Source organism: Euphorbia lathyris, chromosome 7, assembly GCF_963576675.1.
Source record: "Euphorbia lathyris chromosome 7, ddEupLath1.1, whole genome shotgun sequence".
NCBI lineage: Eukaryota > Viridiplantae > Streptophyta > Magnoliopsida > Malpighiales > Euphorbiaceae > Euphorbia > Euphorbia lathyris.
The window spans coordinates 66,051,202-66,123,290 of record NC_088916.1 but is presented as its reverse complement, the minus strand read 5'-3'; the positions used below and the strand labels follow the sequence as shown (position 1 = coordinate 66,123,290).

The following is a 72,089-nucleotide window of genomic DNA, read 5'->3' as shown; positions in this document are numbered from 1 at the left end:
TATCTCTTCTTCCTCTGCATTCAGGGGTTGGTTGGCCAGAAATTCTGCCACGGCCCTCCCTTTGATAACCTTCTTCGTCACATATTCAATGTCAAACTCGGACAAAAGCAACAACCATCTGGCTAACTTCCCCGTCACGGATGGAGTTCAGTATAGATACTTCACGGGGTCCATCCGAGAAATAATGATCACTTTATACGATTGGAAATAGTGCCGCAGTTTCTTTGTCAACCATACCACTGCCACACATGTCTTTTCGATCATGTTGTACTTGAGCTCGTACTCTAGGAATTTCTTACTCAAATAATACACCGCGTGCTCCACACCGGTGTCTCCCTCTTGAGCCAACATTGCCCCAATAGATCGCTCCTCAATTGCTACATAGAGGAGAAGCGGCTTTCCCAGTTTAGGCGGTCTCAGCACTGGTGGATTAGACAAATAGTTCCGGACGCTCTCCAGAGCTTGCTGACACTTATCATTCCAAGTAGCGGGTTGGTCTTTCCTTAGCAACTTAAAGATTGGCTCGCAGATTGCGGTGAGTCTCGCTATGAACCGACTGATATACTGAACCTGCCCCAGAAACCCTCTCACTTCCTTCTCATTTCTCGGCACTGGCATCTCCTGTATAGCCTTCACTTTATCAGGATCCACCTCGATTCCCTTATTTCCGATTACATAGCCTAAGATTTTCCCCGACGAGACGCCGAAAAAGCACTTCTTCGGGTTTAACCTTAGCTTGAATTCCGCAATTCGGGCCAAAAACTTCTCGAGCGCGGCAAAATGCCCTTCTCTTATCTCTGATTTGACCATCATATCGTCCACGTAGACTTCTACCTCTTTGTGTATCATATCATGGAACAGTGTTGTGGCCATTCGCTGGTAAGTTGCCCCGGCATTTTTCAAACCAAACGGCATTACTCTGTAACAGTATGTCCCCCACTCGGTTGTGAACGAGGTTTTTGCTTTGTGCTTTTCGGCCATCTGAACTTGCATGTAGCCCATGAAACCATCCACATTCGTGTGTAAGACGCTTGACGCTGCACTGTTGATCAATACGTCGATATGAGGCAATGCGAACTCATCCTTGGGGCATGCCTTGTTAAGATCTCTGTAATCAACACACATCCTTACTTTGCCGTCCTTTTTTGCGATTGGCACCACATTTGCGACCCAATGGGGATAGTCGATCACTTCGATGAATCCTGCTTCTAACTGCTTCTTTATCTCCTCTCTGACCTTATTTGCCCATTCTGGTCTCATACATCGGAGCTTCTTCTTTACGGGCTTTGCTTCGGGGTAAGTTGGAATGCGGTGAGTTACGATAGATTGATCAATTCCAGGCATGTCTTCGTATGTCCATGCGAATACAATTTCGTATTTTTTAATTATTCTCTCGAATTCTTTTCTCTCTTCAATAGTTAATTCTTGAGCAATTTGTATAAGTTTAGGATTTTCATCCGTACCAAGATTGAAAGTTGAGATTTCTATTGCATTGATTTCAAATGTAGGCATGTTATATGAATGAGAATGCATGGAATGATCATGATCAACATCAAGCAAGTAAGCAAAATCAGAATTCACTTCATTGATAGCATGGGTGATTACATCATCTGATTCAAACAAAGCAGTAATACAATTTTCATCATCAGGGTCTTCGGACTTCTCATGAATTTTGGAGGTACTAGGCTCATCTCCCGCTCCTGCAGTTGCTTCAACGGTGTTGACTTGCTCCTCGGCATTCAAATCTAGCATCATAATCTCCTCGACAAAGCAGCTCGCCTTTCCTTTGCCCCAGTCGGCAACATCATTGAAGATTTCGAACCCCGGAAGAATCTTCCCTTCTGTGCTAATCCATGCCTCGGGGGTCCCTGAATACGCCTTTCCATGCCCCTCGTTCACGAAGTACTTCCTTAGGCCCACTTTTCCTTCACCACTCACGTTGGATGGACCTCCCTGCTCATATCCCAAACCCCTCCGGGTTTTCTGACTCTTAAAGTCCAGAAATTCTGGCAACCCCTAATGGTGTGCTCCTAAACCCATTCCTGGGATGAAACCTCCCTTCATCATCTTCACCACATCGGTGGTCATGCTTGATTCGTAAATCCCGGAGACTTGGAATCCGGAGAAAAGTTGAGGCTCAATTCCCAATGCTGCCACCGAGCTCAATTTCTCAGCTCTAATTGTCACTATCTCCTCCCCGAAGGGGAATTTAATCATTTGGTGGAGCGTGGAGGGCACACCTCCCAACTTATGGAACCAAAGGCATCCCAACAGTATGGCAAAGGTTACCGGGACATCCAGCACCGTGAACTCAGTTTCTTCCTCATGCGGCCCCACTTTCAACTTGGCTTTGAAGACTCCTTCAATGTGCCTACGGCTATCGTCATATGCTCTAATCACAGTTGTAGACGCTGTCAAATCTCCTCTCTCCACTCCCAACTTCGATAAGAGTTTCAACGGGCAAACATTAATGGCCAATCCGTCATCGACCATCACACAGCTAGTCTTCTTTCCGTTGATTTCCGCTCGGATGTACAAAGGCTTATTGTGAGCCTTCCCCTCTTATGGGAGATCCTCGTCAGTAAATGTGATTTCAGCCTTCTTTCGGGCCATAATTGCTCCCACTAGCGCTGCCGGCTCAGTATCGGTGGAAATAACCAGATTCTGCAACTCTTTCATCAGGTTCTCACGATGGTACTTAGAATGGCATAAGACTTCCCAGACTGTGGACTTAGCTTGCGTCTTCTTCAACTGCTCAAGAACTTGGTCATCGGGCTTAGGAGCCGACCCTTCTCCAATCTCGGTTTCTATCATAGGTGCCTTCCCCTCGGCCACACGGCCTGATCTCGTCATTACCGCAATTTCCGGCTCATCATCCGATTCGTCCCAAATGTTAATAGGAACCCTCCGATTGGCATCTTCCTCGTCCGAAGAACTCTCCCAAATGTCCACAACCATTAAATCCATGACGTGAGGAACATTCAGATTCAAGTAAAAGGGATCCGCCGATCCATACAAGGCCCAACCTATCAACTCATCATAATCCCGGAGGGACACTCTGCTCATCCTTCTGGCGGCCAACGGAATAGCACCTCGTTGTATGCACATAAGCTGCACCTTATCGCTCATTGTTTCATGACACTGCTCATAACGGTGCCTCCACCTTCTAGCATAATCCACAAACGGTTCCTCGGGGAATTGCCTAATCCTATCCAGATCGTCCAGGGATCCCGTCCATGGAACATACATCTCATATCTCGCCACAAAAGCACTTCTAAGCGGTACCCAATGACCCATTTCTTCCTCTGATAGACCTTGATGCCATAATAAGGCTTCACCCATCAAGGTTTTCGGAAAATGTTCATGCAACTCACATTGCAGAAATCCGGCGTCATACATATGATTGCGGAATAACCTCGCGTGCTCAACAGGATCCTGGTATCCACCATACCTAGGCATCGCTAATACCGCATCAGGCGTTTGGTAAGACGGGGAATCAGGGGTTTGCTCCGTCAGCATCCATACTGTATACTCCTTGATAAATCTTTTCGTCATTGCCGCCCAATCGGTCTTAACATACATCGGCAACGACATGTACCACATTAACGGTTCACCCATCAATGAATTGCAAAACAAGCTAGTGATCTCTTCCTCTTTAAAACCCAAGGGTGCCATAGCCGACAAGTAGAAGTGAAGGTGCTCCATAGGGTCCTTATTGCCGTTATACTTACTAACCCTCGGTAGCGGACGTTTGATGGGTCCGATCTGCATCGCAAAGCGCTCCGCAGTTCTATCTTCAGCTCTTTGGTACTTTTCTAGAAACAAATCCGACAACCGATCCCAATCATGCTTGCAAGAGTCGGGTAATGAATGGAACCATTCCAAAGGCTCGCCTACCAGCGAATGGTGGAACCACTGGGCAATTTCATCTACTCCGAAGGATTCAATAAACATGTCGTGCATATATTCACGCAAGTGCGCCTCGGGATCCCTTCCTCCACTAAACAAACCCAAATCTGGCACAATAGTCCGAGACGACCCTTCTCCGGTCTCTTCAGAACTATCCTCATCATACGGTGCTCCACCATCTGACCCTTCCCCCATCGGTTCATCCTCTTGTTCTTCACCCAGGAAGGACACATACAGCCCCTTTCCCATATTGCTCTTTTCATCGGAGTCCAACAACTCCTCTACGTTCTCCTCGAAGGATTCCATCACTACAGTTTCTGTCAAACCAACTCTGATCGTACTCACTCTATGATTAGGCAATGGATTGCGCCTAACGGAAGGGTTCGCTGACGAAGGATCAGCTATCTTCTTCTCCTCAATTAAATCTTGGATTTCATGTTTCAGCCTTTCACAATTCTCAATTGTATGCCCATAACTGCTATGGAATTCACAATACCCTCTAGCCTGTATCTGCGGAGTAGGTTGAGCTTTGTTATACGGGGTAAGGGCTTTCAATAATCCCTTTTTCTGCAGATGCTCGAAAACTTTTGCGTAGGTCTGATCGAACTTGGCGAACCGCCTCTTTTCAATAGCATTAAGATCAACCACTTTCACTGCTGCGGATTCCGTACTCGCGCTAGGCCCTCCGGCACTATATCCAGACTTCGTCCACTTGGTATAAGCTTTCTTCGGCTCTCTATCCCCTTCAACAGTCAAGGCATAACTATACATCTGATTGAAATCCGTAAATGGCATATACCGCAGCTCATTTTTGATATACGGCAACGTGTTGCCAACCACCATTCGGATCTGATCCTGCTCGAGCGGCTTTTGTTTCATCACTGCGGCCTTAGCCCTCCATCTTTTCACAAAATCGGAAAAGGATTCCCCAGCCTGCTGCTTAGTGCTCTCTAACTCTTTCAAAGTGACCTCCAGCATGGTGTTAAAGCTATACTGAGCGATGAATGACTTCGCTAATTCCTTCTAATCCTTCTTTGTCACCATTGGTAACGCATGAAACCATGTGAGGGCAGCCCCTTCTAAGTAGGTGTTAAACAGCCCTAGGACCTGATCCTCCGTCAGGATCGTGTGCTTCATCACCGCAACATACTGATTCATGTGAGCGGTGGGATCTCCCGTTCCATTGAACTTTTTCATGTCAGGGAGTCGAAATTTCAAAGGCAAAGCTGTTGCTGACAAACAATTCTTCAAGTTATAGAAATCCTGACTTCCGGAGCTTCCTCCGCGCAAGTCCTGCACTTCCTGTGTGATGTGTTGCTTCCACTCCTCTTCCTTAGCTTTCTCTTTCTCTAACTGTTTTCGGATATAATCCTGATAATCCTCCTCATTCCCAAAGTGAGGGCCACCTTTCACCTCATTCTCAGCACGCTTACTACCACTCTTGTTGTCCTTCAGTGCTAACTCAGCTAGCTGGGCCAAGATTGCGGCCAGCTGATCATTGATATTGTTCACAGAATTTTCCAATTCAGCCACTTTCTCGTCGGTCGTAGACATATTGACGGAAGACTGAGTATACCCGGATGAAGATGATTCAGAAGCCACAACTACTGATTCGGAACTGTCTACTCGTAGCTGATCAAACTGTCTGACAAGCCGATTACTCTTGCGAAACCACAACCGCTTAATGATGACGTCTGCGCGAACGGTATCCATTAGTATGTATGCATGATTTTATATGCATGATTCGTGGTGTGTGCGTTTATTTATTTACGATTATAAGATAAGAAGAACAAACGTTAGTTCTATTTACACGTATCACAACATCTTTCTTCCACCCTTATTCCTCCACACACTCGTCGGTCCAGGTCTCTTTCCTAGGATCTTGGTTTTTGGCTCACATTGCGGTCCAGGGGACGCGTGATGCCATCGATTATTGCGGAAAAGTAAATCACCCATCAGACAATACAGTTCGTTTTTTGACGTATCCACGTTCAGTGACTAAGAAATCGACCAAGTCGGATTGTCCTTTCAGAATAACTCGTCTTTTGTCCTTTCGCGAGACGCATTAATTCGGGTTTTGACTCCCTTTGAGCGCATCTTGGTTTTTAAACGTGGTACGAGTTATTCTTCTATTCCAATCGTTTGTTATTGCAAATGACTCGTTCCCTTTTTATTCACGTGGATTCGTGTCTCGATGTTTGGATTACAACGGGATCTTTTTGGATCTATCGAGAGACGTAACCATGCGTTTATTTAGTGATGGAATCACTTTTGGATTTTATTTTAGGGAACGGACTCATCGCGTAACGTGTTTGTTCTTAGCGTCGAGGATTCGTTTGCTCATTTTGCTACACGAAAAGACGGCGAGTCTTATTTGAGCGCACGGTAACCTTTCGGCTAGCAACAGTTTGTTGTTCTTCCCAATTCACGGGATATATCATCTTAGTGTGGTTACAGAAAATCAACGTTTCGTTGAATTGCATGCTTATTCGAAGCGAGGATATCACCGTTCTCTTTCCTTTAGGCATGAATTAACCAAACACGTACATCGGGCCATATTTCTTGCAGTTTTGGTAACGGTCGAAATGATCGAGTCGTTAGTCAAAACCTGCAGTCTCGTCCATATGGCGTAATTATATGGTTTGGCTTAATTCGGCTTCAGGATTTTAAACGGGGTATACACTCGTTCGAGGCATGCATTCAACGACATTGGTTTATTTTCTTTAACTACTCTCGGGATTAACATATATCGTAGATTTGGAATGATTTTGGTCGTTTAGTTCATTTTTTGCTTTTCTTCTCTTAGTCACTTCTGCGGACACGTCCATTTCTCTTAAGAACGACACGAGGCATAACGTAAAAGCTCGTCTTTTATTCGGAAGGGACGGGCCACGTTTGCGAAAATTTTCACGTTACCACACGGTCGTTCGAGACAGAAATGTTCTTCGTCTTCGTTTCGTCATGATCTCGTTTCATCCCAACTTATTTAAAGAATGTGAATAACGGCTACTGTTAATATAGTCTTTTGTATCGAGATGTAACTATCCTTAACACCGAACCGATTCATACTAATACGTGCTTACGTCATAACACATTTCCTGAACATGTGCCTTCGTCGGGACACCGAAAGGGACAAGGCGGGTCGCACATGTTCATTCATATGAGATGACTAAGTCGTCTTTAGTTCAAATTGTTTCGATGTTTAGGGTAATTAGTATGTCGATTCACGAGTAAATATTAACACATCGTCTCATTTTCTTTACCTATTTTAGGATTAGACACGTATCGTGGCGGTTTGAAAACACGAATTGATTCATTTATCACATCAAAAATAGTAACAGGTGATCCTATGGAAACTTCTAAGGCTACTATATGCTGACACGGCTGACCGCGGGACCTCACAGGACCGCACAAATTCGCCCCTAACGAATGGATGGGGACCCTTTGGCGCCTTACTGTAAGGGGGAACTTACACTAGCCTCTTTCGAGCGACGAATGGACTCTCGCTAGAGGTTTCGCGGAAAATACCCAAAGGGTTTGCAATAATGCACATGAATGCATACGAAAAGAAGTAAAACGATCCGTCCCCGTTAAGGGCTTAATACACGCCTTCCGGAATCAAATTTCTCGCTTCCCTAGTAGAGTCGCCACTTGTTAGACGAGGTGCCGCGGCCTAATCTCCCAGGCGGACCGGGGGGTGGACAACCTCATGGCGACGTAAGCGGTGATTGGCGCCGAAAGCAACCAATCGTGGAATCAAGCTGCTCGGCAGGACCGGAGCTCGGAGATATGGAAGAGTCGCCACCCACGAATGGGAAAATGAACACCGATCCCTGGTGGGAGACCGGTGTGGATTCGGGAAACTTAGGTACGAGCCAAGAAGGCTAGCTCCTTTCCGGAGAAAGGCTACTAGGCACCCCGACATCGCCCGGTTATGAACCACCGGCCTCCTACTCAGCATGTTAGGCGATAACGGACTAATCGAATACTTCTTTAAGTTTAAAATTCATTTGAAACCTTTTCTTTCTTTTTTCAGAAACCGTTTTGAGCATATATTATTGGAAAGCCATATTAGTAAAGAATCACCCATTTATATTATACATACACAGAGAAGGGGGAAGAAAGAAGTGATTTATTTATAACCTTATTTAAATGTCATGCCGTGTGTTTATTCTACACTAACTTATTTCCCCAAAACGAGTTTATTTACATGGTTCGCACCTTAATCACCGTTGGAACGATTTAGGTGCGTTTTAAAACCCCGATTAGTGAAGTGTACTCGAGTCACCGTTGGAACGACTCAAGTGCTTTGGAAACGTTTGAGACAAAAACCTTTAGTTAAGAAAACGTGGTTAAACATACAAGTCAATTTTATTTTTACAAATCCTTTAAGAAAATGATTCAAAAACTCTATTATTCACAAAGAAAGCGATTTTAATTACCATGTTCACTTAATCCGCCTTTGGAACGGATTAAGGTTTTAAAACGTGGTGTTTTGGAAACGATTTGAAATATTAACAAAAAACAACTCCATTTATTTACATTAGGAACCTCTAAAAATTCATTAGTTTAAATAATCAAATTGAAAACTCTCTTTCTTTTGATTTATTTTCCCCTCTTATTTAATGGACTCTCTCTACCTATTATAATTACAATAATAAACTCATTTAAAGCAAGATTCATAGTCAAATAAAGCCCATTTGAAACATGGACCCATGAATGATCCAAAAGAATAAAGAAAGTAATTCTAGCATATATATATACATTTAAATCAAAAAGAGAATATGAAAATAAAAGTTAATAAGAGGAAACTATATAATACATATATGAAAATATTAGATAAAATACATTTATACTTTAAAGATGTGAAAATAGTAAATAAATCTCATAAATAAGAACATAACATTTACCCAAAATAATTTCATTCAATAACCAATAAAATAACCCAAATACCCCACAACTACATATATACATAACTATTATAGTTTTAAATATAAAAAAAATAGCATATACTAATATCTATTGATTATTTTCCAAAATGCCCAAGTAAATAATCTTCAAAATAGGATCTAATATAACTCAAATGAATAAAAGAACAAATATATACATATACTTATGTTTTAAAAATTAAATAAAGAATGATATACAAACATCCTAAATAATTATATACACTAAACATCTAAAATAGTTTGAAACACATATATTACATAACTATACATATATATATTAAGGATTTAAAAGCTTAGAAGTTGAGAAAAAGGGACTGAAATGGCATTTTTTGCGTTTTGACAGATTTATCGACGGAAAATCCGTAGGTAAACAGAACTTAGTGACAGAAATGGCAAATTACAGCAGCACTCTAATTGTTTCCCGATTTATTCAAAAGCTTTAAATTAAATCTAATTCAATCGTTTTGGATTTCCGAACTACCAAAAATGGATCATAGTCAATAACGGAAGTTCCTAAAACGATGTTTTTATTTTAAAACATTATTTGGAAATTTTTTTTTTAAATTAGAAACTTATAATTTCAACGTTTTTCGATACCCGAACTACCTTTTTATCGGATCACGGTTCGTATTGGGATATCAAAACGAGGTTTTCTATCTTAAAACAAAACCGAATTTTATTCAACACGAAACGAAAATTAAATAAATACGCTAATTAAATAAAACGTGATAAAATAAATAACTAATCAAATAAAGAAACTATAACATAAAAAATAAATAGAAGAAGAGAATAAATAAAATAAAATAAAAGAGTCTAGTCCTCGGATAATACCTTAAATTCGGTATCTGACAGTCGAAGCCGATTGATTCCACGAGTCGCGATCTTCCTTTTTTTTATATTTTTTTATTAAAAATTTAACTTTAGGAAACTCGGAATTTTTGAGAAAAAAAAATATTTTTCTCAAAAAAATTTCACTTTCTCTCTCTAAAAATGTTTAGAGTGAGAAAGGCTCCAAGAAATCCCCTCCTCTTTTTTTTTGCATTGGGATCCGTGCCCCTTATATAGGGAAACGGGTCCCGAAAACTTTAGGCGACGCCCGAGCAAAATTGGGCGTCGCCCAAAGCCGTTGGGCGGCCGCCCAAGGCTAGTTGGGCGGCCGCCCAACAATTGTTGGGCGATCGCCCACCAATTGTTGGGAGGTCGCCCAACAGCGTTGGGCGAGCGCCCAACGCGCGGTTGGGCGCTCGCGCCCCCCTACCTTTGGGCTTCCGCCCAACGCGATTGGGCACTCGCTCAACGACCGCCGGGGCGCGCCTCGCGCCGTCGGGCGTGCACGCCCCGCAGCCGTCGAACTTGCGTTCCGCGTCGTCGGGCGTTCACGCGTCGTGACCGCCGAACACGTGTTCCGCGCTGCCGGTTGCGCACGTCCCGTGGCCGATGAGTGCGCGTCCCGTGCCGCCAAGCTCGTACCTTGCTCGGACACCGAGCGCGTACTATTCATGGTTGGGTGCGTGCGTACGACAGACGTCGAGCGCGTGCTTCGCGTCGTCGAGCGTGCGTCCGACTGTCGTCGAATGCGCGCCGGCCGTCGCTAAGTACTCGCACCGTGCCGTTAAGCATTCGCGAGCTATCCGATCAACAACAGCGACCGACTGTAACTTATTTATTTTATTATTTTTGAAACTTTCGGAATCAATCGCTTCAACCGTCTTGTTTTGAAGTTTTTATCACATGTCCTCCGACTCGGTGTCTACAGCTGTTCAGAGGAAGGAGATCAATCTTTTAGGCTGGTGTAGGCCGAGTGAAGGTGTGGTTAAGCTCAAAACTGATGGTTCTTGTGTAAGAGACGGGAGAATTGCCGCAGGAGGGGCCCTTAGAGACGATGGTGGCAGGTGGGTTTCTGGCTTCTCTCAGAATTTGGGTATTGGATCTTCCTTTTCTGCAGAGTTTTGGGGGATTTTCTCTGGCCTGAAGCTTGCTAAGGATCTAGGGGTGAAGAAGCTTCTTGTTGAGTCAGATAACCAATAAGCGGTTAAAATGATTTCTGAGGGCAATGCTTTTTGCCGAAGTAGCCTGAACATTATTAAAGGCATTAGAAGGATTGGATCCTCCTTTGAGTCTATTAGTTTTGCTCATATTTATAGGGAGCAGAATCGCGTAGCGGACCGTCTTGCGATGGAAGGGCATTCTAGATTGTTGGGTCTTTCTACCTTTCCTTCTCCTCCGGTCTTCATCTCTTCTTTGATCTTGGAGGATGTGGTGGGGGTCAGTTTTCCTAGGCTGATCCCGGGTTAAGCGGTTTTTTGTTTGTTTGTTTTTCTTTTCCTTTCCTACCTAAAAAAAAAGATGAGTTCGTTCATAAACATAATAAATGAGTAATAGACGAACTATTTGTAAGCATCTTATTTATTTATTTATTCACGGACTTTGCTTGTAAGCTTCTTTATATACACAATTAAAGAGCTATTTGCGAGCAAACCTCATAAATATAATTAAAGATTAACTCGCAAACAATTTGTGGTTAAATAATTTTCTTAATGAACCAAGTTCAAAGAGGATTTTGGGCTCGAACTCGTTTATTTTCTAATGAGCTGAGCCGAGCCGAGCTTGAGCAAGCCAAAGCTCTGCTCGAGCTCGAGCTCGTTAATTTTAAAGCGAGCAGAGTTTGAGTAGGCGAAAGTAGGGGTGAGCATGGTCCGGTTCGGTCCAAAAACCAAACCAAATCGAATTGGATCGAACCAAATTACCTCTATTTTTTAGGACCAAACCAAATTATAATTCGGTTTGGTCTGGACCGAACCGAATTATTTCGGTCCGGTTTGGTTCATGTTTGGACCAAACAAAGGGTAAATTACATACGTGGTGTACAACCTTTACCCATTTTCACATTTTGGTGTACAACATTCAATTTTGCACACTAAAGTGTACAACCTTTTGGTGACCTCCCACTAAAGTGTACAGCCGGTAATTGTGACCGGTCAACCCGTAGTCAACGCGCCACATCACCATTTTAACTCATCTAAAAGTCAAAAAATGACCCACTTAATATGAAATTATTTTTATACCTTTTATAACATCATCTTCTTCAACCTCCATCCTTATTTTCTTTCTACTCCATGTTCAAAAATTATTTCTCTCTCTAACTCCCATCTCTCTCATTCTCTCTCTAATTTTTCCTAACATGTCTTGTTATTACTCCGGGTTCTCTCTCTTCATTTTCTTCCCTCTTTAAATTTATTTCTTTCTCTCTCTTAAATTTCTCTCTCTAACCTCAAGTTAATGCAATGATCAGCGCAATGAATCCAATGCAAATGCTCTCTCTTTCCCATTTACAGATTTTTCCTATTAAAGTTCCATTAGGGAAAATCACCAATACATTATCAAAGTCCTACTCATACTAGTCCACCCATCTGACATTATAGAGTATCCAAACTTTGCCCATTCATCTTCATAGGACTTTATGCAATATTAACATCATACATCCATTGAGAAATTCCAAGCAACTTTTTCTTGCCATCCTTCCTTCATGTAAGTGATGGAGAAAATGAGCATAAAGCACAATTTTGATTATAACGTGGAGGAATAGAAGAGAAAATAGAAACTCTGTTTGTAGAATAGGAGAGAGAAAGAGAGAGAGAATATTGGAATACCTCATATACGATAGGCAAATCCTTCTCAAGTTCCATATTCGTATTTGATAGAGAATAGATAAATCCTTTTTTCTTCCATGGTATTGTTTTTTCATTTTTTTCGTTGCTTTTGGTCGGCCTTCTTTCTTTTCCCAAACGACAGATTTTAAAACTAATGAGCAGTAGAGTTTTAAACTGAGAAAACATCTGAATGAATTTTATGAACCCTCAAAAAAACAAGAAAAAAATTAAGTCAAGAATCCTCAAATCTCATCTTTAATCCTTAATCCTTATCTTCTCATGTCCATCTGCAACTTCAGAAAATGAGATCCCTAGCCCAAATCTCTTCAATTTTGCTTCGATTTCACTTATATTGTGAAACCCAAAATCGTCGATTTCACTTCGAGGCCGGATTTCCAAAGTTCGAAATCGATTTTGGCGGCACACTCACCAGAGAAAGTCGACTATGATAGCAAAGGTGCAAGACGGAAAGAATGGCTTTGAAAGTTCTTGCTGTTCTCTGATTCTAGTGCTACTTCTGATTTTCACCGCCCATCGTCCATCCCCCGATCTCCATTACGTGAAGAGAGGGTTAATGAATGAGTTTTGGAATTCAATTTCAAAGTCCCTTTAGAGAGAGATAGGACTTAGAGAGAGAAAGGGTAAAAAGAGTGGAAGCTTTAGAGAGAGAAATTGCAAAAAGAAAATGGAGGAAGAAGAAAGAGTTTTTTTAGTAATTATATAAAGAATAAAGGGTATAAAAATAATTTCATATTAAGTGGGTCATTTTTTGACTTTCAGAGGAGTCAAAATGGTGATGTGGCACGTTGACTTCGAGTTGACCGGTCATAATTACCGGTTGTACACTGTAGTGGGGGGTCACTAAAAGGTTGTACACTTTAGTGTGCAAAATTGAAGGTTATACACCAAAGTGTGAAAATGGGTAAAGGTTGTACACCAGGTATGTAATTTACCCACCAAACAAAGCACTAGAGACCTACAACTACTTGTGCCTTGACTAACTAAATAATTATATAAAGATAATAATGATATAGTTAGTTTTTCTTTTGTATACATAATTAGTTGGGAGGAAAAAAACATATTTAATTATTTTATTTTTTATATATATAATTAGTTAATTAATTTAAAACCTTAAAACTAAAAGTAGTATATATTGTATTTCGGTTTGGTTTTGTTCGTTTTTGGACTGGACCAAACCGAACCGAACCAAAAACCAAACTAGCTTTAAAATTAGGATCGAACCAAACCAAAATATAATTCGGTCCGGTTTTTTCGGTCTTTGGGTTTTCGGTTCGGTTCTGCTCACCCCTAGGCGAAAGCTCGGCTCGGCTCGATTATAGCCCTAACAGCAAGGTTCACATGCAATGTACATGCACTAAATTAATAAATTGGCTTAATGTATATTTACATTAATTTACACCCTTGTGGTGGGACCCCTCCCCGGACCCTCGCTCAGCGGGGACGCGTAATGCGACCGGACCGCCCTTTCAGCGGGGACGCGTAATGCGACCGGGCCGCCCTTTTTTTTTTATTTGCATTCCGAACTTTTTAAATAACGTATTATTAGTTGGGTTTAAAGCTCATTTAGATTTCTCTTTAACAGATCAGGTGGCATATGTTCATACTATAGAAAAAAAAAAGTGTGTGAGTTCATTCTATATTCCATCTGATTTGTAAAAAATGACAGATCTAACGATTTTGTGTATAGAAAGTCCGGATGAGCTAACTACATGTCATAGGTTTTATAAGTCAACTATATATGTGATACATTTTTAAAGTCAACTATAAATATATGCTAGGTTATTTTAAAAGTTCCGAGTGATAATAAGAAAAATGTACCAAATTTAAAGATGTCATTATTAGAAAAGATTAGGTTACAGAAAAAACAATTGGAAATAGAAATAGGATTGAACTGTGCCGCGGCGGAAGCCACTGCCTTGAAAGCGATTTCGGCAGACCGGGGTGCAATCTGAAATCCGATCGCTCCCCAAGGTTAACACAGAAACCTTTGAACTTGTGCACTCAAAGTCGAAAGTATTGGAACAACAAAAGTATGTAATTGCCTAGAGAGTTTGTGAAAGAAAAGAGATTAAAAAACTGTATCTTCCAAAGCTGAAACTCAATGTATTTATAAGGTTGAAAAATAAGAATGTTAGAACGTGTGCAGATTGTGAGATAGAACAGGAGAAAAACCAGGATCAGTTTTTTTACTAAATAATTTGTTGAAGAAAACTTCAAATGAGTAAAACGGATATTGTGAAAAGAACGAGCGAGCGTGCGTGTGTGGTATATTTTCGAAAACCCACTAAACACAATTTAAATGCTTATAAAGCCCAACTCTATATATACCATTGGAAACTTTGATAAGTTTCCCATGTGGGGTAGAAAAAGAGCTCCTAAGAGCAAACTCACAATTTATAAATATACCCACACATATCAAATCCATTTTCTCACAATCTCTTACAATACATCAAAGCCATTTCCCATAATCCCCCACAAATGGCTTTATAAAAAACATTTATAATCCCTCACAATCTCTTACAATACATCAAAGCCATTTCATGAGTGCTCTAGAAAGATTGCCCAAGTCTTCCATAGAAGGCGGCCCACCTTCACACTTAAGTAGGTGATCTCAAAATGAGATCATTAAGAGTTTCTCATAACTCAACCTTCAAAGAACATCCATCAAGTCCATGATCATGAACCACCACTATACGGGCTATGGATTATAGGATTACACACGCACTATTATTCTCCATATGAGTGTGAGAAGTATAGTGCTTACTAAGGATAATATGGTTTCGTTTGACCACGAGTGGTCTCCACCATATTTCCTTTAGTCAATGGGCTTTAGCTCCATTCCCCTCGACGACTCTAAAGCAACTCTTCTAGGTAACCCTTTGGTAAAAGGATCTGATAGATTCTTTTCCGATCTCACATAGTCTAAGGCAATTACCCCATTCTTCAAGAGTTGTTTCAATATACCGTGTCTAATACGAATAGGTATTCTCTTTCCATTATAGACACTGTTTTTAGTAGTACCAATAGCTGCCTGTGAATCACAATGCATTAAGATAGGCGCAAAAGAATTCCCCCCCACAACGGAACATCTGCTACTAGAGCCCTCAACCATTCTGCTTTTTAACGAGCCAATTCAAGAGCTATAAATTCAGATTCCATGGTTGATCGAGCAATACAGGTTTGCTTGGATGATTTCCAAGACACTACACCACCACCTAGAACAAAAACATAGCCATGGGTGGAACTCACCTTATCACTGTTAGACACCCAATTTGCATCAGTATATCCTTCTAAAACAGCAGGAAATTTATTAAAATGCAAACAATAATTCATTGTGCCTTTAAAGTATTTGAGTAAGCGATAAAGTGCACTCCAGTGTTCATTATTGGGACAGTGAGTGTATCTACTCAATCTACTAACTGCATAGACTATGTCAGGTTTAGTATCCTACCTATGATCTTAGCATATTCTTCTTGGGAGACGCTATTTCCTCCCTTATTACTTGTTAGATTTACACATCAAAACTGTTGAATTTTTTCAACAGTTTTTCAACATAATGTGATTGTTCTAATGAAAACCCATTTTCCGTTTTAGCAATTTTGATGCCAAGAATTACATCCGCTTCTCCCATGTTTTTCATGTCAAATTGAGAGGATAGAAAAGACTTCGTGTCATTCACCATATCTAAGCTTGTCCTTAAGATAAGCATGTCATCTACATACATGCATATTATCACATAATCCGAATCACAAGACTTAGAGTAGACACATGTATCTGATCCATTAACAACATACCCATTGGAAAGTAAAACACTATTAAATTTTTCATACCATTGCTTGGGTGCTTGTTTCAACCCATATAGTGATTTTCTCAATTTGCACACTTTGTCCTCCTATCCAGGTATGACATGTCCCTCTGGTTGTTGTACATATATCTCCTCTTCTAAATCGCCATTTAGAAATGCCAACTTTACATCCATTTGATGTATCACAAGGTTATGAATTGCTGCAATTGCAATCAGAACTCTAATAATAGAGATTTTAGTAACAGGAGAATAAGTATCAAAATAGCAATTCCTTTCTTTTGACTATATCCCACTACAACTAGTCTAGCCTTAATTTTTTCAATGGATTCTCCAGGCCTCAATTTTCATTTAAATATCCATTTACACCTTATAGGTCTAGAACCTTTTGGCAGATCAACTAGTTCCCATGTATGGTTGATTATAATGGAATCTAGTTCACTCTTAATAGCTTCTTTCTAAAAATCAGCATCTATAGAGGTAATAGCTTCTTTATACGTTTTTGGATCTTCCTCTATTAGATAAGCAGACATAATCTTATCATTTATGGTATCTGGATTTTCTAATAGAAAGGCTGAGATAAAGTATGCTCCAAAGCTATTTTCTATTCTTCTTCTTTTGCTTCTCCTAGGTTCAAAAACATTATCATCTTCATTTTCAACCTGAGGTGGAGATGAACCAGACACAAGTGGAGTAGGAATAGATAATGAATTAGAAGCACTAGTTGCATCACACAATTTGTCTTTCTTTAGGGGAAAGACATTTTCAAAGAATACTAAATCTCTAGATTCATATATAGTGTAGTCGCTTAGAGTCATAAACCTATAGGCGGCACTGATTGAGGCATATCCAATGAAAACACAATCAAAGGTCTTGGGTCCTATGTTTGGCTTTCTAAAAGATGGAAAGGCAACTTTAGCAAGACAACCTGTTAAGCCCAAAATATACCTAAAATATCATATATAAATACGTTAAATTTACATTAAAATCATGCTAATTATATTCATTTGGAATACTTTTACGTCTTTATTTACTTCTTTGATGCAAGGTACCTAAATATTTGGTAAAATCCAAATAGGAGCAAAAACAGAGCTAAAACGGAGCTAAAACCTTAAAAACGTACCGAGAATGCATATCAGCCAGAAGAACGCTCGAGGAGGACGAAAAACAGTCGAACGCCAGGGAGGAAAACTCTCTGTCGCGACTGAGATTCTCAAAATCTCAGTCGCGACTTACGGAGGCCAGACCGGGGGAAAACAACATATTCAAGCTCACCCCTATACCCCCTATCGCGACTGAGATTTTCAGAATCTCAGTCGCGACAGCAAGTCTTCCTGCACACAAAACACATGTTTAATTCGTAAAAACACGTCTGTTCGTTCGGATAAAAGCAACCCTTCACCAGCAGACACGACCCATCATTTACAACCCTTCACCAACTATAAATAAGTGATCCATTTCAGAAATCAAGGTTGGTTAGGTTGGAAAAGTTAGAGAAATTAGAGAAGAAAGTTATTATGTTGAGTTTCTGATTCAGAAAAGAATCAGAAAGTTAGATTTCATTTCTATGTAAACAATCGTGTTGTACACGAATTGTATTTAGATTAGTTATAAAAACAGTATTAGTTTAGTTTTCATTCTGATAGTGGACGAGACCAGTCTCTATTCCGAAGATCCAGCGAGAAGAATTGACGACTGAAGCGCATGAGGTTTGACGAACCTACGGAGTTTGAGAGAAAGATTGACGACCCGGATCTCAAAGTTTTCGTTACAATGCTATCCAAGTTTCTACTTCTCTGTTAACTTGTGAAAATTCACATTTCAATTAATGATATACTTATTTATTCAATACATTCTTACTGTTGTTATTTTGATATTGTTCTGATAAAATGATTTTCAAAATGATAAATTGGTGTTTTTATTAAAACGTTCTATTCCATCTTATTCATATAAGAACTTTGTTGAACACTTAACAAATTTAGTTTTTATGGATGACATGATCGCTGATCCCGGCTTATCAGAAATAAAACACTAGTTTGATTAAGGTAGGAATCATCTCAACGCCAGGGGGATTTCTATGGTTCGAAGCCATTTAATTGAGTAAATTATTATATTGTTACATGTCCATAATCTCACAAAGTTAAAGTTGTTTACTTTGCTTTATGAAAATAAGATCTATTTCATTCCGATTACGGAAGTATCTGTTTTGTAATCAAAATTCCAAACGGAATTGTTCTCTAAACTCGATATAATCTTTCTATCTAATCCTAATTTACCAAAACCTATTCCATCAACTAAACGTATTTCTTTTATTAAACCTAAACACGTGATTAAACCGAATTAAATAAAGTTTTAGTTAAAAAGCGTTCCCTGTGGGTTCGATATCTTTTATTACTACAAGCGTATACCGTGCACTTGCGGAAATCGCTCAACAAGTTTTTGGCGCCGTTGCCGGGGACGCCAAAATTTTTGACAAAATTTTAAATTTTTCGTGTTTTATTTCGAATCTAGGTTTAAACATATTTATTCTAACTTTTATAATTTAAAAGTTTTCCTATACTAATTTATTTATTTTTCAAAATTCTGTTTTGTAGGTAGTTTCGGTTCGTGCAAGATTTCAGGTTCATGCGCAGTTCTCGAAATTCAGGCATTGCACCAGACCCTATAGACCTAGAAATTGAGAAAACCATTAGGAAGAACAAGAAAAATAAGAAAAACAAAAATAAGACCCCAGTAAAAACACATACCGAGCCAGAAAAAATGGCGGACCCACCAACACTTATGGAATACGCTAGGCCAGGTGTGACCGGTGTAACCAATAGTATCGTTAGACCCAGAATCACCGTAAATCAATTTGAAATTAAGACAGGTTTGCTTAATATGTTGCAAAAGAATGTAACATTTTACGGGTTACCTAACGAAAATCCTAACACCCATTTAACAAATTTCCTAGAAATTTGTGACACATTTAAAATTCCAGATGTGACTGCAGAAGCAATCAAACTTCGCCTCTTTCCTTTCACTTTGAAGGATAGAGCCAAAGAATGGTTAACTTCTATGCCAGCCGCAACTTTTGCCACTTGGGAACAATTAGCCCAAGCGTTTTTATCTAAATATTTTCCTTTAGCAAAAACCGCAAGAATCATAAAGGAGTTAACATCTTTTTCTCAAAATGATAATGAGACCCTTTATGAAACTTGGGAACGTTTTAAAGAACTTCAACGTTTATGCTCACACCACCAATTACCCGCTGAACTTTTAATGCAAACATTTTACAATGGACTAAATCCTACAACTAGGGGTTCATTAGATGCTATGTCAGGAGGGCTATTTATGAAGAAAACATCAGCCCAAGCGAGAGAACTTTTGGAGGAAATGGCAATCAACAGCAGTATGTGGCCCGCAGAACGTGGACATATGCCGGCAGCAAAACCATCATCCTCAACCACACCATCAGTTAAAGGTATAGTTGAACTTGATCCAGTCGCGATGCTACAAGCCCAATTTTCTGCTTTATCGCACAAAATTGACAAGTTTATGGCACCACGCGATACCAATAGTAATCCAATCCAAACGGATGTAGACTACGAAAATATGAGTGAGATCGAACAGGTAAATTTTGTCCAAGGGCAAAACCAAACTAATAATCCTTATTCTAATACTTATAATTCTGGATGGAGGAATCATCCTAACTTTAACTGGAAAGATAACAGTAACAATAATGCAAGTGCTAATCAAAATCGTACCACTAATTATCAAAATTAGTCAAGAGATACGATTAGCACTTTATCTTCTAAAATCGACAAGTTTATAGATGCTATCAGTGGAAAAATAAGTAATCACGATGATGGTTTTAAACGGATCGAAAATAAATTCGATCAGCTTATTAAAAACCACTCATCTAGCATCCATAATTTGGAGATTCAAATTGGTCAACTTGCTAAATCAATTCCATCCCGAAAAGAGGGAAGTCTTCCCAGCCATACGGAAGAAAATCTGAAAGAGCAGGTGAAGGCTATTACTCTTCGTTCAGGGAAAAATTATCAAGGGCCTGAAATGCCCAAAGATGCAACATTATCAGGAAATGATTTACCAAAGTCCAAAGAGGATATCTTAAACACAAAAATTTCACCATCTGACGCAGGTACCAAAACTTTTGTACCCAAACCACCTTTTCCGCACAAAGTCCGAAATAAGGACTATGATAAACAACTTCTAACGTTTTTGGATAAACTTAAAAATTTGCATATCAATTTGACGTTTATGGATGCAATCACACAAATTCCTAACTATGGTAAGTTTTTAAAGGATTTGATTTCAAAGAAAATCAGTTGGGAAGGAATTTCATCCATTTCATTAACTGAAGACTGTAGTTCAATAGTATCAAGTAATTTGCCCACTAAACTCAAGGATCCCGGATGTTTTACTATTCCGTGTAAGTTGGGAGATATTGAATTCCCAAGTTGTCTTTGTGATTTAGGAGCAAGTATAAACATAATGCCATTGTCTATTTTTAACAAGTTAGGTTTAGAAGAAGATATCAAACGTACCAATATGGTTTTGCAATTAGCGGATCAAACCACTAAAAGGCCGTATGGTATAATTGAAGATGTTTTAGTCAAAGTCGATAAATTTATTTTTCCTACCGATTTTGTTATCTTAGACTTTGCATATGATGTAAATTGCCCTTTAATTTTTGGCAGACCGTTTATGAACACGGGACGCGCTCTAGTACATGTGTCGGAAGGGAAGGTAGTTTTAAGGATAGGAGAAGATAAGGTCGATTTTAACATGAACAAAGCGATGAAATACCCTATGGAGGAATTCGCTTGTATGAAACTTGATTTAGTCGAGGAATGTGTCAATGATGTAATTCAAAGTGAAGAAATAATTGAACCTATAGTAGACGAGGAATTAGATGATAAGGACCTAGAGCCTTTGATTAGAGAAGATGGACCAGTTCCGCCTTCGATTGTAACACTCCCTAAATTAGAACTTAAAGAGTTACCCAGTCATTTGAGGTACGCTTTCTTAGGCGAAGGCGATTCTCTACCTATAATTATTTCTAACAAATTAACAAGCGATCAAGAAGAAAAATTGAAAGATGTTGTTAGAAATAGGATAGGAAGTATGGGATGGCAAATTTCAGACCTAAAAGGAATTAATCCTAGTATAGTAATGCATAGAATTCACTTAGAAGAGGATAAGCCACCTAAAGCGGATAGGCAAAGATGCTTAAATTCGAACATAAAGGAAGTAGTCAAAAATGAGATTACTAAACTTTTAGACAATGGAATCATTTATCCGATCTCGGATAGTGAATGGGTTAGTCCAATCCATTGTGTACCTAAAAAGGGAGGCATAACTGTTGTAAGAAATGATGAAGGTGAACTTATACCTACACGAACCACCACCGGTTGGAGGGTTTGTATAGACTATAGGAACCTAAACAAAGCAACCAGGAAAGATCATTTTCCTCTACCATTCATTGATCAAATGATCGAAAGGATAGCCGGTCATGCATTTTACTGTTTTCTAAACGGTTATTCCGGATTCTTTCAAATTTACATTTACCCAGATGACCAAGACAAAACAACCTTCACATGTCCTTACGGAACATTTGCATATAGGAGAATGCCTTTTGGTCTATGTAATGCACCAGCAACTTTTCAACGATGTATGACAGCAATATTTAATGACTTCATTGAAGACATAATGGAAGTTTTCATGGATGATTTTTCAGTTTATGGAGATTCTTTCAATGCATGTTTACAGAACTTAGATAAAGTATTGTCTAGATGTGAGGAAACGAATTTAGTTTTAAATTGGGAAAAATGTCATTTCATGGTAGATGAAGGAATTGTTTTAGGTCATAAAATTTCTGAAAAAGGTTTAGAAGTGGACAGAGCAAAGACTTCAGTTATAGAAAAATTACCCCCACCAACCACTGTTAAGGGAGTAAGATCATTTTTAGGTCATGCAGGTTTTTACAGACGATTTATAAAGAACTTTTCTGTAATTTCCAAACCACTTACTAATTTGCTTATGAAGGATTCAACTTTTGATTTTAATAAAGATTGTTTACAAGCTTTCAATACTTTGAAAACGGCTTTAGTCAGTACACCAATAATATCAAAACCCGATTGGAATCTACCTTTCAAAATTATGTGTGATGCGAGTGACTTAGCTGTAGGATGTGTATTAGGTCAAAGGAAGGATAAGAAACTTCATGTTATATATTATGCGAGTCACACATTGTCCGGTGCACAACTAAATTACACCACAACTGAAAAAGAAATGTTAGCAGTAGTTTTTGCATGCGATAAGTTCTGATCTTATTTGTTAGGATCTAAAGTTATTATTTATACTGATCATGCAGCTTTACGATATTTATTTGCTAAGAAAGATGCAAAACCACGTCTTATTAGATGGATTTTACTATTGCAAGAATTTGACATTGAGATTAAAGACAAAAAGGGAGTTGAAAACCTGGTCGCCGATCATCTGTCAAGACTTGAGGATGAAAACGGTCCCATCGGTGAAACATCAGGTATTCGAGATGATTTCCCCGATGAACATCTCATGCAATTACAAAGTGTCATAACTCCATGGTATGCGGATATAGCCAATTACTTAGCTGCACATGTTGTGCCAGATGGGTTGACTTACCAGCAAAAGAAGAAATTCTTTTCAGAAGTTAAGAAATATTTTTGGGAAGATCCATTCTTGTTCAAAACATGCGGCGATGGAATATTTAGGAGATGTGTTAGTGAGTTTGAACATGAATCTATAATGATAGAATGTCATGCTAGCGCTTACGGAGGTCATAATAGCGTAAGCAAAACAGCAGCTAGAATACTTGAATGCGGATTTTTGGCCTACTCTGTTTAAAGATGTCCATTCATTTATTCTCCGCTATGATAAATGTCAAAGAACGGGGAATATAAGAAGGAGAGATGAGATGCCTCTTAAGAACATAGTGGAAGTTGAAATCTTCGACGTATGGGGAATTGATTTCATGGGTCCTTTTCCTCTTTCTTTTGGCAAAAATTATATATTAGTAGCCGTAGATTATGTTTCAAAGTGGGTTGAAGCAATTGCAACCCCGACAAATGATTCTAAAGTAGTTGTTAAGTTTTTAAATTCAATATTCTGTCGATTTGGAGTTCCTAGAGTTATGGTAAGCGACGGTGGTACCCATTTCGTAAATAGAGCTTTTGAGTCACTTATGAAAAAATATAGAGTACACCATCGTATCTCTACACCGTACCATCCTCAAACGAATGGTCAAGCAGAAATTTCAAATAGAGAACTCAAATGGATACTTGAGAAAACAGTTTCGTCTTCTAGAAGAGACTGGGCACATAAACTTGACGATGCACTATGGACATACCGTACTGCATTTAAAACACCTATCGGGATAACACCTTATAGATTAGTCTATGGTAAAGCTTGTCATTTGCCGGTTGAATTAGAACATAAAGCATATTGGGCTATAAAAACCCTTAATTATGATTTGCAGAGCGCAGGAAAAAAGCGTTTGTTTGACTTAAACGAGTTGGATGAATTACGCTATTTGTCCTACGAAAATGCGAGCATTTATAAGGAGAAAATTAAAAAGTGGCATTATGCCAAAATCAAAATTAAAAACTTTAATGTTGGAGATAAGGTCTTACTTTTTAATTCTAGATTAAAATTATTTTCAGGTAAGCTAAAATCTAGATGGGCTGGACCATTTTTGGTTGTTCAAACATTTGATTACGGAACATTGGAGCTAGAAAAGTCTAATGGCGACCGATTTAAGGTCAATGGTAATCGTTGCAAAATTTATTTCGACGGAGCTCCTATTCAAGCAATTGAATCCGTGGATAAATTTTATAAAAATTAATTTCTTTGATTTTTATGTTTTTAATTTATAGCTTTTCTTATTTTCATTCTTTTTCTTTTTAATTTATTGTTTTCTTTTTAATTTATTTACTTTAATTTTTATTTTTATATATTTATCATTAAGTACAAATGAGTTTTGTTCACATTAAAATTTTAATTTAGTCATGTTATGAAATTTTCATTAAGTGTTAAGTGTTATTGAGAAATTATACATGCAGAAATCTCATTTGAGATTTTCTATGTTCCAGGATTTGGAAATCTCAGTTGAGATTCCGAAAATCTCAGTTGAGAAATTTTCTGTCTTTTTACATTTGAAATAACTGTAAGGGATTACAGTCCTTTTTCTTTACAATTTTCTGTCAGTTAAATCGAAGAGGTATCACTTTGACACCTATTTCTTTCTAACAGACACATCCTTTCACTTATAGGATTTATATATTCCCGTAGGATTAGACTTCTTCCATTTCACTTCATCTTTCTAAATTTCTTTCTCAAGTTCTCAAATCCTACAGACTTCATTTTTCTTTTCTATCACAGACATGACTAAGTCTTTGAAAAACGTTCAAAAACACACTTCTTCTAAAAAGGGGAAAGTTGATATCTCTGATAGATATGGTGCATGGTTTCCCATTTATAACCATGACGAGGGGAAACGTTTTATGCAATTCAAATATGCTCAGTTCTTTGGCATGATGTATCTGGACGAGTTTCTGAACGAGGAACTCGGGATAAGCGAAGACATTGATCACTATCTGACTAATTTGGGTTGGTCCAAATTTGTTTCTATGAAATTTCCTATTATTGGAAATTGGGTTCTGGAATTTTTCTCCACAGTTCGATTCGTCAACAAGAGACGTGTTCGTCTCAGTTTTCGTTGTGAGGGGGAGGTATTCACTTTTGGATATCCAGAACTTCACAATTGGTTTGGATTTCCACCCCGAGACACAACTCAACACCATCTTGGAAGGGATATGACTTTTAGAGACATATGGAGGATGCTAACAGGATTTTGGCGATTCAATCCACGTCTTGCCTTTAACAAATCCATTAATTCTAATTCTATGTTGTATCTGCATAAGTTCCTCTGTCACAGCCTTTTTGGTCGAGTCAGTAGCAATGTTGTGAAAGATACTGATCTTTATGTGTTGGGCGACATTTTCCAAGGCAACTCAGTGAACTCCTCGAAGATTCTAATGGAGGGGTTAGTTTCCGCTTCCTGTTCGAAGAAACGGAAGATTGGGTTCGCCAACATAATTTGTGGAATCATATTAGGAGCCAAGGGAACCATTTCTGTCCCTTGGACTGATACAGAACCATTCTCTATTCTAGACTACGAGTTCTTGGAGAACGAGGGACTTGTCAAACGAGTTTTCCGTTCTGGTCCCACATTCCTTTCTGCACCAGAGAGGCAAGTCTTCGTTCAAACGAAGATTAACAGGGCCAATGCACGTCGTCTGTCATCTAGTTAGGGATATATATTTTATGTGTTTCTGTTTATTGTTTTTAATATATATATGAGTGATTGTTTGTAAATTATGTTTTTATAATGTTTCTATATAAATGTATATTGTGGTATTGTTTATAATGATAAATAAAAGTGCATTGATTCCTTGGTTTATTTCTTTTATTTTAAGGAACAACCTTTGGTTTTCCTTTAATTTAATGTTTCAGTTTTGTTTATCTCAGTTTCACGGATTAATGTTCACATTTTTGGTACTTAATTTTAAGAGGAATTGGTTTAGAAGTGTTAAAATCATCAAAAACAGTCCCAATTTTACCCAGATTTTTCAGAATCTCAGTTGAGATTTCGAATTCTCAGTTGAGACAGCGGAGGAAATTTTTTTTAGGCAAAATTTCGCCCCTTCCCTACTTGCTGTCGCGACTGAGATTTTGAAAATCTCAGTCGCGACCTGCGACCGTCAAATGAATTTGCGGTTAGATGAAGTCGTTGCCAATAATGCCGAAATGAGTTCAAGGATCACTACGTTGAGTCGTGAGCACAAGTCTACTCGTCGCCGGATGCTCTCTTTCTTCCGACGCCAAGGAGTTGAGACTACGCCTTCTCCACCACCATCACCTTGATAGGTTTTATCATTTCTCTCTTTAACTCATTTTCGTTATTATTATTATGTTTTATTCGGTTTGGTACAATATTTTTACTTATGTTTTGTGCAATTCTCTTTATTATTCATGTTTGAATATTAACGTACTATCTTTTTCATTTCCAATTCGTTTGGTTTATTTCGTCCTATTTTTCGTGTTTTATCGCTTTTTGCACCAATGAGGACATGGTCCAAATTAAGTGTGGGAGGAGATATTTCATATTCGTTTTAATTTTAAGAACGAATGAATGCAACGAATGAGAATGAATGCTATTTATTTAAAGTATAAATGCATGTTGTTATTCAAAGTTTAAGTAAAGTATATAATGCAACATTTTCAAAACAAGAAATGCAACATTTTTATATAATGTGCAACATTTTTTAAACATAATAGCAATTTTTCATAAACGTAAAATTTTTGTTAACTAAATATTTCATATGTTTTAAACATTTTAACTTTCAAATAATGTTAAACATATTTTAAGGTTATCATTATTGGTAGAAATAATATTTCTATACGGGCTATATTTTTACAAATATTTTTTACAAATCTCCGATACGATTTTATCAAAAACGTCTCGAGTAAATGTATATAAGTAAAATTTCTTTAGTTTTAAATCTCAACTTTATATCATGAATTCATGATAAATATAAATCTTATTTTCAATTTTCAATTAGGTTTATAGGCATAAATCAAACTAACAACTTTAGCTTTTTAGCTCGATATTATTTTTCGTCTTACATTAAAAACCAATTGAAGTTTTTAAGGAAACTTTAGCCATAATACATGTTGAATTTCAAGTCAATATAGGATGAATGTGCTATTTTTCTTTCCCAATTTTATTTTCATATTAAATCAAGTAGTCGTATTCTTAACTTTTGGCCACGATTGAGACCAACCTTATCACAATCGAGGTATGAAAGGGAAGAAAATTAAGTATCGTTTACTTTTGGCCACGATTGCGACCACCCTTATCACGATCGAGGTATGAAAGGAACGTTAAAAAATTAAAGCAAAATTAAATATGTTTAAAGTTTTAAGTAACGATTGCGTCCACCCATGGCATGGTCGGTACCTCTTAAACAAACACGAAAGCAAATAAAATGCGTATAAAGTTACGATCGAGACCACCCTTATCTTGGGCGTAACTAAGCAAATATATTAAACCTAAGTCCTTAAATCCATATTTGTAATAGTTTAGGTTTGGGAAAGGAAATTTTGTGCTTAGAAATGCCTTGAGACGAAAGATTCAAAAACATGCGTGCTTACACCGTCCCGAATACTTCAATATAAAAATTGAAATACAAGACGGATGATATATCTCTTTTACACTAGCTAGTTTGATACCTTGCGTATAAATTTACCATGAAAAGTTTATCTTTCGTTTTAACTAATTCAAAGAGGAATATATGGGTATATATTCTATTTATAAAGAGATTGATTAAAGAATAAATTCAGTGAAATTTTGCTCGGGACTAGCAAAAGCTTAAGTGTGGGAGTTTGTTAAGCCCAAAATATACCTAAAATATCATATATAAATACGTTAAATTTACATTAAAATCATGCTAATTATATTCATTTGGAATACTTTTACGTCTTTATTTACTTCTTTGATGCAAGGTACCTAAATATTTGGTAAAATCCAAATAGGAGCAAAAACGGAGCTAAAATTGAGGAAAAACCTTAAAAACGTACCGAGAATGCATATCAGCCAGAAGAACGCTCGAGGAGGACGAAAAACAGTCGAACGCCAGGGAGGAAAACTCTCTGTCGCGACTGAGATTCTCAAAATCTCAGTCGCGACTTACGGAGGCCAGACCGGGGGAAAACAACGTATTCAAGCTCACCCCTATACCCCCTGTCGCGACTGAGATTTTTAGAATCTCAGTCGCGACAGCAAGTCTTCCTGCACACAAAACACATGTTTAATTCGTAAAAACACGTCTGTTCGTTCGGATAAAAGCAACCCTTCACCAGCAGACACGACCCGTCATTTACAACTCTTCACCAACTATAAATAAGTGATCCATTTCAAAAATCAAGGTTGGTTAGGTTGGAAAAGTTAGAGAAATTAGAGAAGAAAGTTATTATGTTGAGTTTCTGATTCAGAAAAGAATCAGAAAGTTATATTTCATTTCTATGTAAACAATCGTGTTGTACACGAATTGTATTTAGATTAGTTATAAAAACAGTATTAGTTTAGTTTTCATTCTGATAGTGGACGAGACCAGTCTCTATTCCGAAGATCCAGCGAGAAGAATTGACATCTGAAGCGCATGAGGTTTGACGAACCTACGGAGTTTGAGAGAAAGATTGACGACCCGGATCTCAAAATTTTCGTTACAATGCTATCCAAGTTTCTACTTCTCTATTAACTTGTGAAAATTCACATTTCAATTAATGATATACTTATTTATTCAATACATTCTTACTGTTGTTATTTTGATATTGTTCTGACAAAATGATTTTCAAAATGATAAATTGGTGTTTTTATTAAAACGTTCTATTCCATCTTATTCATATAAGAACTTTGTTGAACACTTAACAAATTTAGTTTTTATGGATGACATGATCGCTGATCGCGGCTTATCAGAAATAAAACACTAGTTTGATTAAGGTAGGAATCATCTCAACGCCAGGGGGATTTCTATGGTTCGAAGCCATTTAATTGAGTAAATTATTATATTGTTACATGTCCATAATCTCACAAAGTTAAAGTTGTTTACTTTGCTTTATGAAAATAAGATCTATTTCATTCCGATTATGGAAGTATCTGTTTTGTAATCAAAATTCCAAACGGAATTGTTCTCTAAACTCGATATAATCTTTCTATCTAATCCTAATTTACCAAAACCTATTCCATCAACTAAACGTATTTCTTTTATTAAACCTAAACACGTGATTAAACCGAATTAAATAAAGTTTTAGTTAAAAAGCGTTCCCTGTGGGTTCGATATCTTTTATTACTACAAGTGTATACCGTGCACTTGCGGAAATCGCTCAACACAACCCCAAACTTTCAAGAAATTCAAATTGGGTGTAAACCCCTTCCAAAGTTCATAAGGAGTCTTATCTAACTTTTTGTGAGGAACTCTGTTCAAAATATAGCATGCAGATAAGACATCTTCCCCCCACATATTATTAGATAGACCAGAACTAATTAGCATAGCATTCATCATCCCTTTGAGAGTCCTATTTTTTCTTTCAGCTATACAATTTTGTTGAGGTGTATACAGTGCACTAGTCTCATGTATAATGCCATTATTATCACAGAAGGACTTAAGGAAAATAGTTTCATACTCTCGTCCCCTATCAGACCTAAGCCTTTTTATTTTCCTATCTAATTGATTTTCTACCTCTGATTTAAACTTAATAAACATTTGTTCAGCTTCATCTTTTGATTTCAATAAATACACTTTGGTATATCTAGAAAAGTCATGAACAAATGTCATGTAATACCTTTTACCACCTTTGCTAATAGAATTTTTAAAATCAGCCAAATCTGAGTGAATTAAACCAAGCAGTTCTGTACTTCTACTCTCAACATGTAAAAAAGGTTTCTTTGCAATTTTGCTTCCACACATACAGAACATTTGGATTTGATTTCAGAATTAGCAACATTAATCATATGCATATTTTCCAACTTTTTAATGGAAGCAAAATTTACGTGTCCTAATCTACCATGCCATAAATCAACAGATTCACACAAGTAAACAAAAGCAGAGGTACTTGCATTAATTCCAACAAAGTTCACATAGACAGTGTTCAAAATAAAAAGACCATCAGTTAGATACCCTTTTCCTACAAAAGTCTCATTCCTAGTGAGAATAATCTTATCAGCCTCAAAAATCATTTTCAAACTAGCCTTATTTAGTAAACTACCAGAAATCAGATTTCTACGAAGAGCAGGCACATACAACACATTGTTTAAAGATAGGATTTTTCCAGAAGTTAATTTAATTAAAAACTGTTCCTTTACCGACAACGCCAACATTAGTGGTGTTTCCCATATAGACGCATTCTCCATCAACAGCGTCCTCAAAGTGATGAAACAGCTCCTTGTTTGAACATAAGTGCCTTGTAGCTCCAGTGTCCAGTACCCAGTCCATTTTATTTTCCACCAGATTCGATTCAACCACAATAGCACCAATAATTTCTTCATTCTCCACCAGATTGGGTTGTTGAGCAGCTTTGTTGTTTGGATTCTGATTGGTTTTCAGTGGGTTCTTCCTTTGGTAGCACTGAAATGCCTTGTGACTAGGTTTTCCACACACAAAGCATTCAACCTTTCTCTTCTGAATCCTTCCATTTTTCTTGAAAGACTTATTTTGGTTTGAGCCTTTCTGGAACTTGCTTGATTGTCCTTTGGACCTGTCTTTTGGCACCACAACAGATTCAACAATATTAGCATTAACTGAAACAGATTTTGAGGAAAGTTGCTTATCTTTCATTCTATTTGCTTCTTCAGTTCTCATGTGGCTGACAAGCTCCTGGAGACTGAAGTCTTTCTTCGTGTGTTTCAGGTGGTTTCTGAAGTCACTCCAGTAAGGAGGAAATTTCTCCAGGAGGACATTGGCTTGCAGCAGATCAGACATAGTCATGCCTTCACCCAGAACTTCAGCAACAAGATTCTCATATTCATGAATATGGTCAATGATGGGTTTTTCATCAACCATTTGATAATTCAACCATCTTCCAACCACATATTTTCGTTTAGCATCATCATTAGACCCATATTTTTCTTTCAGGGTATCCCAGATTTCCTTGGCAGATTTTTTATTGACAAAAATGTCGAACAGTGGATTGGACATATGATTCAGGAGATGACCTCGAACATTTTTGTTGTCTTTTTCGTATTTTGCAGATTGGGTGTCATATTGCTGAACAATCAGAGACATGGCAGGAGCATTTGGGTTAGAGGGTGGATCATGGACAACAATATAGTCCAGTTTGAGTTGCTCAAAGAAGATTAGAATTTTCTATGACCATCTTTTGTAATTAAGACCGTCCAGAGGCTAAAGTTTGGAGAGGTCAGGAAAGGAATTCGCAATTAGAGCAGGCATGATTGCGAAATAGAAACTCGCTTTCAAATTGTTAGAAAAGATTAGAGTTACAGAAAAACAATCGGAAATAGAAACAAGAATCGAACTGTGTCGCGGCGGAAGCCACCGTCTTGAAAGCGATTTCGGCAAACCGATGTGCAATCTGAAATCCGGTCGCTCCCCAAGGTTAAGACAGAAACCTTCGAACTTGTGCACTCAAAGTCAAAAATATTGGAACAACAAAAGTATGTAATTGCCCAGAGAGTTTGTGAAAGAGAAGAGATTAAAAAACTGTATCTTCCAAAACTGAAACTCAATGTATTTATGAGGTTGAAAAATAAGTGTTAGAACGTGTCGTATATGAATGTTAGAACATGCAGATTGTGAGATAGAACATGAGAAAAATATCAGTTTTTTGACTAAATAATTTGTTGAAAAAAACTTCAAAGGAGTAAAACAGATATTGTGAAAAGAACAAGAGAGAGCGCGTCTATGGTATATTTGCCAAAACCCACTAAATACAATTTAAAGACTTATAAAGCTCAACTCTATATATACCCTTGAAAACTTTGATAAATTTCCCACGTGGGATAGAAAAAGAGCTCCTAAGAGCAAAATTACAATTTACAAATATATCCACATATATCAAATCTATTTTCTCACAATCTCTTACCATAATTCAAAGCCACTTCCCACAGTCATGAATTAAGCGTAATAAATTCATCATTCCAAATTTCAATAAAAAAAAAATTGATATATTGAAATTAATTAACTATTTACTAGTTGATTATTTGAATAAATTTCTAAATTCTAAATATTTGATTTCAAATTGTAAGATAAAATGTACATAGTGTAACAAATTTGTAGAATGGAAACGTTATTGAGGACCCGATAGCTTTGAGTACACATGCAAATATTTATTTTTGTAATTTTTTTTTCTTCTTCCAGTTAAAGATGAGCATCAGTTTGGTTCGATTACTAACCAAATCGAAAGATGAGCATCAGTTTGGTTCAATTACTAACCAAATCGAATTATCGATTGACTGAATTGAAATAAGTACTATTCGAATCGAACCAAATACAATTATTGACCGAATATTATTATATCGGAAATTTTCGGTTCGATTCAGTTACTAACTGAATAACCGAAATTTATAATTTTTTATTGTAAAGTAAATTTTTATAACTGAAAAATTTGTTGGTTTTATAATTTGTTGGTTTTATCATATTTCATTCTTATAATTTTGAGTTTCATAGATTTTCAAACACAATCTAAAATTGAAATATACTATGAAATGAAATGATAAAAATTTAATAAAATTTAAGATCACAACTGAACTCATTAATGAAATGAAGTTTTTAAGAGTTAGTGTTAGGGAAACATACTAATAAAGTGATTGATAATAGTTTGTTTGTGTAAAATGATAAATAATATTTTATGGCTAAATTTTATTTGGGGTTAAATGATAAGAGTAAAAAATTTCCTAAGTTTAAAGTAGTAAATGAGGGGGAAATGGAATAGAAAACTTTAGGGGGGTTGGGTAATAAAATTAGAGAAGATAGGGGTAAATCCAAAACTAAAAAAAATAAAAAGAATTAATAGATTAATAAACCAAACACCAATAAAAAGAATGAAATCTCATATTTTCCGTATTTTTTCCTGAAACTTAAAACAAATGCCATGAATTTCTTTGTTAAAGTAAATTGGGTTATATGTTGGGAAGAATGAAATCTCAATTGAGTTAAAGAGTTTTCTTGATTTTATGAATTAATTCAAGTAACTCTTCCTACACATTTTGCACTAAAATGATTTTTTATATGAATTTATATTCATATTGTTTTTGTGTGTTGATGAAAGGTTTTTAAGGTGATTATACCTTTTTTTACACGATTATAATCTGATACCTACGTCAAGAGCGGCCCCTGAAATACATTCAGGCGATTAAGTTAGTATTCAGTGATAGTAAAATAATAGTATGGGGGGAGAGAGAGAGAGTATAGAGACAAAGTTTGGATCATTTACCATAGAGTGGGATCCCCTTATTTATAGGCATAGCCCGTGGGGCGGTGCAAAATTCGTAACACCCTTGGCTTGGAAGAGAATGTGGTTGTCTGTCGTGGGTTGATGCGATAGCGAGGGATGACTAGGCTTTGTTAATGGGGCTACTTCCCTTGTGGGTTTCATATGTGGGCCTTCAAGACCACATGTTTAATGATAAATCCCCCATGAATCAGTTGAGGCAAGTCATTAGGTGCAAGCGGGTTTAAGGGGCGATGTGCACTCACGTCGATGGGTTTTTTTTTGTGTTTCTTTGAGGCCAATGGCGGGAAAGTATCCTCACTTGACTTAGTCAAGCATTGTGCACGTCCGCATTTTGGCGACTGTTTAATTGTGCTTTTAATGACGTTATTTGGACGCCTGTCACATGCTTGTTTGTCATAATGATGATTCTTCTTCCCAGTATACATACAGTTAATTCCAGTAACGGTTGGACTTCCAAGGTTATCTATAAATAGGCTCTTCTTATGTCAAAATTTCCCTCGTGTGCTCCTCCATTCTTCTTTTTCATGTCTTCCTTCTTCCCCTTTCCTTAGATTTTTTCCTTCATATTTAGGGTTTTATTACTGTTTTTGTTTTTTTGGTTGGAATGGAGGTGGAATTGAGAGTGGAGTTTGGTTGGACTTTGAACTGTTTCTTTTATTTGCTTGATGAGTCCGACCTCAATTGAATTCAAAGTGAATTTAGAGCACTCTGATTAGATGTTGGACTGTTTTTGGATGTAGACTGGATTTTGAACTTTTTTTTTTTTTAATAAAATGAATTCGTCACTTAAATAAAAGCATTTCCGAATCCAATGTGGGCTCGAATCGGGTTTTTGGGAATATTAAAGTAGCCTTTCAGATTTAAAGCTAGGACCTCTAATGTTAACGAGCGGACCTTCGGGTTTGGCACATTTCATTTCCTTGCAAAAAAAAAGAAAAAAATAGTTAGAAAATTATAAAAATGTAAATCGCTTATCTATATTAATGAGATTTTATTATTCTTTTTTAATGTTGAATTTATTATTCATTCATTTATTTATTTGTTATGAATTGTTTGTTAAAGGTGTTATATCTCTAACGATCATTTTATAGAATTTCAACCAAATTTAATATTTAACGTTAACATTTAATATTATAATTCACGATTTAAAACACACACGTTTCTTTTTAACATAATTCAAAGTAAATAATAAAAAGGAGCTATTAATCTTACCGAAAATGAAAATAATTAATTAATTATAGTTCAGATTTAAACAAACTTGTTTTTTAATAAAAATATCTTTCTGAGTATATATTCATACTAAGGTAAAATTACGCTTTTAATTTAAACGATTTATATTTCGAAAATTATTTGATATTTTATATTAGAGTCCGATAAATCAGATTTAAAAGCACATTTTCCTCAATAGGTTATCCTGAGATCAGGGCCGACCCTGGGCCTAGGTAAGGAGTGGGCCGACATAGGGACCAAAAAATTAGTAGGTATATATATATATATATATATATATATATATATATATATATATATATGGAGCCAAAATTGATTTTATACATACATTAATACCATTTAGGCTTTAAATGACCCAAATAATTTATATTTTAGACTTAAAAAGAGATCCAATTGATTTTTTAAATATAAGTTAAGAGTCAATTAAAAAAAATTGTCAAACATTTTTTGATTTTAGATAAACAAACATATTTTGCGAACGCAATAATACATACCATACAATTATTAATAAAATCATTTTATGTTTATTATTTATTGGAATATATTTTAAATTTTTACGTATAATTTTTTATTATTAAAAAATGACCTTTTATCTCTTATTTCATCTAGGGCCCATAAATTGCCAGGATCGGTCCTGTCCGAAATAAAAGATGGGTTTACAAGTCGTCCAGATACCAAGTAATATTTTATAATAAAAGTGAAAAAACCTCCAGACAAAAATCAATATCTACATTTTACACCTCGTATTTAATACGCAATCACTTTTCGTCGAGTCTTTTTTGAGTTACATCGAGGGACGGGTCTCATCCTTTTTCGTACTGCATTCGGCCGACTCTCTTGAGAGCCGGTATATGGGTTTTAAGCCCAAACCCTAACTTTATCAAATTGTGTTCTTATCACACAGTATTAGAGATAGAATTAGGGTTATATGGAAAGCCTAATCTTTCCTTTGCAAGAATCCTATCAATCACTAATATTCAGAAACAAAATCTCAGTCCATTATTACAGATTGTATTTATGTCAATAAAATCCAACCAGATTCATTTTTAATATGGAAAGAACACAAATTAAAGAATAAAAGAAAGAAAAAGGAAAGGAGCGTTAGGTATCTTGAGATTTCAATGGATTCTCAATTACAGGAAACGATTCATGAATGTATATCTATATATAAATGTGAAGTTTTCCCCAATTCTATCCAATTCTATCCAATTCATCCCTGAATTTCTCAATGGATTCCTATGTCTCTGCACTTCCCTTGTCATCCCCAAAAAAACAGAAAGAAACTCCAGTTTATGAATGGTCTCTTCTGAGAGAACAAACCCATGTCCCGACTGAATTTGTTTGGCCTGATGACGAGTTAGTCAAAGCCAAAGAAAATCTGTCTGCACCAGTTGTGGATCTTGAGGGTTTCTTTGGAGGAGATGAGGAGAAAATTCTGAAAATTGCTGATTTGATTAGGGTTGCTTGCTTGGAACATGGTTTTTTTCAAGTGATCAATCATGGGGTTGATCTGAATTTGATCAATACGGCTCAATATCAGATGGATAGCTTCTTTAAACTTCCTGCTGCTGAAAAAAATAAGGCTCTCAAAATCCCCGGCAGCCTTTCCGGCTATTCTAGTGCCCATTCTCAACGTTTCTCCTCCAAATTGCCTTGGAAAGAGATGTTGTCTTTCCATTATTACCAGAATCCTGATCCTGTTGTCTTGAACTTCTTCACATCCAAAATGGGCAAAGATTTTGAACAAACCGGGTACGATTTATGCGCTTCTTTTTTCATTGGTCAGGTCCATACAATCGTAGTATTTCATATTTTGTTTTTCATTGGTTGAAACGTTAGATTTTTGTGTTTCTTTTTTTATTGGTCGGGTTCGTTTTAAACAGTTGTAGTATTTCATATTTTGTTCGGGTTTAATGAAGTTTGTGTGTTGTGTTTGTTTTTATATTGTGACAGGATGGTGTATCAGAAATATTCTGAAGCGATGCAAGAGTTGGGGCTTTCTATAATGGAGATATTGGGAATCAGCTTAGGAGTTGATAGGCTTGATTACAGGAAATTCTTTGAAGATGGTACGTCTCTGTTAAGGTGTAACTATTACCCTCCGTGTCAGGAGCCGGATCTGACTCTTGGAACCGGACCTCATACTGATCCGACTTCTCTAACCATACTTCACCAAGATGAAGTTGGTGGGCTTGAGGTTTTTTCAGACAATGTGTGGAAGGCTGTTGAGCCTGTTCCTGGAGCCCTGGTCATCAACATCGGTGACACTTTCCAGGTAACCTTAACTTAAACATAATTTAAATTTTCCCTATATTTATTTTATACCCTTATAATCGAACAAATAAAAATAGATATCATATTTCTCGACTTGCAAATTTCACGAAATTATATAAAATAATTTAATATACATTTTCTATTACGTTATTGAGTAATTAATTAATTTAATATACATTTTCTATTATGTTGAGTCATTAATTTATTAGTCTCGGGTTTTGTGTATATATAATTTCATAATTCCCCGATATGTATATATGCAGGCGCTGTCGAATGGGATATACAAGAGTTGCATGCACCGGGCAGTCGTTAACAAGTCAACCGAGAGGAAATCAATGGCGTTCTTTGTTTCGCCTAGAGAAGACAAGGTCGTGAGTGCACCGCACCAACTCGGGAAACGAGTTTACCCAGATTTTACTTGGTCTCAGTTTGTTCATTTCACTCAAAAGCACTACCGAGCTGATGGATCCACCCTTCACAACTTTGTCACTTGGCTCATTTCCAAGTCCGAGAATGCTTAGAGTCAAATTATCATTTCCCATTAAACTCAGTCTTTCTATTTTCAAAAGCTTTTTATTTTATGGTTCAATCTGAACTATCACCTTGTTTTATCTATGTTCATTTAGTGTTTTTATGGATTGGGAATAAAACTCAGATATATTTCAATATTTATGCTTATAACTATCAATTATCATCAGTAATTAATGTTGATGTATTAATATTATTATTATCCCTAAAACTATACCAAAATTTGTATCAGATATACCATAGGAAATTCAATATGACAAGTACAAAATATCATCTGTGCATAGGATGAAATTAAATTGGAAACTGGTGCAATTAAAAACTGAATATCATGCTGAGGAATTGTGAATTGTTTTGTAATTATTAACTGAATTGTGTATATGTAACATCAAGTTGACATTTTGATATGTGAATGAATTTATTATTTTCTAAAATAATAATCTTCCTCTACAATCAAAACATGAGAGGTTGGAATTCTTCTCCTCTTCATCTTGACAAATTTATGACTAATCTGTCCATAAGATTGTTTGATTGGAGGGCGATTTTATATGTGGTGTGTAAAAAAATATTTTTTGCTAAATCATTGTCTAGTAGAAAAAAATCGGATTTAGAAAGGGTTTAACAGGTCAAAAAAAAATTAGAAATTTAGGTTTAAAAATGCCCTAACATATACCAAAAAAAATTAGAAATTCCAAAAAAAATGAAATTTTGGATTTAGAGAGAACCTAACAGAATCTGGGCCAATTTTGGAATGTTAATTCAACACTCGATCTAAATTTCTTGGAAACAGAAAGGCCGGAACACCACCTTAAATTTCATAGAGACAGAGGGGGCTGAAACTACTTATGACCATGGTAGTTCCGGCGGCCGGAGGGGACCAGCCCCCTCCCTGTCTTCGCCCCTGCCCATAAGCTAACCTCTATTAATTTTGCTTTATGGAATTGACTTTGAAAGGATAAATCAGACCGACTAAGTTGGCACTAGTCATTGCACAGCGTCCTAAATTTATTAAGATGGATATGAATACATGGCTAACAACACCTTTGATCAAAAGTTCTCACATGGACCCTGAATGACCAAATTTGGTCATTCACCATTAGATCCAAACTTATTAGAATCATGGGATGGAGATGCAAATCATTCTAACAGCGAATGACCAAGAACTTGGTCATTCAGGGTCCAGATAAGCATTACTGCACCCTTAATAGATTCCTATTTAGTAACATTATACATGTGTCATCAACTGATTAGTAGTGAGTATTACTCCATAAGTACTCTAAAATTACTCGCAATAGGACCCTTAATTAATAAGATAATTTAAGAATTTACATTTTGCTACAGTAGTTATTTTGTCTTAAGATTGAGTTTGCAATTCTCTCAACTAACACAATTGAATAAAATGACATGGTCATTATTCACATTTAATTTTATTAATCAGTCAATTAAATACAATTAAGCCTACCCGTCGTTACCATCATTTCAATTGAATAGTATTAATCTGTCAATATAAATTACCCATTTCAAAAATTGAATGCAATTAATCTGCCAAATAAACACAATTAATTAAAACTCGATTATTAATTTATCATTCATAGTTTATCCGTTTTGAACCAATAAAAAAGGAATTCTCACACAATAACACATGACATGATACCAACTGCCAACATTTTCTCAACCAATTCCAGAATCAATTCCCTGTCTGCTTCCTTGAAGAAGTTGTTTCTTATTTCTTGTTCAACATCATTTATCATCCCAAAATCAATCAAGTATTTCAAGCATCCATTTTTCAGTTTGTGCAGCTGATATAGCCACGCCTCCTGCAGCCGCTCGAGCACGTTACCAGAATTTAAATCTTCCAACAAACTTTCTTCACAGGCATCTTTTAGGTCTTGTATATCATACTTGTTCGCTGCCCCGATCAACGCTATCCGGTGCGTCCAAAAAGTCCCCGGTTCAATGGTTCCATACAAGTAACTTAAAAGAGCCTTGCAACAATCTAATGTCATGTCTTGAATGTAGATTGTAGATGACTCTTTTTCCTTGAGTTCATGATGGAACATGCTCTGGAAGACAGGTGAACTTGCTGATAGAACTGCTTTATGAGCGCTCACAGTACCATCGGCAGTGTTGATGGTAACATCAGCATGGATTGCCTCGTCTAGCATGCGAGAGAAACATGGAATCCTGCTCGTGCTCGTGCTCGGGGTTGAAACAGGCTGCTGCAACATTCCATCACTAGACCATATAGAACGGTCTTTCCAACCCTGATAATCAATGCACAGCGAGTCAGTGACCAATACACGATTGGTCTGTTGGGAGCCGATTTTACGCTTGCATATGGAAAAAAAAAAATTTGTTAAATCAAACTTGTTCAATTATATATATATATATATAAACACACCTTATAATGTCAGGGGTCAAAAAACAATTTTTAAGTACAATACAAAATTTCTCAAAATTAAGTTAGAGATTTAAGAAAGCCTAACTTCACAAGAAAAAAAAATTAGAAATTTGGATCTAAGGGTCTGCTTGGATTGAGGTTAGTGGAGGTTAATTAAAGGGAGATTATTTGTGTAACCTTGCTTGGGAAGGAGTTTAAATGGAGGTTATTTTTCTAACCTTGCTTAACCTTGCTTGGGAAGGAGTTTAAGTTTAAAGGAGGGTTAAATGGAGGTTCAAAAACCTCCAATTTCAGTCCCACCAAATTGGTGGGATATGGAGGTTCTCTAATCTCCCCTCCATTCCCTTCCCCTCCCTTTAATTAACCTCCCCTTCCCTCCCTTTAATGAACCTTACGAAACTTTCATCCAAGCAGACCCTAAGGAGGGCTTATGAGGCAACAAAAAAAAAAGTAGAAATTTCGATTTAGGGAGGGCTCATATAAAGGCCTAACATTTGACCATTCTGGTGTCAATTTAGGGTTGCTAATTCAGCACCCATCAAAATTTCTAGAAAACCGGAGATCGGAACCATCTCAGATTGGGTAATTAAATACAACTTTAATAACTTAATTTTATATTAATCATATAACAATCCCAAGCTTATGAAATCCTCAATTTATGAAATAACGAGTCAAAATTTTAGGTCAAATGCTACATTTATCAAATTCCGGTCATGGCCCCTCCTTGTATCCGTCCTTACATCAAGTGCAGATAAACACTCAAAATTTATTCTTTATCCCTTCCCCAATCCCCAGTTTAGGTCAAATGCTACATTTATCAAATTCCGGTTCCGGTCCCAGCCCCTCCCTGTAACCGTCCTTGCATCAAGTGCAGATAAACACTCAAAATTTATTAACATGACACGAGCCAAATGAAGTTAAAGGAGAGCTCACATTGAGAGTGCAGGTCTTGAGATCCCGAAACTCAACATGAATGATGAAGGAGCCAGAAAAATCGGTCTCGAAACCAATATAGTCGTTACAATTCCGAAGCAATCTCTCATGAACTGTAGGACAACATTATTTGATTGTTAACGAATGATTAGACATGTTTGTTCACGAATGAATACGAAAGTTGCAGAATAGAGATAATTACAATAAGTATGATAGTGTGTACGATTAGGAGCGGCATTAAAGATGCGCAGATAAAAAGTTGCAATAGGAGACTGTTCTTTACAAGTTGGAGAGTCCTCTGGAAATAAATCAACGTAAATTTCTCCACCTCTTTTCCTTTGTACACTCAAATGCATATCAAGAACAGCCATTAAAGAAAGAAGAAAGAAAGAAAGAAAGAAAGAGTTTAATTACGTACCAAGTCCAGATTCCGAGCTTGAATGCGTCGGATTTCTTGTAAGAGTAAGGTTCTAAGCCCTCGATTTTCCATCGGACTACTCTTGAAATCATCTCCACCTTTGAATCTATAATGGAGATATTGGGAATTAGCTTAGGAGTTGATAGGCTTGACTACAGGAAGTTCTTTGAAGATGGTACGTCTCTGTTAAGGTGTAACTATTACCCTCCGTGTCAGGAGCCGGATCTGACTCTTGGAACTGGACCTCATACTGATCCGACTTCCCTATTCATACTTCACCAAGATGAAGTTGGTGGTCTTGAGGTTTTTTCAGACAATGTGTGGAACGCTGTTGAACCTGTTCCAGGACACTCTATAAATACAGATACAGAAATGACTCTTGGATAATCCTCGGAATGGAAAAGTTGTGATAAGCAGAGATGCGGAATTTCAAGAAGAAAGCTCTTGGAATTGGAAGATTCCAGAAGATGAAAATTATGATTTTCTTCCTGTATATGATGATGATTTTGCAGGTCAAAATGAAGATGTAATTATCACACCACCAAACTCACCTTCCACATCTCAGACAAATGTGACAGACTCATCCCCAGAAACTTCATCAGAGAGGCAGCCTCGAATGAGAAGTTTGAGTGAGATTTATGCAGAAACTGAAGAAGTAGATAACGCTACTTTATTCTGTTTGTTTGCTGATACAGAACCTGTACAATTTGAAGAAGCTGTTCAGGAAAAGAAATGGAGACAAGCAATGGATGAAGAAATAAATTCCATAAAGAAGAATGACACTTGGGAATTGACAACATTGCCAAAGGGAAAAAAAGCAGTAACAGTGAAGTGGATTTTCAAAATAAAGAAAAATGTCAAAGGAAAAGTGGAGAAGTATAAAGCTCGCCTTGTTGCAAAAGGTTTTTCTCAAAAGGCCGGAATTGATTATGAAGAAGTTTTTGCTCCGGTGGCTCGAATTGAGACAATTCGATTAGTTATTTCTTTGGCAGCTCAACAAGGATGGAAAATTCACCAAATGGATGTCAAATCAGCATTCTTAAATGGAACTCTTGAAGAAGAAGTTTATGTCAATCAACCATTGGGTTATACTGTGAAAGGGCAAGAAGATAAGGTGTTGAAGTTAAAAAAGGCTTTGTATGGCCTTAAGCAAGCTCCAAGGGCTTGGTATTCTTGCATCGATGACTATTTCCAGAAGAATGGCTTCACAAGATGTCCATATGAGCATGCTTTGTATATCAAGGAGAATGAGGATGGAAAAATAATGTATGTATGCTTGTATGTTGATGATTTAATTTTCACATGATCTGATCAAAAGATGATTGAAGAATTTAAGAAGTTGATGACAAATAATTATGAGATGACGGATTTGGGGCTGATGTCATATTATTTGGGCATTGAAGTTAAGCAAAGTGATGAAGGTGTCTTTTTGTCTCAGAAGTTATATGCAGAAGTTATTTTAAAAGAATTCAAGATGGATAAATGCAATTCAGCTTCTACGCCAGTGGATTGTCGAAATAAGTTGTCAAAGTATGATGATGAAGAAAAGGTGAATCAAACTTTGTTTAGAAGGTTGGTTGGAAGGCTGAGATTTTTGACATGTACAAGGCCAGATATCTTATATGGAGTTGGACTCATTAGTCGTTACATGGAGGTTCCAACTTTAACTCATATGGAGGCAGCAAAACGAATACTTCGATACATCAAAGGTACACTGGATTATGGTTTATTTTACTCTTCCCAGAACAATTTCAGATTGTATGGATTCAGTGATAGTGATTGGGGAGGAGATGTTGATGATAGAAAAAGCACAACTGGTTTTGTGTTTTTTATGGGAACTGCTGTTTTTGCTTGGAGTTCTAAGAAACAAGCAATTGTTACACTTTCAACATGTGAAGCAGAGTATGTTGCAGCAGCTTCTTGTGTTTGTCATGCAATATGGTTGAGACGAATGTTAAAAAGTTTGAAGTTTGCTCTAGATGGAGCAACTGATGTTTTTGTTGATAATAAGTCAGCTATTGCGTTGGCTAAAAATCCAATCTTTCATGATAGAAGCAAACACATTGACACCAAGTATCACTTTATTAGAGAATGCATTGGAAGGAAAGAAATTCAACTCAAGCATGTACCATCCAAAGATCAAGTTGCTGATATTTTTACTAAAGCTTTGAAGTTGGAAGATTTCAGCAGATTGAGAGCTGTTCTTGGTGTTACTAAGGGATAAAAAAATTATAAGTTTAAGGGGGTGTGTTGAAATAATGAACTTATAATTAATAGTCTTTAATTTGATTCAGTGGATTATCCAAGAGTCATTTCTATATCTGTATTTATAGAGTGTCCAAGAGTCATTTCTGTACCTGTGTCTGTATCTGTATTTATAGTGAGTTAATGTGGTTTACTAAGAGCCATGTTTGTAATCTATAAATACCTATCAATACAAAGTAGTAAGGTAAGAGAATTAGAAGATAATTTCTTCCAGCAATTATACTCTTCCTCTGTATCTCTGAAAGTTTATTTATTTGATCCAACACCCTGGTCATCAACATCGGTGACACTTTCCAGGTAACCTTAAGTTAAACATCAATTTAAATTTTGACAATATTTATTTTATATCTTTAATAAAAAAAATTAAAAATAGATATCATATTTCTCGACTTGCAAATTTCACGAAATTATATGAAATAATTTAATATACATTTTTTGTTACGTTATTGAGTAATTAATTAATTTAATATACATTTTCTGTTATGTTATTGAGTCATTAATTTATTAGTCTCGGGTTTTATGTATATATAATTTCGTAATTCCTCGATATGTATATATGCAGGCACTGTCGAATGGGATATACAAGAGTTGTATGCATAGGGCAGTCGTTAACAAGTCAACTAAGAGGAAATCGATGGCATTTTTTGTTTCGCCTAAAGAAGACAAGGTCGTGAGTGCACCGCACCAACTCGGGAAACGAGTTTACCCAGATTTTACTTGGTCTCAGTTTGTCCATTTCACTCAAAAGCACTACCGAGCTGATGGATCCACCCTTCACAACTTTGTCACTTGGCTCATTTCCAAATCCGAGAATGCTTAGAGTCAAATTATCATTTCCCATTAAACTCAGTCTTTCTATTTTCAAAACCTGTTTATTTTATGCTTCAATCTGAACTATCACCTTGCTTTATCTATGTTCATTTAGTGTTTATGGATTGGGAATAAAACTCAGATATATTTCAATATTTATGCTTATAACTATCAATTATTATCAGTAATTAATGTTATTATTATCCCTAAAACTATACCGAAATTTGTATCAGATATACCATAATAACGAACAAGAATTTATAAGGCTCGTTGTCAAAACAATCAGTCTGATGATTTTGACAGGAAGAGTGATTCCCTTAGCATTGATATGGTCATGAAAATCGGTCAATTAAATACAATTAAACCTACCGGTTACAACCATTTCAATTGAATAGTATTAATTTGTCAATTGAATGCAATTAATTACCCATTTCAAAAATTGAATGCAATTAATCTACCAAATAAACACAATTAATTAAAACTCGATTGTTAATTTATCATTCATAGTTTATCCGTTTTGAACCAGTAAAAAAGGAAGTCTCACACAATAATACATGACATGATACCAACTGCCAACATTTTCTCAACCAATTCCAGAATCAATTCCCTGTCTGCTTCCCTGAAGAAATTGTTTCTTATTTCTTGTTCAACATCATTTATCATCCCAAAATCAATCAAGTACTTCAAACATCCATTTTTGAGTTTATGCAGCTGATATAGCCACGCCTCTTGCAGCCGCTCGAGCACGTTACCCGAATTTAAATCTTCCAACAAACTTTCTTCACAGGCATCTTTTAGGTCTTGTATATCATACTTGTTCGCTGCCCCGATCAACGCTATCCGGTGCGTCCAAAAAGTCCCCGGTTCAATGGTTCCATACAAGTAACTTAGAAGAGCCTTGCAACAATCTAATGTCATGTCTTGAATGTAGATTGTAGATGACTCTTTTTCCTTGAGTTCATGATGGAACATGCTCTGGAAGACAGGTGAACTTGCTGAAAGAACTGCTTTATGAGCGCTCACGGTACCATCGGCAGTGTTGATGGTAACATCAGCATGGATTGCCTCGTCTAGCATGCGAGAGAAACATGGAATCCTGCTCGTGCTCGTGCTCTGGGTTGAAACAGGCTGCAGCATTCCATCACTAGACCATATAGAACGGTCTTTCCAACCCTGATAATCAATGTACAGCGAGTCAGTGACCAATACATGATTGGTCTGTTGGGAGCCGATTTTACGCTTGCATATGGAAAAAAAAAATTTTGTTAAATCAAAACTTGTTCAATTATATATATATACACACACGTTATAATGTGAGGGGTCAAAAAACAATTTTTAAATATCAATACAAAATTTCTCAAAATTAAATTAGATTATGTTTAAATTTCTAAACATGTAAAAAAAACTGGCTAACAAAAAAAATTGGATTTACAATTGCCTAATATGCCAAATTATTTTTAAAAAATCTGGATTTAAGAAAGCCTAGCTTGGCAAAAAAAAAAAAAAAATAGAAATTTAAATCTAAGAAGGGTTTATGAGGCAACAAAAAAAAGGTAGAAATTTTCATTTAGGGAGGGCTCACATAAAGGCCTAACATTTGACCATTCTCGTGTCAATTTAGGGTTGCTAATTCAGCACCCATCAAAATTTCTAGAAAACCGGGGACCGGAATCATCTCAGATTGGGTAATTAAATACAACCTTAATGATTTAATTTTATATTAATCATATAACAATCCCCAGTTTATGAAATACTCAATTTATGAAATAACGAATCAAAATTTTAGATCAAATGCTACATTTATCAAATTCCGGTCCCGGCCACCCTATATCCGTCCCTGCATCAAGTGCAGATAAACACTCAAAATTTATTCTTTATCCCTTCCCCAATCCCCAGTTTATGAAATCCTCATTTTATGAAATAACCAATCAAAAATTTAGGTCAAATGCTACATTTATCAAATTCCGGTCCCGGCTCCCCTATATCCGCCTCTGCATCAAGTGCAGATAAACACTCAAAATTTATTCTTTATCCCTTCCACAAACTCCCCACTCAAAGTTTAAAACAGAAAACATGACATGAGCCAAATGAAGTTAAAGGAGAGCTCACATTGAGAGTGCAGGTCTTGAGATCCCGAAACTCAACATGAATGATAAAGGAGCCAGAAAAATCCGTCTCGAAACCAATATAGTCATTACAATTCCGAAGCAATCTCTCATGAACTGTAGAACGACATTATTTCATTATTACTTGTTAGCTGTAGAAAGTAAAAATGTTTATTCACGAATGAACACGACTGAAAATAACTATTCAGGATAGAGATAATTACAATAAGTATGATAGTGTCTACGATTAGGAGCGGCATTAAAGATGCGCAGATAAAAAGTTGCAATAGGAGACTGTTCTTTACAAGTTGGAGAGTCCAGTGGAAATAAATCAACGTATATTTCTCCACCTCTTTTCCTTTGTACACTCAAATGCCTATCAAGAACAGCACTTCAAATTCATTCAAGAAATCAAGAAAGAAAGAAAGAAAGAGTTTAATTACGTACCAAGTCCAGATTCCGAGCTTGAATGCGTCGGATTTCTTGTAAGAGTAAGGTTCTAAGCCCTCGATTTTCCACCGGACTACTCTTGAAATCATCTCCACCTTTGAATCTACCGTCTTGCTCTTCTTTTGAAAGCCTGCCATCTTGCACTTTCTTTGAAAGCCTGCCATCTTGCTCTTTCAAACAAAGAGATATCGACTCCAGTCCAGGACACTACAATTGTTTAAATTGTTTGTGTGAGAGTTAGATACCGTTTAGGTCTAGGATTTGATATTTGAAATTGAGTTTAACTCTCTCTCCAAATATTTTGACTAATTTTTATTTTTTGATTTTGATTTTAATTTTGTATCTATCTATTTATATTTTATATTTTTAGTTTAATTTCATTTTTGATTAATTTACTTATTTATTTTTACTTTTTTAACCTGTAAATAATTTTTGATAAATTTTTTTTCCTTTTACTGTATTATTCAGTTTTAATATTTATTTTTTAATTATTTTAAAATATAATATTTATATATTTTTTTATTAATTTTATTTATGTTTCCTCTTTGTCATATTTTAATTTTAATGGTTAAATTAATTGATTTTAATTCTTATATTGTATTGATAGAGACATATGTATGTATATAAATTGTTGTTAAAAACACAATTCTGGTTTATTACTTCATTTGAACCAAACAGCCGCAAAGAGAATCAGATATATAGCATTCCATTTGTGGAACTTAAACAAACAAATAAGAGAATTTACCCTGCGCGATTCCATTCTGTTATCCTGCGCGAACCAAACGTCTCCTTAATAGTTTCAGCACTTGTAATATTCAATATTTAAATCGAGTACTTAATTTTCCATTTTATCAAACAGCACGTCATTTTAAATTTAACGCTTTTTAAAACTTTAAACAAGAATAATAACATTCTAGTAGATTCAATGCGTTCGAAAATTAAAATTAAAACCAAAGAAACTGATATTTTATCGGTCCCTATATTAATGAGAATCACACTAATTAATCACATTAATTAATTACTAGTAGATCGATTTCCTATTTCTTAAAGTATCTCCCCTTTTCACAGTAGCATTTCATATTCTAAGTTCAACTTTATCAACTAATTTAATTTAAAATTTAAATTTAAATTTTATCTACTAATATTTTTTTATATTCAATACTTCTCTTTATATTTATCAAATTACATCATTTAATAGTTTCAACACTTGCAATAATCAACACTTAAATTGAGTACTTAATTTCCAGTTTTATCAAGCAATACCTCATTTTAGATTTAATGTTTTTTGAAACTTTAAACAAGAATGACAACGCCATAGACTTTGTAAACAGTTTAAAAATACCTTAAAATTGTAAATAGTTTTATTTCTAACTTATATAGCCAGCTCTATCATTCTCTATAACCCTTCCCCAAATTCTTCACTCGAAATTTAAAATAGAAAACATCACATGAGCCAAATGAAGTTAAAGGAGAGCTCACATTGAGAGGGAATTTTGAGATCCAAAAAACTCATCATGAATGATGAAGGAGCCAGGATAATCGGGTTTAAAATTACTAATATAGTCATGATAATTCCGAAGCAATCTCTATTGTTTGCCAATTGAAAGAGAGGGCTTCAATTTTATTAGATCAATTGAGGGAAGAACGAAGAAGGGGGGTAAGGATCCGATTAAGTCTTGGCTTCAGATGATAGCAATGTTGCGGGAGCGGTTCTTACTGCTGGATTATAAGCAGAACATTTGTAGTTCGTATCAAGGGTGTTCACAAAGGACTCAGAACGTACATGAGTATACTTCGGAGTTCTTAAGACTTTCGGTAATGGCTAGTATGTCGAAAACCGAAAGCCAAAAGACATTGAGGTATTTGGAAGTATTGAAACACAACATCGATCCAAGACAGGATAAAGACTCAAATGGTCATCCAAGTACAAGTTGCACATAACTTAGCCTTGAAGGCAGAATCCCAATTGAGCATAAGGAGTCGAGAGAGCTCTAAACGGATGGGAGGGGATAGAATCATGCCCACTCGGGAAAAATTAGAGTTAATAGATAAATGGAAGCAAATTTCAAATATTAGTGGGGTTAAGGGTCTCGAAGTCGGGAGGATCCCTATATGAGATTGAAAGCAATGTAGAGGAGCCACGCCTCCACATAGAAACAACAACCATTATACAAAACCGGTACCTCTCAAGTGCTTTTGGTGTAACAAGTTGGGCCATAGGTCTAATGAATATCTAAGGAGGAGGAGTGCAAACATGGTAGTGCATGGAGATGAAGAGGAAGAAAACGACGGGGTGTATTGTGAACAAATTGAAAGTGGTCCCTCCGGATACCATTCATGTGGTGAAAATGGTGCTAATGTCAAGTGAGCAAGATCAAGATCCGAGACATCAATTGTTTAAAACTTGATGCTTAATATTTGGGATGAAATGTGAGTTGATCGTTGATGGGGGGGAAGCTAAGAGAACATCCTTAGTAAAACCACCTTGAGTAAGTTTGGCTTGATACCTGAACCACATCTTAACTCATATCGGATTAGTTGGATCAAAGATGGGGAGAAACTTCACATCACTCACCTAGCAGGCTTAAGGTTGGCAATGAAGTTTTTGAGTGTGTGGATGAAATGTCGCTTATCGGTGATAGGGTAAAATCTACCAAACTCCTAAAGAGCAAGTGAACTCTATCGTATCAAGTAGTAAATGTTCTGAAGAACAATATCGATCCCACAGAGACTAATATCTAATGCCTTACTCGTACTCGAATTCTATATTATCTAAGGATTGAATTAAGTGTTTTGAGATTGTTATTTAACTACTAATAAAACAATAACATTAGCAAAGCAATTAAACAATGAATATATTTAATGAATGAATGGGTGACTAGGATTCAGGATCCCCGTGATAACTCCTATGAATCGATAAGTGAATGTTGTGTGAATTTAAAGGTTAACTAAAGACGGTGATTCTCCATCAGAAAATAGTAAGTCTGATCAACAATTTACTAAATCTACCTCAATACTTTTAGGCCAATGCTTGGTTAGGCAAAATCCCTAATAGTGATTGAGGGCATTAGATGCTATGAAAACCAAGGCTAAGCCGTAACCTAGACCACGAAGCCGCACTATCCGATTAGGGTATAGGTAGAGTTAGAGTTTGCTTGGTTGATTTGATCGCTTGGTTAGGCTACACAATCCAACTCCTATACTAATCACTTGGTTAGGTTATTTAGTATAGACAATAAGTCTTAACTGAATCTTTATTAACCTACAGCATAACCTAGACGCTTTAATGATCTTATTTGTTAAACACAGTTCACTGTCATCCTAGCCAAAGGTGTCTTAGCTCATGTCTAAGCTAATACACGAAGGCATAATGGGATGGGGAGAAATAAGAACTTTTGTGTATCTAATTTAGATTAATTGATTCAAGAATAAGATGAAGGAAGATGGAACTTGAAACCAAATAAACTGAAGTTGATTCATAAAAGATGAGAAATAATTCGAGGTCAAGCTTGCTTTACTAAATTGATAACGGAATAAAAATAGTAAAATAAATTGAAATATAAAGACAGAAAATAAAACTAAACTACTACTAAGCTAATATAAGAACTAGTCTATAATTATTGATGAACACTGAATGATAATTACATAGCATAAGCCTCTATTTATAGTGCTCTTCTTCCTATTCCTAGTCTATTTAGGTTTTCTTTCCATCTTGGAGTTGGATTAGTGATCTTCTTCCTATTCCTAATCTATCTAGGTATTCTTTCCATCTTGGAGTTGGATTTTGTTGTTTGAGTTTGATTCAGAATAGAATATCCGAAGTAGAATTTGAGCAGGATTCGGTCTCTACTCGCCGAGTAAAGGGGCTTACTCGTCAAGTAGGTGTCCAATGTCGGGCAATTATGGTTGAATTTTATCTCCAATTCATTGACTTGGCTTGATGACTGTCTGGTCTGGACGAGTTAATCAGCTCGTCGAGAAGCTGATGTAACTCGTCGAGTATCAATACCTACTCGCCTAGTAGAGAGTTCTTTCAACCTTCATTTTTCTCTGTTTCTTCCTCAATTGTACCTGAAAACACCTCAAAGTGCCCCATTAAGCGTGTATGGGAGAAAACACCACATAAACTATGGTAAATATTTGATAATCACATATAAATAGGCCTAAAACCATGCCTAAGACTCTATATAAAATGGCCCTAACAATAGGGACACCCGTTGTTTCTTATCCTATGCAATACTTGGGGTCCAAATCTTTTTAAGAAAGTGAGAATGATGAGGACATAAATATGTTCATTTCGTTCCATAGGAGTCAAGCAAGCAATGATGCTTTCAAGAGGATTTTGAAAGGGGGTCACACGAGTCGGTATGCCTTGAAATGGTGAGATTACCAAGCTAATATCAAAGGTCTCGGGTTTGAAGGGCAGACCACTGAATGGAGGCATACCTGGATCCACATGATGTGTCATATTATCAACACGTCGTGTGGGAGGCATCACAACTATGAACGAGGAAGGTATCCCAATGGCATATACAAAGCCCACACGGCGTGCGGAACAACCACATGACATGTTGTTCGAAGGGAAGCTAGAAAAAGGAAGAAGAGCACCCCATGCAGCGTGTGAAGTAGCCCACACGACGTGTGGAATGGCAAAGTTGTCTCGTGCTCGTTCTCAATCAATTCACATGACGTGTCAGACACACCACACGCCGTGTGAAGCGACTTAATCACCAAGTTCTATGAATCTGCCATTTTTGTAGTTGTGTGCTATTTACTACTTTGCCATTGTGTATTTATTGTTTTGTAGTTTTGCATATTTACTAGTTTACCATTAGTTTATTTGTAACTATTCTACCCCTAATGCCTTGAAGCTTTGTTAGTGATGCATTTAGAGGTATCATGTCTTTTCTATTATAGGGTTGTAGGGGTATAAAAGCCTCACATTTTGTAAAGGGTGTAACTTTTTGAAATCAAATACATTGAAACTCCATTGGAGGCTAAGCAGGGGTGGAAATAGGGGGTTGGGGTAGGCTCGAGCCCCGGCAGGCCGCTCGGAGAATTGAAAAAAGAAAATTTAGTAATGGTGTCTGATAATATTTTGAGAGAATTATATTGACTCTATGTAGTGTTATTTCAATGTTTAAAGGTAGATGAGATGGTTAAGGGTGCTTATTTCTATTTGAGAGGTCCTATGTCCAACTCTCTCTAACCTCATTTTCTTTTAAAATGTTTTTATTTATTTTAATTTTATTTTTCAATAATTATAAAAACATGTTACCATTATTAATTAATTTGAATGGACTCTTTATTTTTATTTTGATAACACTTTTGAAATCATTTTTAATATGTCTTTACTATTAAAAAAAGTAAACATATTTAATATTCATTTTTATTATGTCTTTACCATTAAAAAAATAAACATGTTTAATTTTCTATTAGTTCAATGCTAGTTTCTAAAAAATGATAACATTTTTACAGTTTTAACGCGTTGGAGGCTAAAAAAATTTTACCCAACCCTAACGGGCTGGACTTTGAAAATTTACCGTCAACCGCACGGTTAAAATTAGCCCCCCAAATCTTAGTTCCTGGTTCCACCACTGAGGCTAAGGTTTTCTTACCATTTTGGGATTATTTCTTTCTATATTCACTACGCCAAAACCCCCTTCAGACGACAGTTAAAAACCGTCGTCCCGCGAGATATAAATCTGTCACGGGGCTCGCTGCCGTCTGTTGCCCCTTCAGACGATGGTTAGGTTCTGTCATGTGAAGATATGATGCATGACATAAGCCTAGTTTCGTACTGGACTTAATGCATCATTTGCCCCCTGAACTTGTCCAAAATGGTTGATTGGCTCCCTGAACTTTCAAAGTGTCTCGATAGCCCCCTAAACTTGCATAAAATGTTCAGTTAGCCCTCTGAACTTGCGTAAAATGTAATCAATTAATCATTCGGTTGTAATAAAATAAGTCAAATGCGGAAGATATGTTACACGTGCCTTAGAATGTTATTACATACTTCACAAAATAAATTAAAACATGTTAAAAAAGAATTTCTTACTTATTCAATTATAAAACATTTTCTTCTTTAATATTATAATCGCATACCCCGATCTTGATCGTTTTACTTTTTTAAGATGCGTGCAACATATCTTCCGCATTTAACTTACTTTTTTACAACCGAGTGATTAATTGATTACATTTTATGCAAGTTCAGGGGGCTAACTGAATATTTTATGCAAGTTCAGGGGGCTATCGATACACTTTGAAAGTTCAGGGGGCCAATCAACCATTTTGGACAAGTTCAGGGGGCAAATGATGTATTAAGCCTTTCATACTGTCATATTAATTTTGTTACGATGCAGCTTTTTTATTATTAATGTCACCTTTAATGTCATCACATGACATACTAATAATTAAAAATGTCAAGTATATATATGGGAAATTGGCATATTGGTATTCGCGATGACAGTTTTTATAATAATTTATGTCGTTGTAGCTTGTTTTAGATGATATAGTTCTTGATCAATCATGTCAATGGATTTATTTTCAGATGATAGATTTGTTTATTTTAATGTCTTTTTATTGTTGTTTAGATGATATTTTTTTAACGTAAATGTCACTCTTTGCCTTCTTCTTCGAATGAATCTGGTTATTGAAACATAATCAAATGAACAAGAATTTATGTATATCAATGATTTTAAATTTGCCAATCTGTTTACATTTGAACCAGACTAATGCTCATAATCTGTTTACATTTGAACTAGACAAATTTCTTAATGTTGTTGGGGTTTAGTGTCCTATAGACAATTGTTCCAGGATATAAACCTACTGTAAATGAATTGTTCTTTATGTCATTTGTTTTAATAAGATATGGTTTCATAACTGTATAAAGGCAACCACTTTTAAAGAACTAAATAAGTCTAAATAAAAGGAAATCCCTGAGTTTATTTAAAGTGATTATAAAGTGTTCATACAAGCATGAAGTGAGACAAAACATTGTAATAAACTAATAAACTTAAAACCACTCCAAGTCAAGTGATATGTTTTGAATAGGGATTGACATAACACTGATAAGACTTGCATGTAACAATGTTTTCTGTCGAGATAGAGAGCTGATCTCACAAGCTTCAGATATGTAGATATCTGGACAGTTGCATGGATCCAATGAAAGGGTTCATTAGGATTGGGGGCCCGACTTAAGATAACAGGATGGGTAGATTTATCCTTATCACATGTTCATCTCATTGGTATTAATAGGTATAAGTAATCCTCAGACTCAAAGGAATATAACAAGCAGAGAAATTCTGATCAACTTCCGTCCCTGTGGGGGCGTCGTTGGGTTCGACGGGGGGAAGCTCCGATGCCAAAGTCAGTAAGGTGAATCAAGGGAACAAACTGAATTGACAAAGGATGTGAGAATGTGTACCTTGATAGCCTAAGGATGTAGGCTATTTATAGCTAGGAAGTTGTAACCTTCAGCAACTAGAAAGTCGCCATTAATGTTCCATTAATGGCGGTTACAAGTTACCTTTAACCTGGCGGTTAGCTAATTGATAGCTCATTAATGGTCTTTATGGCCGAGTCGACGGTCAGCCGTTACTGTGGCAAATCAGGTGAAGGAGGAGATTCGCCTCATAGGTTCGCCAGCGGATCTCTCTGAGCAGGACCATGGAGATCCGCCAGCCGGCTCTCTTTTGGGGATTAATACGCGGCGTTCTCAAGGTGAATATCCCTTTTGGTCCTCTGGATAATATCTCTATGTTATCAGAAGCCCCCCCAAAAGTCCCTTAAAGTCCTTTAGGGCTTTTGAGCTTCCGCGCGCCGTCATGAACACATGTATTAATGCGCACTCTGTTCGATGCCAATCGAGGAGTGACACGTGTAACGGGCGCACTGTCCTAGGAAAGAGAAAATGTCCTTTTTTCTTCCTTGCTTTCTCTCTCTTCTCCATTTCGTCTTCACTTTCTTCTTCACTGCTTGAAGCTTTTCCTGGGAATTTCAGAGTTCAAAGCTTTTTCGATTTCATGTAAGTTCATCTTTTCTTATTTGTTCTGAATGTTTAGGAGTTCTTCTTCATCTTCTAGATCAACTTCGGAGCTTTTTAATTCGACCCCTTCCCCCAAAATAGTAGTTGATTTTAGTTGGACCACTTCGTCATCGGAGAACTCCTCTCCCTCTGAGGACACGGTTAGCTCCGATTTAGCTGGGTTTAGTAACTCGGCGTGTAATCGTTACCAAACTCGTTCCACTAGGAATCCAGTTCTTTCTACTTCTGTCTCCGGTACCGCTCCGGCCGTTAAGTCTAGGTGTTTTCCGGGGACAATGGCCTCCTCTTCAATCCAACCTAGGAAAAAGAACCCTCGAGCGGAGTCTACTCCGTCGCGTATGAGTGCCGCGGATCTAATGGATCTGGCGAATCGCTTCCCTTGGATCAATAATTATGAGACTCAGTTAGCCGCAGCCCATCAACGACCCTCATGTCCGCCTAGCGGTTTTCTAACAGTATATTGCAGTCATGTGGAGAGAGGGTTCCGACTTCCTCTCCCAAAGATGATGGCGGACATCCTCTCCTACTTTGATCTTACGGCCAGCCAACTGCATCCCAACGGTTGGTTGGATATTGGATATTGCTTTAGACTGCTACCTCGCTTCAAATTTAGGAATGGTATATACGGGTCGTGTTTTTAGAGCTTTCCATAAACCCTCGAAACAGAAGTACGAATCCTATCTCACTTTCGCCAAATTCGGAGTATATTCGCCATTTAGTGACAAAATGTCCAATGTCCATTGCTGGGATGAGAAATTCTTCTATGTGAAGATAAAAGAGGGCGAATCACTGGGTTTTCCCTCGTTTTGGAATCCCAAGCCTTTACACATGGCGGGCGATATGCGAATATTGACCGATAGTGATGAAGTGGTGGCGGAGCTCATGAAGAAGATCAAGGCGGATGCATGGACATACGCAGACGCTTTAGCCTTCATGATGAGCGATATTCTGTTGATTCGCCGAGAGGGGGAGCAGTTCATTTACTCCAAGATTGCGCAATTTGACCAAGGTAACTTTTATTTCTTCTTGAACTTTGATTACTTTAATGTTTTTCTTTGGCAGGGGTTTATCTAAGGCCAATCACGCTATTGCCGAGAAGCGTAGGAAGTTCTTAGAGGCTGAGGCGCGTAAGAAAGATCAAGTGGCGAATCCTCAAAAGGATACTGGAAAACGTCCTGCAGAAACAGTGGTTGAGCCGCCACTAAAAAGGAGGAAACCTGCAGCTTCTTGAGGTTTTAAGCTTATGGCGGATGCCATGAAGTCCGCCCTGCCTGTAGGGGAGATGGAACAGGTAAGTTGCCTTTTATTTTTATCTGTTTATCAAGTTTTGGACTTGAGTTTTGACCCTTGAATGTTTGTGCAGATGGCGAAGCCTGATATGGGCGGATACTGGTCCGCTAAATATGGCGCTCAAGGATCTTTTGAGAATGAATCCATCATAAACGACTTGGATGAGGCCCTGGGTCAGGTGGGCGAAGTGCAAAGGAATCAAAACCAAATTCATGGTTCCATTCATGCGCAAAAGGGGAAAACGGAGCTCCTTATGGTGAGTCCCCTGGGAGGGATTTCTTTTTGTAGAGAAAGTTGTTCCTTTGGTTTTTTTCTTTTAACGAAACTGTTTGTTTTTGACAGATGTATACTCGCATACGTGCTATGGAGGCTGAGCTTCTTCAAGGTGTGGCGGATAAGGCAACCATTGAAAAGCTGGAGAAAGAGGTAGCGGATGCTAATGCGAACATTGCTTCTGCTAACGCGAACCTTGCCTCTGCCACAGCCTCCTTAGAGACGCGGAGATCGAGAAGCTAAAAGAAAAGATTGTGACAGACGCCAAGAACCATGAGGACGCCCTAGGAGAAGCTGAATATACGGCGGGTGAGCAAGCCTTCTATTATGGCGAACTGCTCATGGCGTACTTTTTCCTGGCGCATCCCGAGATTGATTTTATAGATCCGTAGTTCGCCGTCCCCGAACCAGAAGACGTAGCCAAATATGACAAGATGTCATACGCTAAGGAATACCTCCACGAATATGTTCGGAGATGGATGAAGGGACCCATGGAAGAAAGTAAACCTTCCGTTAATGTCACTCTAGTGGAGCTTGAGGAAGTGCCCCCCAAGGCGGGTGAAGAACCGATCACTGATAACGCCCTTCTTCTTGGTCCCACATCTTCCGTGGAAAAGGAGGTACCTTTGGTTGGCGTATCTGAGGCTGTGGAGAAGGAGGCTTCCCAAGCAAGCACCGTAAGCAAGGATAGTGTAAAGGAGGATGCTCCCATTATTACTTAGTTGTTTACTTGTGATTTGTAAAAAATCGTTAAGTACAATTTGTTTTAATCCTTTATGGCAGCTATTTATTTTACCATTACGTTTGCGTAAGTAAATATATAGGCATCTAGGATTTATTTTGGAGTAGGTGGCTAGCCATACTCCATTGTATGGACCTTTGTGAAGGTTAGAAGCTGTTTTATTCCATTGAAGGAAGTAAAGCTGCATAGGGGATCAATTTGCTACCTGTCTTTGAGGTGAAGTGATCCACCCGTAGGACTTGTGAATCCTTTTTTGGGAAGGATATGTAAGAGAGTGTAAAGACCTTGCGTCCAAGGATCGTTTTAACTCTATCGGAGATTGGGATCCTCTCAGAGATGGATCCGCCCATAAGATAGATTCTCTTATGTCTAAGGAGAAAAAGTAGCTATGAGATAGCGATACTTTGTTAATGTGGAGAGCGTTGGATGCCCCCCTTCTTTTTAAGACTGGAATATTGATATTGCTGCAATAAACTTTAAAAAGAACACAGATAATAGAACAAATGATGTTTATTAATGGGAGAATGCTTTATTACAGCAAGCAGGTCTTATAGGTGAGCCCCGTTAAAACCTTTAGTAAGAAAAACCACATGGGAAAAAGCTTACTAAAGGAAAAAGAGTACTCAAGACCGTGTATACACCTCATTTTCTGACAAAATATTTGCGGAGATTTTGGAGGTTCCATGTGCGCGGCAATGTGTTGCCCTCCATGTCCTGAATTTTAAATGTGGCGGATCCAATCTTGTCTACTATCTGATACGGACCCGTCCAGTTGAGCCCTAACCTGCCCTTGCCTTCTCGATACTGGATTTTATCGGCCTTTCGGAGCACAAGATCACCCACATTTAGATCCACAAGCTTGGCATTTTTATCATGGTAAGCGGCGATCCGTTGTTTATATGCCGCCATGCGTACATAGGCTTGGTCTCTTCGATCTCCTACCTGATCCAGACTTTCCTTTAACCTTTTTCCATTGTCCTCCTCACAATAAAAGGCCACTCTATCGCTTGGGACCTGTATTTCGACTGGGATCACAGCCTCTACACCATGAGAGAGGGCGAATGGTGTTTCTCCTGTGGCCGTCCTAGGAGTGGTGCGATAAGCCCATAAAACGCTCGTCAGCTGATCCGCCCACTTCTTATCATGCTCTCCCAATCTCTTCTTTATCCCTTTCACGATCGTCCGGTTCGTGACTTCGGTCATTCCGTTGGACTGGGGATAATAAACGGAGGCAAATCTGTTCAGAATGCCCAAATCTTCACAGAAAGTTTTGAACTCGCTACAGTTGAACTATGTTCCATTATCAGTGATAATGGTATGCGGAACACCATATCTTCCTACAATGTTGTCCTTGACGAATTCCACCATTCGTTCTGCAGTGATGGAGGAGACAGCTTCGGCTTCCACCCACTTGGTGAAATGATCTACTGCCACTACCACGTACTTCCTCTGCCGGCGAGTTGGAGGGAATGGTCCGACGATGTCTATTCCCCAGAGGGCGAATGGCCGTCCTTCTATGATGGGCCTCTGGAGATGTTTGGCAGTGTGTGATTCATTCACATGAATCTGGCAACTATGACAAGATTCTACCAATTTTTGTGCATCTAGTTCGGCTGTGGGCCAGTAGAAACCTGCTAACCTGGATTTCTTTAAGATGGTGGCGGATGCTTCATGGGCCCCACATGATCCCTCATTTAGCTCCTTGAGGATTTGTTGTCCCTCTTCCGGCAGAATGCACTTTAACCAAGGGTGGCTGAAAGATTTTCTATAAAGGCCATCGTTGATTATGGAGAAATAAGCCGCTCTTCTAACTATCCGCCGTGCCTCTTCCTTATCCTCAGGTAAAGTTCCACATAGCAGATATTGGCGAATGACCGATCTCCAATCATCTTCTACTGTTGTGAGTAGGGATACTTCCTCTGAAGCGAAGGCTGGAGCTATTTTAACTTCGAAGGGACAGTCTGGATCTGTCCAGTTCTCCTCACTAGAAGCCATTTTGGCCAAATGATCTGCCTCAGTGTTGGACTCCCTAGGTACATGAATCAGTTCCCATTTGGTTTCTTTAGCCTCAAGGTGATCTAGCAATTTTTTGACTTCTGCTACATATTTGGCCAAAACATCATCTTTTACCTCATAATTCTTAATTACTTGATTGACCATTAGTTTGGAGTCACTATAGATCACAATCCGCTCGGGAGTGATTTCTTTGAGTAGGCGCAATCCCAATACCAAAACTTCATATTCAGCAGCATTATTAGTTGCATGAAAATTCAATTTTGCTGCGTATCGTAACTTTATGTATTGAGGACCCTTGATCACAACGCCTATGCCAGCTCCATCCGCCGAGGAGGCGCCATCGGTGTACATTGTCCACTCTTCCATTGGAGGCTTAGGATGATCAATCCCCTCTTCAGTGAATTCATTCACAAAGTCTGCTAAGACCTGACTCTTCAAAGCTGGCCTGCTTTCATATCTCACATCGAACTCACCAAGGCGGATTGCCGATTCCATCAACCTTCCAGAAGTGTCCGGCTTCTGCAACACCTTTCTCATCGGTATATTCGTTCGAACCACCACAGTATGAGCTTGAAAATATGGCCTAAGGCGGATTGCTGTGGTGACAACAGCCAGCGCCATTTTATCAAGCTTAGAATATCTGGTTTCGGCATCTTTCAGAACCTTGCTCACATAGTAAATCAGAAACTGCTGGCCATCCTCCTCTCGTATCATGACCGTGCACACAGCTTTATCCGTAACCGATACATACATGTAAAGGTCCTCACCTTTCAATGGCCGACTCATCATGGGCGGCTCCATGAGGAACCGCTTGATTCCTTCGAAGGCCTTTTCACAATCCTCATTCCACTCGAACGTCTTTTGCTTCTTGATGACCTCGTAAAAGGGTTGACATCTGCGAGCTGAACAGGAGATAAACCTGCCTAAGGCTACGATCCGCCCATTAAGGCGTTGTACTTCTCTGATGTTTCGTGGTGCTTGCATTTCTAGGACAGCCTTAACCTTGTCAGGATTTGGGCTAACTCCTTTTTCGCTGATCATGAACCCTAAGAATTTTCCATACGTCGCACCAAAAGTACACTTCTCCGGGTTCAGCTTAATATTGTGGCGTCGGAGTACGTCTATTACCTCCTTTACATCATCTGCATGCTTTTCCATGGTTGTGCTTTTAATGATCATGTCATCCACATAGATAGAATAGTTATCACCTTTACTATCTGCGAATATCTTGTTCATCATCCTTTGATAAGTGGCACCCGCGTTCTTAAGCCCAAAGGGCATGACTTTGAAACAATAAGTGGCCTGATGTGTTACGAACGAGGTCTTGATTCTATCTGAGGGCTCCATGGGGATCTGATGATAACTTGACTTCACATCCGTAAAGGAGTACATGGCGTGACCGGCGGTTCCGTCCACGAGCATGTCAATACATGGAAGAGGATAGTTGTCTTTAGGACAAGCTTTATTGAGATCCGTAAAGTCAATACACATGCGGTAAGATCCGGCCGCCTTTTTTACCAGAACGACGTTCGCTAGCCATTGAGTATAAAGCACCTCCTCAATGGCGTCCGCCCGTAGGAGCTTGGTGATCTCTTCTTCTATCACCTTCTGCCTTTCGAGGCCATGGTTTCTCCGCTTCTGAGCTACAGGAACTGCATTTTTATCAATGTTGAGCTTGTGAGTGATCACGTCTGGACTAATTCTGGGGAGAATCTCATCCTTTCATGCGAAGACATCCTCCGCTTCACGGAGTACCTTGGTGATTGCGTCTTTAATTTCACCTTTGAGCCCTTTAGCCATTCGCACCTGCTTTTCATCCGCTATAAGGTACATTTCTGTCTCGCCCAAGGCCATTGTGACGAGCTCCTCTTCATCCTCCTCTTTAGATTGGGGGCGAATCATTAGTGATGCCGAATATGTCTCCTGGGCCACCTTTTGGCTACCTCTAATCATTACACCTCCCTTGGCCGTGGGGATGTAAAGCGTTAAGTGGCGTATGGAGATAAGGGCTGCTACTTCAGAGATAAAGGGCCGTCCAAGGATGATATTGTAAGCTAACTGACCATCCAAGATAGAAAATTCCAGATCACCTTTCCAGACCTGATCATCATCTGTAAGCTCACAATCCAGAGTGACTTGGCCTTTTGTTTGGATAGTGTGTCCCGTCACTCCTAGGATATCAACCACAGTTGGCTCTACCTGGACTGGATCAATCATGAGTTTGGCAAAAGCTCCTCTGGTGATGACATTGCATGAACTTCCAGTATCAATCATCACTCTTTTCATCTCCCAACCTTCTACCACCATAGTGACTACCAATGCATCCGCATGGGGAGAGATTTCAGGACCCACATCGGCAAAGGGGCGATTTAACGATGTTCTGTCAAGAGCGGTGTTCTTTGCTTTTTTCAGCATTGGTTGGTATCCAGGTCCGCCTGCTATGACGTTAATGGTACCCTTTCCCTTCTTCTTTGGGTCCTATTTGGATCTATCGCCATCTCCTTTCTTGCTATCACTTTGGATGAACCGATCCAATTTGCCTCTCTCAATGAGACGCTCGATTTCTCGGGCTAACTCCCAACATGCATCGGTATCATGGCCATTTTTCCTGTGATATTTACAATAATTTTTAGGATTTTTACCAGTATTGGTGTACTCCCCCCTTTTGGTTCGGGGTATGAAATGCTCCGTTTGTGTTGACTGTTCTCGATCCACATAAGGACTTCACTTTTAGAAGCGTTAAGAGGTGTGAAAGAGGTGACAAACGTTGATTTGTTCTTAGAACCTCTTTGCCTGCTTCTAGAGGAAGAATCCTGATGCTTGTCTTTGTCTCTATCTCGGTGGCGAGATTCGCCCTTGTCCTTTTTTGGCGATGACAGTGATCCTCGGCGAATGTCATCCACCTCGATAAAGTCTTTACAACGCTCCATCAATTCTGCCATACTGGTGGGTTTCTTTCGAATTAGATCTTCTTGCAAGCTCTTACAAGTGGTGTTTCTCACAAAACATTCCACTGCTACGGAGATATCCACATCAACGATTTGTATGCACAATTGGTTAAAAGTGTCCACGTACTCCCGAAGGGATTCGTTCGCCTTCTGCTTTAACTCAAAAAGCTTCCCTGAATTAACCACTGGAGGAATACAGCCGGCGAAATTAGCGCAAAATTCCCTGCTCAATTGATCAAAACTGTTTATCGAGCCCGGAGGTAGAGACTAAAACCACCCATAGGCTGGACCCCCTAGCGTGGTGACAAATATTTTGCAGAGCACCGGCTCGGTGGCACGATTGAGTTTAAGCAGTATTCGGTATTTTCTGACGTGAGCTTCCGGATTGTCAACACCTGTGTATATAGCGAGATTAGGTATTTTAAAAGCTCTATCTGTTTCCTCCGCCTCAATCCAAGCTGCGAAAGGCGAATCTCTATTGGCGAACGGATTATGCCTGACATTTTCCTCATTCATACGGAGCACCAGAGCTCTAACTCTATCATCAAAATTCTCCGGATCCGCCCTTGGGCGACCCCTTCGTGGAGATCTCCTTGGAGAGGAAGAAGAGCTTGACCCAGATGATGGATCTGATGGCGAACGCCCTCCTCCGCTTTTGCGTCCGCCTCCTCCTTCATTACTACCTCCTCCGCCCCCCCCCCCCCCCACCTGGGGGAGCTTGCCCACTACCTCCTCCATGGCTTCCCGATGGGATGTGACCAACAGTTCCTAGGGGTGGCGACGGCGGTGGTCCACCCAAATGGGGTGTCTCCCTTGGCCTTTTACTCCGTCTACGACCAGTAGATGGGGGCAATCAGCCACGATGGGAGGATTTCGATCGTCGAGGCGAGGGTGATTTAGACCGCCTACCTTTCTCCTTCCTATGTTTTTTCTGTGTTCGCCCTTCGAATCCGCCTAGGGAGAGATTTGTCCATGGGCGCCTCGGGATTTTGGACCCACCTAGATTTAATCTAGGACCCGTAGATCCGCCCGGAAGGGTTGAATCATTCCTTTGACTTCCTTCTGCGCCATCAGGGAATAACTCCCGATTGATTTGTCGTTCTCCAACTGCCGTCGTAGTAGTTACCATGGAATCCGTGTTGTGAGCTTGGAGAAATGAAGAACTCTGGGCGCCCGGTCCAAAGTTTAACAAGGGCCAAGATGATACAGTCGATGTGGACGCCATGCTCCAATACGGAGGGAGGGTCATAAACGACCGTAGGCAATTCCCAGTCTCGGGTCCAAACCGCTCTCCGATTGCTTGTGCACACATGTTGATGAAAGCATCAGGGTTCATACTACTTTCAACGTGCATTACAGGAGCAGTTGAATCTGTGCGGCCAGCACTAGACGGTGTAACTAATGGTGTTTCAATCCCTGAAGAGGGATTCTGATCTCCAGTTGTCATAATTTCTTAATGTGAACGAAAAACCCTTTGTTTGATTAAGGGCTCCACCTTCACCGCACCAATTGATAACAAGCAGAGAAATTCTGATCAACTTCCGTCCCTGTGGGGGCATCGTTGGGTTCGACGGGGGGAAGCTCCGATGCCAAAGTCAGTAAGGTGAATCAAGGGAACAAACTGAATTGACAAAGGATGTGAGAATGTGTACCTTGATAGCCTAAGGATGTAGGCTATTTATAGCTAGGAAGTCGTAACCTTCAGCAACTAGAAAGTCGCCATTAATGGATAGCTCATTAATGGTCTTTATGGCCGAGTCGGCGGTCAGCCGTTACTGTGGCGAATCAGGTGAAGGAGGAGATTCGCCTCATAGGTTCGCCAGCGGATCTCTCTGAGCAGGACCGTGGAGATCCGCCAGCCGGCTCTCTTTTGGGGATTAATACGCGGCGTTCTCAAGGTGAATATCCTTTTTGGTCCTCGGGATAATATCTCTATGTTATCAGATTGTTAATTAGTGATTCTGGATTATGGAATGTGATGCTTTGATCATGTTCTAACACAATCCATAACAGGGATGACTCTAGGATGTGTTCGGTAGACGTTGGGTATCATAGGAAATAATTGCAGGGTAGTAACATTGGATTCAGCATTTGTCACTCCTGATAAATGGGAGATATGTCCAAGGATCGCTTGTGGAAGACTTGACTCTAAATCCTTGCAAGGTGATAGCTTAAGACTTGAAATGGAGATTTCACTTAACTTATCTAATTGGAGTTAACTCGGCCTATATAAGTAAAATGAACGTCTCGCTATATGTGACTTGACATAATCCATAGTCATAAGATTCTGTTCAAGGATGTAGTTGATAAAGGATTGAATTATACTGTAACTAATACGGAAAGGTCAACGACGGAATCAACTTGTCTTCTTATCGCTCTGGGGGAATGTTTCGGATCTGCCAATCAAAGTTCGCATACTCATTCCGTTATACAAAGATTAAATGTAATTTTGAGAAATTAATTTAATGGTTGTATACGGCTAGAAGCAATAAGAACCTAATGGATCACACATAAGACTTGGAACCCAAAAGAGAAACAGATGTTAATTAATTGACGGAAGCCCAATTGAGTCCACTAAGGCCCAATTATAGAGGGGGTGATTTTATATGTAGGGACACATAAGGAATTAATTTAATTTGACAATTATAATTAGATTATGATTATGATTATGATTACATTAAAGAAGAAAGAAAAATGCCCACCAGATCCGGATGTGATTCGAACCCATGACCTCCCAAGGCATAGGTAAGCTTTCAACCACTAGGCTAAGAGCTTCACCACAAATTATGATTATGAATTAAATTAATTATAGGATAAATAAGTTAGGAGGTTTATTGAGATTAAATTGCTTCTAATTATTATCCTATTAATAAGTTATTATTATCTTTATATTTAGATATAGTTATAGATAATAATAATAAGAGTATTATTCCGAATATAACTCTTATTCAATAACCTAATTCTATCTAACTAGGTTTTAGATACGATAGGCTATATAAACCCCCTACTACTGAGAATTTCGGGCAAGCCTACTATCCCGGAGAGTGCAAAAATCGACCCCAACAGTTGTGGATCGTTTTCTCACCGCTTGCTTCCGAATCAATTGATTTTCATCTCTTTCTTTTATTCCTTGATCTTGTGTTGATTAATTAGAGGCAATCTATCTTGATTGCTATTATTCGGTTGTGTTCTAATATCGTTTGATTTGTGTTTTTGTTTTGTGTTCGTGAACTCGGATTAAGAGTTGAGGTCACTTCGCTAGCAACGGTAGATGTTGAGCGATTTCCGCAAGTGCACGGTTTCGCTTGTAGTAATAAAAAGATATCGAACCCACAAGGAACGCTTTTTCACAAAAACTTGTTTAAATATAGTTTAAATATGACTTAAGGTTTATTTTAATAGATAATCGTTATTTGAATTTGGTTTTGAGATTGATTAAATAAGAATCAAATTGGAAAATATGTAGAATGTTAGAAATCAATTCTGTTTTGAGTATGAATTACAAAACAGAAACGTTCAGTGTTTAAAATAAGAGAATAATTGTACTCATTTGCATTAAGTAAAGAAAACAACTTTAAACTTTGTATAAATTATAAATGTGTAATAACGTAAACTGGTTCAATTAAAAGGCTTTGAACCGCAGACGATCTTCCTACGATCGGGCAAGACCGCTACCTTAATCAAATTAATACTTATTTCCGATAAGCCGACTTAATGATCATATCGTCCGTAAGAATGAATTTGCCTAAGTGTTCAACAAAGTTTCCTTGTAAAGATATTGAATTTAACTACGTTTTAATGAAAACACTAGAACTCACTTTGGATCATTTACCAAAGTGCTACATAAAAATATATTGAATTGCATGAACTTTATTAGATGAAGTGTGAATTGATACAAGTTTACAGAGAATAAAAAGCATGGAAGCATTCAAGAGGACTTAGTGAGTCCGGGTTGTCAATCCTTCCTCAAACCTTGTTAGAGTTTGTCAGGCTCCGGGGTCGAATCCGCTACTTAATCTTCTCGCTGAATCTTCGGAATAGAGATGGTATTTCTACTACCAAAATGTAAACTAGTCTTTGAACAAATCTTAATCTAAATCTAATTGCTACTGTGTTTGTAATTAATTAATAAACAATGTGTGTATATCATATTGCTTTTACAAAATCGAACTTCTAACTCTGAATTGTTTCTGACTCAGAATTTCTGCATAAATTCTGTACTAATCTTAAAAATCTAACTCTCTATATTGAACTCTGAAATCAACTCTTTATTTATAGATGTTGAAGAGTCGTGTTTAGGGGTCGTGTCCGCTGCGAAGAGACGTTTTTATCCACTCAAACGGACGCATTTCTTTGAATTTCGACATGTGAAGGACAAGCTGCCAGAATTTCTGATGTTACTGAGATTAGGGGAGTAAAATTTCAGCCTTCAGAACGCAAAAGAGGATGTCTGGGAGACGTATGTCGTGACCGAGATTAGGGAATCTCGATCGCGACACGGGTGATTTTTCTCGACATCGACTTCGTTTCCCGTCTTCGTTTTGGTACGTTTGATTTTCTTCGTCTTTGACTCTTTTCGTAGGGTTTTTCCTTCGTTTTTTACCTCTTTTCGTTCCTATTTGTATTTTGCCAAATATTTAGGTACCTTGCATGAAAGAAACATATCCGGATGTAAAAGTACTCTAAATAGATATAAACAGCACAAATTCATAGCAAAACTGATGTAAATATTAATGATATGTTAGGTATATTTTGGGCTTAACAGTAGATAGTTCGTCAAAAGGTATTTCCTTCTATCCCTCTTTATATGAAATAACGATTAACGAATCTTGGTTTAAAGGAAATAGGTTAAAATTTTTATGTTTCCGTTGCCAAACGTTTGCCTATTTACCTTCAGTGGTATCAGAGTCTGCGTTAAATCCGTTATTTCATATATGAAAATTAAAAGGTTTTTCAATCAGATTGAACATATATTTATTGTTAGGTTAATTAATAAAATTGTTTTGATTAATTGATCTAAAGATAAATAAGTTTTAATTAATTGTTAATTAAAATTGATTATGCATAAGTTCGTAATTATTTTGGTTGATAATCATTGGAACAAAATCTATTTGTTTTATGGTTAGATTAATAAAAGTTAGTTTTGTTAATTCTAAAAGATAAAACAGAAAATCTTTAAAAGTTTTTCTCATGTTCTGAAAATCGTTTTAAAATTGTTTTAAAACAGATATATATATATATATATATACAGTAAAACCTCTATATAGGAATACGTTTGGGACCGGACAATGTGTATAACAATTGGGAGGTTATTCTTATATAGAGTTTGGTACCCAAAAAAAAAATCAACACTTAAAGTTTATAAATTTAACAACAATAAGAACTCTTTAATTTTTATTATTCAAAAAGTAATTATGCAACGTTGTTTGAAATTGGTTTATATACACAATGTACAATAGAATAGATTAATAAAACAAATTAATGTTTAGCATATCAAGTCTACGAGTTTTATTTCCAATACCTAAAGAATTGGAAGAGTTTTGAGTTTAGTTTCCAATACATAAAGAAAAGAGTTTTATGGGAAAATGGTAAGAATTTATAGTTAAAGTTGGAATTTGTGTGCCAACTCATATTTAATCTCAATAATTTTTAAATTTTTTAATCAATTTTGTTTAAATCCTTAATACATATATACATTATTTACATAATTATTCCTATATAGAGGTATAGTTTCTAAAGGTGGGACTTGGATTATGTATAACAATTAACATTTGGGAGGTTATTCTTATTTATAACCGGCCCAAGTTGGGACCGAAATTTTTTATAACAAATTGGAGGTTATTCTTATATAGAGTATTCCTATATAGAGGTTTTACTGTATATATATATATATATATATATATATATATATATATATCGAACAGCAGTCTGGGTTGCGTCGCGAGGCAGCAACCCGAACTACTGTTCGCGGTTGCTGCCTCGCGGCAGCAACCAGTAGCGACTGGGCATCACTGCCGTAAGGCAGCGGCGGCCCAGCCGCAATGCTGCTGCCAGACGGCAGCAACAATTTAGGTCGGGCCTTTACGGTCCCGACCTAGGTTGTGTCTATTTGGATATTTTAAAACGGGTTTTAAAATAAAATAGTTTTGAATATATTTATATATATATACGTTTCAGAAATAAATAGTTTTCTGTTTTTTATTATCAAATAAAAGAATTTATTTAAAAGTTTGTTTTACTTATTATTTAATATTTGTAAATCAAAGGTGTTAAATGAATTAAAACAAAATTAACTGGGATATGCATAATAAAAGGATTTGTATAGTTATATTAATCTAATATGTAATTGTTACAGTTTGATTAGATTAGATATAAAAGATACAAAGTTGACAGAATTAAAATTGGATGAAAGTTAGTTTGACAAGTTAATATGATTAACTTAAATATTACATAAATAATTTATGTAATCAACCAATTAAATTTATTTAATTGAGTCTATGCTTGTTTGGAGTTATGGACATATTTGGACCCTCTTTTAGTCTTTTGGTATTTTTGAAATAGGACCTGCGTGTCCTGCCTATCTACTATCTATTGTAATTTCTTCTCTTATCTAATTCCCTTCAAATTAGTTGAAGTTTTCTTTAGTAGTATAGAAATTAATATTGATGTAATTTCGAGACGCTATGGAGAAGACGGAGGACCTAAAGAGAAATATGTAATAATTAGTATTTCCCTAGGTTTGACCTTTTATTCCGTTTCTGGCTCAATGGAATAATTTAGATAATATGTCCATAACGCCAATGTAAATTGTATGTGTCTGATGTATGCTAAAGCAAATCAAGACTAGGTTAGATTATGAGACTTAAAATAAAAAAATCCTTCGCTAATTAAAAGTTAAGTAAATAAGCAAGTTATTAAAATCGGTTGCCCCTCCCTAATATTATAATTCAGCCGACGGTACTGGGGGCCTTTGGGTTGTTGAGTAAACTCAAGATCGGGGTCTTATGGTAACACGTGAATTATCGAAAATCGTTTTCACGAATATGGGGTAATACTTAAATTAGATTATAATAATTGGATGAGCAAACTCATGTTGTTATAAACTAACGGGCAATATGGTTGGGATTAATATGAATACATATTAGTTACTAATGTGGTTAGTAACCCAATAACCTAGGAATCACATTGTTGATGTGATTGATTATATGAATCTACCTAATAAATGGGACTAGCTTGTTGAGTAAACTCAAGGTGAAATTTCAGGAGCTAGCCCTCCATATTAATTCGAAGAATTTCAGGAGTTAGGATCCTAGCTCACTAAAGGATTTGTGAAATTCTTCGAATTAATATGGAGGGCTATTAATTTGGCAAAATAGTGGGGGCAATTTAAAATGAAATTAAAAGACCTATAATTTTAGATTGATATACTTTAAAGCAAATGAATAACATACGTTTACTCTTTCTCACTCTCAGGTTAAATTAAAACACTCGTAAAATCATGACTAAAACCAATCTGCAAAATATACTTACCGATAACAAGTTGAATGGTTCAAACTTCACCGACTGGTATCGCAACCTCAAAATCGTTTTGAAGTTCGATAAAATAGGGTATATACTTGATACATTGATACCCCATCGAAGAGATCGATGCTTACCAGAAGCATAAGGCTGATGACGATCACGCGGGATGCATCATACTTGCATCGATGACACCGGAATTGCAAAGGCAACATGAGGAGATGGATGCCTATTCCATTGTCACGCACTAAAAGAGTTGTTTGGGAAACAAACTCGGTGCGAACGCTACGAGATATCAAATTTGTTGTATCGATGCAGGATGCAAGAGGGCACATCTGTGATGACACATTGTGTCAAGATGATTGGCTTTATTACCAAGCTTTCTAGTATTGGATTCGCGATGGATCATGAACTAAGTGTGGACTTACTTCTTCAATCCCTCCCAGAGAGTTATTCACAGTTCATCATGAACTACCAGATGAATGACTTGCAAACCTCTCTTGAAGAGCTTGCAAACATGCTTAAGACAGTTGAGCCCAATATGAAGAAAGACAAGGCAATACCGACTCTTGTCATTGAGGGATCAAAGAAGAGGAAAGGGAACCCTCCCAATCTTAAACATCCCAAGAAGGGCAAGAGGGCCATGCCCACTAAAGCAAAGGGGAAGCAAGTGAAGAAGCCCAAAGGAGAGTGCCACTTCTGTGGTAAAGACAGGCATTGGAGAAGGAACTGCAAGAAGTACCTAGCCTCCCTCAAGAAGGGAAAAGACGGTGCTTCTACATCTGGTATGTTCTATATTGAAATAAATACAATTTCACAGTCTGAATCTTGGGTATTGGATACCGGATGTGGATCTCATATTTGAACAAATATGCAGGAACTAAAACGGACTAAGGATTTGAAGAAAGGAAGAATAAACTTGCAAGTAGGAAATGGAGCAAGAGTTACCGTGCTCGCAATTGGAGATTATGTTTTAAGTTTGCCCTCTGGGCTTGTAATAGAATTAAGGAACTGTTTGTATGTTCTAGAGATGTCCAGAAACATTATTTCTATTAGATGTCTTGTTGACGACGGCTTTCATATTTCAATAAAGAACAAAGATTGTGAGTTTTATAGAAATGGGATTTTCCATTTTTCAGGAATATCATTAAATGGGATTTATGTGTTAGATGATAAAATTTCTGTATTAGAAATTGATACCAAAAGACATAAGCTAGATAATTCAACTTACTTGTGGCATTGTCGTTTAGGCCATATAAACAAAAGACGCATGCTTAAGCTACATCAAGATGGGCTTATAGATTCAATTGATTATGAATCATTAGAAACATGTGAAGCGTGTTTAAAAGGAAAAATGACAAAGACACCCTTTAGCAATAAAGGTGAGCGTGTATCAGACACTCTAGGATTAATACATTCGGATGTATGTGGTCATATGTCAGTCCAAGCAAGAGGAGGATTCAGATACTTCATTAGCTTCATAGATGACCATTCTAGATATGGTTATGTTTATTTAATAAAGCACAAGTCAGAAGCTTTTGAGAAATTCAAATGCTTCAAGAATGAAGTAGAAAATCAAATAGGAAAGAAAATTAAGATACTTCGATCTAATCGAAGTGGTGAATATCTTTCAGATGATTTTCTGAGTTATCTAACTGAATGTGGGATATGCTCACAATGGACGCCTCCTTATACACCACAACACAATGGTGTATCCGAAAGGAGAAACCGTACCTTACTAGATATGGTGCGATCCATGATGAGCACAACATTACTTCCAAAGACGTTCTGGGGCTATGCCTTAGAAACTGCCCTCTTTACCCTAAATCGAGTACCAACTAAATCCTGAAGGATTTGAAGCGGAAGCATGTTGGTATTTAGGAGACGAATTTCAAAAAAATTTCCTAAACAAACAATCAATGTGATCCAATTACTTTGATAAACAGTCAAACATCTGATGTCTGACATCAAATCCTTTACCAAGATCATTAAGTTCTTCAATAATCAAATTGATATTTATACTACGAGATTGAAAAATACCACTTGTAGATTCCAATCGGGTATTAAAGCTTCTCTAACGGTGAAGCCTTTAGTCAGTCCACTAAGTCGATTAGATCAAGTCTCGAAAAAACTGATTAATCTTGCTCAAAATCAAAAACTGATTCCGAATATGATTTTTCTGAACCGGAAAAATCGTATATCATATTATATCTTCTTATGTTTACATATATATCTTTTGATATATATGTATACTTTGTTTCAATCCAGGTGGATTGAAACAAAGCATGCACTAGGACACGTCCTAGTGCATGTAATATATATATATATATATATATATATAATATAATAATAATTAATTATATTATTATTAATATAAAATATATATAATAATAATTAATTAACAATTTAATTAATTACTATTATATTCTTTATAAAATCT

At 37.4% G+C, this 72,089-nt stretch overlaps 4 protein-coding genes and 1 non-coding gene across 6 annotated transcripts; 2 read left to right on the top strand and 3 right to left on the bottom strand.

Moving 5' to 3' along the window:
• Window positions 1–19,469: 19,469 nt before the first annotated feature.
• Window positions 19,470–19,576, bottom strand: LOC136201647 (small nucleolar RNA R71). The gene has a single exon (XR_010673993.1). It is a non-coding gene; the product is annotated as a small nucleolar RNA R71 (small nucleolar RNA).
• A 16,250-nt stretch (window positions 19,577–35,826) lies between these two features.
• On the top strand, window positions 35,827–37,576 carry LOC136235903 (gibberellin 20 oxidase 2-like). The gene is made up of 3 exons (XM_066025986.1): window positions 35,827–36,386; window positions 36,588–36,909; window positions 37,172–37,576. Exons 1-3 carry the CDS (start codon window positions 35,863–35,865, stop codon window positions 37,427–37,429), a joined length of 1,104 nt encoding a protein of 367 aa, XP_065882058.1. The 5' UTR covers window positions 35,827–35,862; the 3' UTR covers window positions 37,430–37,576.
• Window positions 37,577–39,061: 1,485 nt separating this feature from the next.
• On the bottom strand, window positions 39,062–41,295 carry LOC136200450 (BTB/POZ domain-containing protein At1g21780-like; the record flags this gene model as incomplete). Its single annotated transcript, XM_065990827.1, has 4 exons — window positions 39,062–39,697; window positions 40,768–40,880; window positions 40,970–41,103; window positions 41,186–41,295. Coding segments are annotated over 4 exons (993 nt in total), but the record flags the coding sequence as incomplete, so codon positions are not given.
• A 1-nt stretch (window position 41,296) lies between these two features.
• Window positions 41,297–44,283, top strand: LOC136235904 (gibberellin 20 oxidase 2-like; the record flags this gene model as incomplete). Its single annotated transcript, XM_066025987.1, has 4 exons — window positions 41,297–41,524; window positions 43,050–43,058; window positions 43,715–43,747; window positions 44,013–44,283. Coding segments are annotated over 4 exons (528 nt in total), but the record flags the coding sequence as incomplete, so codon positions are not given.
• Window positions 44,284–44,762: 479 nt separating this feature from the next.
• On the bottom strand, window positions 44,763–47,028 carry LOC136201100 (BTB/POZ domain-containing protein At1g21780-like). 2 transcript variants are annotated; one of them, XM_065991676.1, is made up of 4 exons: window positions 46,813–47,028; window positions 46,590–46,741; window positions 46,370–46,482; window positions 44,763–45,499 (listed from the first exon to the last, which is right to left on the bottom strand). In XM_065991676.1, exons 1-4 carry the CDS (start codon window positions 46,977–46,979, stop codon window positions 44,801–44,803), a joined length of 1,131 nt encoding a protein of 376 aa, XP_065847748.1. In that variant the 5' UTR covers window positions 46,980–47,028; the 3' UTR covers window positions 44,763–44,800. The 2 variants fall into 2 exon arrangements, with proteins under 2 accessions (XP_065847748.1, XP_065847749.1); XM_065991677.1 differs by having other exon boundaries at window positions 44,763–45,433.
• Window positions 47,029–72,089: the final 25,061 nt, after the last annotated feature.

Bases quoted from the DNA above. Each gene is read 5' to 3' on its own strand.
- LOC136235903 (XM_066025986.1), top strand. From the start codon at position 35,863: ATGGATTCCTATGTCTCTGCACTTCCCTTGTCATCCCCAAAAAAACAG. The intron at 36,387-36,587 runs GTACGATTTATG...ATATTGTGACAG, and splicing joins AAAGATTTTGAACAAACCGG to GATGGTGTATCAGAAATATT. The intron at 36,910-37,171 runs GTAACCTTAACT...GTATATATGCAG, and splicing joins ACATCGGTGACACTTTCCAG to GCGCTGTCGAATGGGATATA.
- LOC136201100 (XM_065991676.1), bottom strand. From the start codon at position 46,979: ATGGCAGGCTTTCAAAGAAAGTGCAAGATGGCAGGCTTTCAAAAGAAG. The intron at 46,742-46,812 runs GTACGTAATTAA...TGTTCTTGATAG, and splicing joins AAGCTCGGAATCTGGACTTG to GCATTTGAGTGTACAAAGGA. The intron at 45,500-46,369 runs GTGAGCTCTCCT...TCCATATGCAAG, and splicing joins TCAAGACCTGCACTCTCAAT to CGTAAAATCGGCTCCCAACA.